At 44.2% G+C, this 70,938-nt stretch overlaps 3 protein-coding genes across 7 annotated transcripts in view; 1 reads left to right on the top strand and 2 right to left on the bottom strand.

Annotated features, from left to right (window-relative positions):
* ECSCR (endothelial cell surface expressed chemotaxis and apoptosis regulator) overlaps positions 1–6,300 on the bottom strand; it is a 20,547-nt gene extending 14,247 nt beyond the window's left edge. Inside the window, exon 1 of the mRNA XM_081917937.1 lies at positions 5,360–6,300. The gene's annotated coding sequence lies outside the window, so the exon portion shown is untranslated. The remainder of the gene's footprint in view (positions 1–5,359) is intronic.
* A 142-nt stretch (positions 6,301–6,442) lies between these two features.
* STING1 (stimulator of interferon response cGAMP interactor 1) lies at positions 6,443–26,489 on the bottom strand. Of its 3 annotated transcripts, XM_081917874.1 has the most exons (8): positions 26,370–26,489; positions 23,051–23,126; positions 14,204–14,453; positions 11,727–11,910; positions 11,139–11,247; positions 9,724–9,962; positions 8,630–8,816; positions 6,443–6,866 (listed from the first exon to the last, which is right to left on the bottom strand). In XM_081917874.1, the coding sequence occupies exons 3-8, from the start codon at positions 14,446–14,448 to the stop codon at positions 6,679–6,681; spliced, it is 1,152 nt and encodes a 383-aa protein (XP_081774000.1). In that variant the 5' UTR covers positions 14,449–14,453; positions 23,051–23,126; positions 26,370–26,489; the 3' UTR covers positions 6,443–6,678. The 3 variants fall into 3 exon arrangements, with proteins under 3 accessions (XP_081774000.1, XP_081773998.1, XP_081773999.1); XM_081917872.1 differs by lacking the exons at positions 23,051–23,126; positions 26,370–26,489 and adding an exon at positions 22,461–22,804; XM_081917873.1 differs by lacking the exons at positions 23,051–23,126; positions 26,370–26,489 and adding an exon at positions 16,347–16,671.
* Positions 26,490–28,523: 2,034 nt separating this feature from the next.
* On the top strand, positions 28,524–54,675 carry UBE2D2 (ubiquitin conjugating enzyme E2 D2). Of its 3 annotated transcripts, none has more exons than XM_081917944.1 (7): positions 28,524–28,786; positions 45,695–45,758; positions 46,682–46,713; positions 46,794–46,871; positions 46,961–47,066; positions 51,947–51,998; positions 53,316–54,675. In XM_081917944.1, the coding sequence occupies exons 1-7, from the start codon at positions 28,763–28,765 to the stop codon at positions 53,359–53,361; spliced, it is 402 nt and encodes a 133-aa protein (XP_081774070.1). In that variant the 5' UTR covers positions 28,524–28,762; the 3' UTR covers positions 53,362–54,675. The 3 variants fall into 3 exon arrangements, with proteins under 3 accessions (XP_081774070.1, XP_081774068.1, XP_081774069.1); XM_081917942.1 differs by having other exon boundaries at positions 28,534–28,786; positions 51,905–51,998; XM_081917943.1 differs by lacking the exon at positions 28,524–28,786 and adding an exon at positions 29,297–29,323 and having other exon boundaries at positions 51,905–51,998.
* Positions 54,676–70,938: the final 16,263 nt, after the last annotated feature.

Raw genomic sequence — 70,938 nt, 5'->3', positions numbered from 1 at the left:
CCTCTCTCTGCCTATGCCTCTCTGCCACCAAGAGGAAGGAGCAGGTTGTGGCAAAAAGGCTTTGTCCTGACCGTCACCTTTACACCTGCACTGGGAATGGGCCGGTTGCACCAGGCTGAGTTGGCACTTCTACAGGACTCCAGGTAAAGGGCATCCCCTTTCAATGCCGGTGAGTATGGGGCTTGATAGACCATGCTATGATGTGAATGAGGACCAGATGTCCAGCAGGCACTCTGCTGCTTCCCATCACACAGACGGATACCTGTTGATGTCCCATATGGGCCATGATGTAGAGATCAGCCTATGCTGTTGTTAATAACATGCAGCACAAACAGAAGTTGCAGTTATATCCTTGTTTAACAAAACCTTTCTCACTCGCTGAATGAAATCAGCCCTGCCCACTTGCTGACGGAGCCAGTCTCTTTTGCATGTTTGGATGAGCAGATGTTCCTGGGTCTGTTCCTTTAATGTGGATTTCGTCTGTCTCAAGTTGCACTCTTTCTGAATTCCAGATTAACTAGGAGAATGTCTTATATTGCAGAATCAGACTATTCATAGATTGCCATGGCTTTCCACTCCTTCAGTCCATTTTTTACGTATTGCCAATGTTTGTATAGGGACGCAGGTGGCGCTGTGGGTTAAAGCCTCAGCACCTAGGACTTGCCGATCAAAAGGTCGGCGGTTCGAATCCCTGCGGCGGGGTGCGCTCCCGCTGCTCGGTCCCAGCGCCTGCCAACCTAGCAGTTCGAAAGCACCTCCGGGTGCAAGTAGATAAATAGGGACCGCTTACCAGCGGGAAGGTAAACGGCGTTTCCGTGTGCGGCTCTGGCTCGCCAGAGCAGCGATGTCACGCTGGCCACGTGACCCGGAAGTGTCTCCGGACAGCGCTGGCCCCTGGCCTCTTCAGTGAGATGGGCGCACAACCCCAGAGTCTGTCAAGACTGGCCCGTACAGGCAGGGGTACCTTTACCTTTACCTTTAATGTTTGTATGTGCACTGATAAAATGATGCACAAACCAGTTTTGATTTGATGGTGCATATTGCTGCACATACACAATATGGATATTGCTTGCAATAGCTTATCAGTATGTATACATGCACAGATAAAATGCTACCAAAAAAAGACAAAGAGCCTTCATGCAATCCTAAGTATAAACATGTCAAAGTGGTTTGTTTGCACATTAATGTGGATGTGCACATAAGAAACAGGATGGGAGATGTGAACATATGAAATTCATACCTGAGGCAAACAGCATAAGTGCTGTCTTTGTATAAATTTGGAAATAAGAAACAGAACAATGGAGGATTTCTAATGTATTGGTACCACTTTGGAAATATGACCAGATTATTCAGAACTGGAAACTCTGTGAGCTGGAGGGAAACAGATGAGGGAGGGGACAAATTTTGGAAGTGTCTCTGTTGATTTTCCTTGTCAAACTGGTGGCTATATTTCATGAAGGGCTAGTTACTTAATGAAGATTCCAACCATATGAATGGGAGCTTTGCAAGGTCTCTGTGATTTGCATGGAAAAAGAAAGGATTATATGTCAGTGGCAGAGCTGGTTATTTGGAACCTGAGATCAAGGGAGAATTTCGTATGGGGAGGATTTTGTAAGCATTTTACTATAAATATGTTAAAAGGCTGAAAAATCAAATAAACGAGACTACAGAACGGATGGATAAATTTTACAGAAGGGAGACTCACTTACTTTTATAGAAGTTTTCAGTGGAAGGTATTGGAGCCAAACCTCTCTCTTTGATGACATTCACCCCCTACCTCCACTTGCCAAGACAAAAAGGGGTGAAGGGAATAGTTCCTATGATAAGAGGACTTGCTTGTGGTCAACTGCGGGGCTTGATTTTGTTGCTCTGGACTGTCATCCCATCCTTGGTGCCTGTATATCAAACTGCTTTATTGCCTTGGCTTTCTTATTGCTGCTATGATGATGATGATGTTTGCTGTATGATGAATACAGCTGTCAATAATTGATCCCCTTTTGTAAAGAAGTCATGGTTAAGGGTTTTCTTGGGTCTGTAGCCCAAATGTAACTTAGAAGCTCACATACTGTTAGTCACAGTGTCCTCTGAATCATACAATTCTTGTTTCCATCAGTTACGGAGACTTTGATTTAAGGCAGAGTTTAACAAGTTATGGCAATCATAACAGAAAGTTGAAAAAGGAAAGAAGCTCAATCTGCTCCTGAAATGTATTTAACTCTTTCTGCTGCAGCCTTTACCAACTGGCTGGGCTAGATGGAGTTACAGTCCAAAACATCTGGAAGGTGCCAGGTTGACAAAGGCTGTTCTGAGACATGAGCAGCTGGATGTTTTACCAAAACGTGACAGGGAATTAAGCAGCACAACATGCAGCCCGTCTGTCAGGTACAGTTAACTGAAGCAACCTGCTATAATGCATTTTAAGACTGTTTTTCTTTGTCCCAGGTGAATTCACTTCCTTTCTAATGCTCTGCAATGAATTTTTCTGTTGCAAACAATCATCTGAGGCAACACGATGGCCAGGATTTTGTTGACTTCACCCAGGGATCTGTCGTAACAAGAAAAGGAGATGGCCTTACCATGATCTCCATCATTGTTGCTGTTTTTGTCCTCTTGGCGATTATAATCATTGTGACTGTACATTATGGTCCAAAACTACGTACTATCCAGATCACTCTGTACCATGAGCCCATGCCACAAGACATGGATAATGGAGTCCAATTAAAAGACTGGAAGAAACTTGGTTCCCACAGAAAAAGCAGCATGCAATCTGCTCTGACATTGGAAAACAGCAATGCTTCTAGTCTGAACACTCAGTGTGCAAGTGGAGAGCCAAATGTGATAGAGATTACTTACTTGTGAAAAGGCCTCTGGTGTTTCCTGGCAGCCCCCAGGGAGTTTCGTCTGACATGGCAAAGCCCTGGTTGGTTTCTGGTGTACAGAGATAGGCAGTTGGCATGTTCCCTCCGCGCCTACTGGTTTAAGCCCATTGGCTCCCTTGTTTATTGGGGAATTTAGGTGATGAAACAAGAGGGACAACAGCTAAGGTGCAGAAAAGCTCAGGGTGAGCACTGGGGCCTCTTTGTGGCAGTGATAGCAATGAAGAAAAATTACTTATCTGCTATCATTGTGTCCATGCAGTGTCATCCAGTGACTAGAGACCTTTTTCATTTGCATCCCCAAGATGGATTTCCAGAGCCATTGGTGGCCTACTGTAACTCATTTGGGAAACATTTCACAGATAATACCACTCAGACCCCTACTAACTTGGATGACAATATTATAGGCAGTACAGATGAAAGTATGCTGTGGAAAGTGTGGCGCAGGCCCCGTATATTCAATTTTTTCCCGTTATGTTTAATAACATCTACATGATTTGGAATGATTAGCTGAATTCATTATACTTGATAACGGTGCCTTGAGAGAAGCATGATCCTAGCATCTTCGAAGGTGGCAGCTGGGGGACCTTCTTCAAAAAGTCCTCCTTGGACTTAGGTGATTTTTCTAAGTTTCTGTTGAACCCTAGGCCCACCCCCACCCCACCCCTTCTTAGGCAAGTGCTCAAGCAGCTGGTAGCTGCCAAATTCCAATAATTTGTGGAAGGAAGGGATTATCTGGGCCCTTTCTATTCCAGATGAAACAGTGGACATTCTGAACAGGTGCTGGGATGGGAGTTGGCAATAGTTTGATAGTAGAAAATAAAGTGAAGCTGAATCTGGACAATACTGTACTACCTTGAGATTCTATACCCTATGAGAGATCTATGAATTAGGCTTAGGCATTCTTATGTTGATACCTAACTCTCCATAGGATGTGACACTTAAACCAGCTTTCCTCAACCTGTTCCCTTCTGCTTGTGTGTCACCTGCATCCCTTCCTAAGCCACTTTTTGCCATGTTTTGATGCGATTCAAGTCAGCAGTGGGTAACCTACAGAATGTGCACCTAATTAGGCCTCCAAGGTCTCCCCATCTGGCCTGTAAGGTAGATTTTGGGGGGGACGACGCTTACCTGTGCATCACCTGACATATGATAGCAGGTGTTGGAGTGGTGAAGCCATAGCACCAGACTCCAGTGCACTCCACGAATGGCCCCAATCCTTCCTTTCCAGCCATTGCTTATTTTGGTACATTTTTCTGTTGCCTGAGTGCTGAGAAAGAGGAGTACCAAATTTAAAAAGTGCCAAATGGAAGCTAGAAAAGACAAATCAGGGTCACACACTCTTGATTTTTCCTTTGCAGCTGCAATTTGAATTCAAGGTGCGGCTGCAAAGGAAGAAAGACTCAGGTGTGCACATCCACACCTGCAGTCCAAGTAATAGTATCTCAATGCATTATATACCAGGTTGGGGAAGGAGGAGACAGATTGTGTCACTAAGGATATTAGAGAGATGCCTGAGATGATGTAAGTTGACAACTGCATATAGACTTTCTTTTGTACAGCCGGCAGGGTCAAAAAGAAACTACATGTTCATGTAAAATATGGCTTGTTCCATTTGTAATACCTGCTGCTGTACTTTGGAGTTCCATGTATCTATCTGTAATCAACACACAATTTCCACGCCCAGTAAACTGATTGCCCTCTTGGTGATTGTTGTCATAGATATAGATGAATATAATGTATTGACTTACAATGTCCATAGTATTTCTTACCAGAGGTATCTGGAGACATTCTTTTCACTAGTTTCCAACCGAAAACATCCTTGCAGTTACTGGTGAATTATTCACAAATATATAGTCTATTTCTTAAGCATTGAGAAGTGAGAGAAGTACAGGGGAGGAGGTGGGAAAAGAGACTTCCCCTGGTTTACACTTTCTTTGCACTCCCCTGTTCCCCCTTTTATGTACAGATGTTTTCTCACCTCTGGAATTGTTATCCTTTCTTCACTCACTTGCCATGCAGCATAGAGAAATATTGCTGTCAAATTGCCAGTGTTCCTATGTTGTCCTGTGTTTTTCAGACTGGATTTGTGGTAAAATTTTTGCAAGTTCACTGTCTGCAGTGGCTTTTAACATACAATTATTTGAAGCATGTCAAAGTAGCGGTACATCCCTGCTTTTGTTCAGGGTGTTTTCAACCCAAGGCTTACATTATCTTCTTGTAGGAATGGATTTAGACACTAGGAGAGGATATATAGTTTAGTTATTATCCTTCCTTACTCACGTTAGTGAGATCAGCAGGGCACCATCCTTTGCATCTTAACTTGGAAGCTAAGACAAGGTGGATTTAACCTTCTAGAAACAATAATGCACGATGCTTTAAGGCAGACTGGGTTTTTCTTGGTATTGCTCCATTTCTCCCTCTTAAAAACAACAATCACACACACATTGTTTTGTGAAGAAATAAAAGTAGTATTTACTTACACAGTCTAGGTCTTGAAGCAGCAGTTACAGCAGCAAAATGAAGGCAGGTTTAGAACTACTAAGTTACAAAAGTACAAAAATATAAGTTTCAAAAATGGTGTCTGAGCTGCCTAGACAGGAAGGAAGTATGTAGTATTACAGCTTCCTGCCAAGGCAGACAAAGGAAGTGATCTCACAGAATTTTCTCTAGCAAATATTACAAGAAAGCTCTAAACATGTCAAGTGGAGGAACAAAAACAGGAATAGAAACTGACATTGGAGCAATCTGAGAAAATATTCAAGGGGTAATTAAGAGGCTATTCATCACTCATTCCTCAACTGGAAACAACAGGAAGCCAGGGTAGGCTTTTATCTGTTGCTAGATATATTTGCTGAATTAAACTTACTTTGCAGCAAGCATTATAAAAGCGTCTTGGCCATGAGAAAGGGCACTGCCACATCTTAAAGCCACCAATGAAAGCATTTCCTCAGCCTATCTAGTGTCTCTAGTGTGGATCCAGCCTCTTACACCACACCCACCTGTTTTCTCCTACACAAATACTCAGCCCCCCCCCCACACATATAGCTACTAGCTTCTGATTAGCCAGCAAACAGAAGAGAGGAAACTTTTTCTAATGGATACTACCAGCAGGAGAGGAGACTGGCCCTCTCTTCTCTATTCTGGTAGTGTTCGGTTAGAAAGGCTCTCATTGGATTCTACCAGTAGAGAGAAGAGAGAGAAGAGAAGACAGCATTGATCACTGGTACTTTCACAAAGAGCATGGTCCATGTAGAGGCAAAGCCACACAGACTCTCTTCCTCTGGATTACTATTTTGGTAACCTTAATGATTCAAAACAAGAATTGGTTGCTAGGAGAGAAACAAACTCTTTGGTTAAACAAACAAAACCTGGACATATCTTTTTCATAACTTTTAGGTATGAAGTCTTCATAGATATCTTAGAAAAATAGGCCTTGATATTAAGTCAGGGGGAAAGCTGTTTTCTTATCTCATCACCTTTGGCCATAATATTTGGAACAACTTTGAAGAAACAGAAGAAGAGGCAGAAGGGAGAAAGGCATCAAAGGAAGCCACACATTCATATGAAAGAACAATCCATAAATGTTTGTCTTATTCCAACCTATCTCCATGCCCACAAAGTCTCAGAGATGGCCCTGCCTCAATTTTTACCAGCATCTTCATGCTTTCTAAAAGGGTTTTAGGTCTTGTTGGGGTCAGTCTGCATGTATTAAAATTTGGTACTATTAGGTTTCATCTGGAAGCAATCCTGATGATTTTCACAAGAAGGGACATGGAGCTGTGAGATGGGGGCCATTATTTCAGTAGCCACAACTATGCAAAGACATGGGATGATCAGAGCCACTAATCAGGAGCTGAGTCCCGTTTGATTCAGCATTATGTATGCTGCCTTCATACTTTTCATCCATGGTATACTCCTCCTGGAGCTCCTGTTCCATGTGTCTTAGGATAGTCTTGGACAGGAAGTGCTTGTCATTTTCTTCTGAACCTGGGAAAACAAAACCAGTTGTGACTGCACTGGTCTTTTCATAGGAAAATGTGAAGCCCTGCAGCTAACTGCTAGAAGAGCACTCTCAGTTGCATCAAGACAGATAGCTGTGTTATCTTTTCAAGTCTATCTATTACTACCCTGATTTGATTTGATTTTGCCTCAGAAACTTTAGGTAGAGTGTGTGGTAAAGATCTATGTATCAACAGCACCATTCTGGTGGCGCTGCAGCCCTTGAATTGCCAACTGCACCAACAATCATTCCCAGGAACTGCATAGATCTCTAAGGTGGATCTATAGCATGATGAAGATCTCACAATATGCTTGCAGGAAGCCGGAGTACAGAACTCGCATGTTAGAAAAGCCTCATTAACTCTGCAGCAGGTGGTCTCAAAATTTTGTCACAGCAAGCAATCCCTAATCCAGAAAACAATGATACTGACTTCCATCTGTGTGTTTCAAGTGCAATCTTTTCCATTGCTTTACAAAGTTAAAAACCAAAGTGCTAGAATGATACATTATATTCATGCCTAATTTTTAACTGCCACTGACCCCTTGTTGGAGGATATCCAACAAGGGGTCTTCCTTTCTAGGAGGTTTTTCTATCTTGCCCAAACACTGTATAGGTTATTTCTTATCACATGGTTGAGAAATCCCTTGTGCACTTTCGTTTTGTCATTATATAGGTAAGTTTGCCATCCTTCCACTTAGTTTTTCTTGGAAATCACTAACAGATTCTCCTCATGCAGCTCTGTGCCACTTCAGGGTACGTTTCCTTTCTTATCCAATTATTTTCTTTAGTTGTCAAGTCTTTTTTTCAGGTTTCTCTAGTCCCCCCCCCTTCAGTCTCGACCTGGGTCTTTGTTTCCAGGGGTGCTGCCGCTACTTGAGTCACGTCCAGGGCTTTCTGTCATGGAAGGAGTTTGGGCCCCTTGCGCTCGGTTTCTACCCTCTCCGGCCCCCTTCCAAATTGTCAGGGGTTTGGTAGGGAGACCAGGCAGCACTGTGGGGTGCTTTTAAAGGCTCTGGTTTATCTCCAGAGCTTTTGGGGAGGTGTGGGGCCCACACTTTACTCCTCTCTCCCTCTGCAGTAGCCTGATCTCGCTCAGAGCAAGCATAACGAGCTGTGATCTCTTTGTGTGGTAGACTGGAAGTCTAAGTTTTTGATATATGTTATCTCATTAAAAAGATGTCTTATTAAGAGAAATTCAAAAGGCAAAAATGAAATATGCCAGAATATACAGCTGAATATTTAAAAAACCTTTCATCACATACAGTAGGTACATTCAGCAGCAGAAAACAACCTTTCTCCCTCCTCTATGTGACATCCTTTTATATATTTGAACATGGCTATCATATCACCCCTTAACCTCCTCTTCTCCAGGCTAAACATGCCCAGTTCCCTTAGCTGTTCCTCATAAGGCATCATTTCCAGCCCTTTGACCATTTTGGTTGCCCTCCTCTGGACACGTTCCAGTTTGTCAGTGTCCTTCTTGAACTGTGGTGCCCAGAACTGGACACAGTACTCCAGGTGAGGTCTGACCAGAGCAGAATACAGTGGCACTATTACTTCCCTTGATCTAGATGCTATACTCCTATTGATGCAGCCCAGAATTGCATTGGCTTTTTTAGCTGCCGCGTCACACTGTTGGCTCATGTCAAGTTTGTGGTCAACCAAGACTCCTAGATCCTTTTCACATGTAGCCTCCTCCTTGCCCCCACCACTCCAAAACAAATAGCCAGACTGTCATCCCATTTCTTACCATCATATACAATGAGCCGGTAGCAGCCAGAACAGTATTTAGATCTCTGTAAGATTTCTTCCAGTGCTCTGCAGAAAAGCTTGGCTTGTTCCAAACGGTCTTGACAGCTGAAGGCAGCACTTTCATCTTGGGACATGGCAAAGAGGGACTGCAGAGGAGTGGCATACTCCATAACACAAAAATGTTTCTAGAGGAATGGGGAGAAGGGCAATCCCAGTGTTATCAGGGTGGCATTTAGACTATTGCTTGAGGAATTGCTGGTTGCTTTCACATCAGCACTAACATTCTCAGAAGGGTTACTTCATAATCTGTAAAAAGGTAAAGGACCGCTGATGGTTAGGTCCAGTCGCGGACGACTCTGGGGTTGCGGCGCTCATGTTGTTCTATAGGCCAAGGGAGCCGGCACTGGTCCGCAGGCAGCTTCTGGGTCATGTGGCCAGCATGACTAAGCCACTTCTGGTGAACCAGAGCAATGCACGGAAACGCTGTTTACCTTCCCGTAAACAGCACTACTTGCACTTTGACGTGCTTTCGAACTGCTAGGTTGGCAGGAGCAGGGATCGAGCAACGGGAGCTCACCCCGTCGCGGGGATTCGAACCACTGACCTTCTGATCAGCAAGCCCTAGGCTCAGTGGTTCAGACCACAGTGCCACCCGTGTCCCTTCATAATCTGTACCAGAACCTAAAAACCTGCATAGGAGGTGAAGATGCCTTGGTCAACCTTCACTGGAAGACAACCATAGGGAATGTGATCATGTCAGTTCTCCTAGACTTCTTTGTAGTTTTTGATACTAGCAACTATGCTTTCCTTCTGAACTGATTAGTGGGCTTGAGAGTGAGGACTCTATTTGGGGAATCCCACTCCTATCTGACTAGATGTCTCCAGAAGGTGGTGATGGAGGACAGAAGTGATGTCTAGAGAGAATTATTCTGAGGGATTCATGAAAAGTTTCATCTTGTCTCCCATGTTATTTATAATCTGCATATAACTAATGGCAGAGGTTGTTGAGTTTCAGGCAAATTCCTTTTTAAAATATGATAAATTCAACACCTATTGTCACTCTAAGACTTTTTTTTTAATACAGAAGCATACCTCTTTGTTTTCACCCAGTATCCCATAGATACTATTTTTGTAGCTTCTTTTTTTAATGCCAGCAACATCCATGTTCAATTCTGGGAGATTCTTTATGAAGTGAATATGACTGTCAACCATCTGCAGGTCATCACACACATCGCAGCTCAGGGGAATCAATATGTGCAATTTCCAAGTCTTCTCGCAATTCAGCAAATGGCTGTTGCTTTGGTTGAACTCTCTAATCCGATCTTTGAGGCCTTCAAAACAAAACCGCATTAAGGAAAGACAGCAGGATGGAGACAGTAAGATTACATTAGTACTTTAAGAAGCTCCTCACTTTCTCTCTAGCCAGGGATGGGAATTTGCAGAGCATCTGTACACATAGAATGGAATTCTGTACTGTTTGTCAGATTCTCCCATTTTTGGCTACAAAGCCAAAAATGGGAGACTCTGACAAATGGTACAGAATTCCTACGCTGGTGTGAATGGGAAAACACAAGTATGCAGAAGTTCCTTGCATGAGTTCTATCTGCCAGAGCATTTACTCATGACCAGTGTTTTTTTTCTTTAAAAAATGTTTAGGGGTACTCTGATTTCCCTACTCATATTGAAATACTGCCCCTCAATGAGGCCAAACCTAAGATTCACAAAATGTTTAGGGGTATGCGTACCCCCAGAAAAAAGCACTGCTCAAGACACTGCACTCTACAGAAAACAGGCATTTTCTGCTGTTGCCTCTGTCCTGTGGACCAATTCATCCCTCTGCCCTATGCGAAGCAACAACCACCAGTTGTTTGTCTTGGGAAAGCTTCCCTTCACCCGTAAGATTGCACCATGTTTCATGTGTTTGGAGTCCTCTGAATTTCTGTTTTTAAATAAATAAATAAAGCATGTGTATTGCCCTGATTATCTGCAAAAGGCTTCAGTGCTTTTGGAATGAAGCTTCTGCGCTCTGTATGACTACAGGCCCTTTCTTCCGAACCACATATCACCTTTCCAAAATACAATGATGCACACCATTTACCCATATCTGTCTTCATATTCCACTCTTCTTTGTGTGCAAGAGGGGAGCCCCAGCTGATGAAGCAACTTGATCCCAGGGACAAAGCACTACTGTAACTGCTGAGTGATTTTATTCTGCTGAACCTTTGGGCATTTTTTTTCTTTTTTTTGCTCTTGCATCGGATCAGAACAGGATATTGTATGGAGATTTGGAAATATAATAACTGCTACCTTAGACTTAGTAGCTAATGTAACTAACTGTTTTTGTGGTGGGAATCCACCACAATACCAAAATAAATAATAAAAATTCATGATATAACCTACTAGTGTATACATGTTGAATCTGAATTTCTTTGGTGCAGAATTCTGGACATTATAATTCATTTTATATCACTGGCTAATGGAGAAGACCACTCACAATGGATACTCACCAGGCAAAATGAATTTTAAATACCCAACGTAATATGACCAGGCAAGTCCTTGTGCTACATTGCAGTTGTTTCTCTCATACATTTCAGAAATCTCGGCAGCTGATGGATGCTGCAGATGGAAAAGAAAAAGCTGTAATCATACGTTACCACGTGCAAAGCACAGCTCTCATCCCACCTCAACTGGCTTCTGTTATAAAGCTCAGGGGAAAGCAGAACCCAGATCTGGGACAGCAACTTGCTGCACAAGTATGAGGCATGATAAGATGCAGCAGGCCATACAAATACATGCTAAAATGCCATCTCCCAACATTCTGCCACTCTAGTCACGTGACTACTCAGTTGTAGAGTGGACTCATATTGAGATGGACCACCTTTAAGGCTTGGAGGCCTTGCAAAGATTGATAGGCTAAGACTTGCACCTAGGACAGGGCCCACATATTATAGGCTTTCTGAGAAGTGTAACTTGATTCATTTATTTAGATACATTTAATACAGCTTTCCCACAAAGCTCAAAGCAGCTTACATGAAACAGCAGGGAATCAACTATTAAATGAATTAAAAGATTGCTTAATGACCCATGACTGCTACCTGAAGGTCAAAGACAAAGTTTAAAAGTTGGCAGAAGCACACAATGATCAGGTTCCGACACACTGGAAGGCCAGATTCTTTGAGGAGATGCAGGTAGGCTACTCCACACAGCAGGAGAAATAGGAAAGAACGTTTGCGTAGCTCTAGGCAAGCATTCAGGGCCCTTAAGTAGCTCCCATGGTACCTATGGGAGAGAAATTGATGAGGTGATATAATGTGACAGAACACCACAAAGTGCCCTCCTTCCTGAGACCCCTGTTTTGCAGGGATGAGCCAAACATCCTATTACAACGTCCCTTGACCCCAAGCATTTCAGTATTCTGTGTGCTTACTCTCCACACAATAAGCATTCACATCTGAAAAGGTCTACAAATCCTTGCAAACGGCAGGCAGGCAGGCATGCTACCACATCTGGTGTCAGAGTGTGGGGCACCTAATGTAACGGACCAGAAAACCAGTGTTCATCCATGGAGATGTAGACCCAGAGGACAGCACTGAAGTGAAAACAATGCAGCTTCAGAGGTGAAAGTGATGATCTGTCAGAGCTACGATGAGTGACGAAAATGGTCTCTTCCTTGGAACTCAGTTTTATCACTCCAGGTTTTTGGTGCATATATAGAAAGGGGGGGGGGATTCCTGGATGCCAAGTTTGGGATAAGTACTTTTTGGTGAGAGAACCCCAGTAGAGATTTAAAGTGTGGAATTATAGGCTATTAGACTTTTTAAAATATGTGCCCTTCCAAGTGAGTTCTAAAATGTCTCCTTAAAAGTTCCTTAAAAAGTTTCCCTCTTCCCCCAGCATAGGAAAAGACCACACATTTGGTAAGTTAAAAAGTGGTTTACTTACAAACTCTTCAAAGGTCAGGTTCATGTGCTTCAAAGAAAACTTGGCTTAGTTGCAAAGTGGTGAAAGTCTTGGGGGTGGGGAGAGATTTCAGCCAGAAGACGGGGGTGGGGGACGTCGTTTCAGCACCTTTTAAAATTAATTATTCCCCCTTCTGCTTACCCAGTAAAGGAAGTCCCCAGGCTGATTGATCAACCCAATCCCCATTGGAGTCCCTTTCCTGTGGTTCTGTGCAGCAAATCCCACCCACTCTTCCTTCCTGCCCAGTGCTCCTTTTGCTCGAGATTCAAATTGCTGCCTGGTGCCTGAGCGAACTGCTGCAGCTTGCAGGGGTCAGCTGCCTGGCACTGGGGGTGCAGGAGGAGAAATGCCTCCTCTCACAAATCTGCTGCCTTCCAACACTCCCTCTCTGCCCTGTGTCTGCCCTGCCTGACTTCCTCTTCTCCTGCCGCTGCTGCAGTTGGAAAGAGCCAGAGCGAGGGAGGGAGGGAGGCAGGGAGGGAGCAGCCGTAGCAGCAGCTCAGGCACCTGGGGCAGGCATGAGGCGGGGTGAGCTGGGGCAGGGTGCGCTGCTGGAACTGTCCCTCCCAGTGCCCTCTAGCTGGAGGGCCGCTGAACAGGACGCAGTGTGCTTGGCTGGCCCAGCGCTGTCCACAAAAGCAGCGCAGGGCCAGGGCCTGAACCACCATGTTCCTGCAGGGCACCTTGCAGCTGGCAGCTGAGAAGAAGGCGGCGGGCAGATGTCAGCCCATGCTGCCTTCGCCTGCAGGTGCCCAATCCACCGCATCCCTCCCAGGAGAGACCCGAGGCTCGGATGCGCTGCAGGCGGGGTAGTTGCACCCCTTCCAGCTGCCCTCAGGCAGCCTGAGGCTGGGGAACGCAGCCACCCAGCACACTGGGAGCTGAGCCCTGGGCCATGCTGATTTGGGGATGAGCTTCTCATGTAGGCTGGAAGGTGAACAATAGGCTTGGTTACCTATATCCTCCCAAGGTATGGGAAGTGGACATAGCTAAGCCTGGCAAGACAGCTTACTCTATGGCCTTAACCCCTTCATTAAGCATGCTTCTTATATGCTGGTAATCCCACACCATAGTCTACTAGGTATCCAAGTTCTCATGGGTCTGATATGGTTCAAACTACCAGAGAGAAAATACTTTAGCGTGAGAAGGCAGGATTCACCTTCGGAGTACCATCAGGGCAATGAGTACTTCCACTTGCACAACTGGGCTCTCCCTCCTTCCCTGGGCCGCCTGGTGCCTCTAAAATCAGGAGGACCCCCCAAACAAGTGCACAAGGGGAGGAGAGGAGGAATCTGGTTAGCTGCAACGCTGGGGGGCGAGGCCAAATTCAGCATCCTAAAACTAAAAACAATATATGTCTCACTATCCATCCTCTTATATATTCAGCTTTCCCCTGCCTTTCTTCCTTATCAGATCTTTGCTGCTACCAAGCAAGGACCAAGCCTCATTGGGTGAGTCTTCACCTCAAGGCTTATCATGCCTCCATTTCTCTTTTCTCTGTCCTGCTACTGCCAATCAGCTGGCTTTTGGTGTCCTTGAACAACAAGTGTCATCCCCACACCATCATGCAAACATCCATCAATATGTCCCATTCTTTCAGCAGCTTTATCACCTGGATGTCACATGACGCAGCTCTTCTGCAAAGTTGCAGGCCCCCTGACACAGCGCTCCAACCTGCAGGGCTGTGAAATGGATGACAATGCAGTGGAAGACAAGGTCTAGGCTCTGCTCAGTGAGGCACAGGAAACAGACACACAGGGCAAGGAAGAGGTAGCTCACATGCCGAGCTCGATTTCCCCGAGGCCTGGGGATAAGAGAGTGAGATATGTCGCTAGGTTGTTCCTCCTTATAAGGCATCACACCTGCAACACATACAAAAGCAGAAATTGGCCTTCTTATCAAGTGGATGCTCAGCAGACAGCTCCCATCTCTAGCTCCTCAAAGTGAGATAACCAAGTCAATCTAAATCCTCAGACAATAGCCTAGAGCAGTGGTTCTCAACTAGTGTGCCGGGGCACCCTGGGGTGCCTTGAATGATGGTCAGGGGTGCTGTGGGCAACACTGGCCTCTGTCCCTCTTTCCTTCCCTCCCTTCTCTGGGGCCCTCTCACTTCTCTTCCTCCCAAAGGCTTTCACGACTGTTTGCTGCAGCAGCTGCCCTGGATACAAGCTCAGCAGCTGAATGGTGCCTCTGGGGCTGGCCAGGGGTGCTTCCCAGGCCCCTGTGGGGCAGTGTGAGGAGGCACCTTTCTTTGGGGCAGGGGGAGCAGCTCAGAGACCAGGAGCAGCAGCTGAGTCTGCCCAGAGGACTCCCAAGGAGAGGAGGCTGAGGGAACTCTCCACAAGGGAGGGTCTTGGAAAAAGGTGAGAGGCTGCCAGCTCTGCAGGCAAGGGGTGACGTAACTGAGCCCCTGAGCCCCGCAGGGGTGCCACAGACAGAATGTAGTTAGTCAAGGGAGCCGTGGACCCAAAAAGGTTAAAAACCTCTGGCTCATTTGGCATAGAATTTGGTCTCTGTTTTCCTTGATAAGGCTTTCCCCTTATGTAGGGCCTTGCTCTGATGCTGAGTTGGTAGATTGCCTGCTGTGGATTGATGGACCTATGGTTGGAGATGGCTTGCTGTAAATGTGCATTTTGCTACATTTTAATTGTTCTGATTATATTTTACTTTTTTATTTTTTTACTGTTTCTGTAGCCTGCCCTGGGATCATGTAATTTAAGAATGCAATATAAGTGCAATAAATATTATGATGACATTAATAAACAAGTGTGATTGCTCTAACAGTAAAGTCTCACCCCAAATATGACTGTTTTGTTTGAATGATTCATTGACTTGAAAGCAGAGGTTGTTCTATTGTTACCCAAGGAATTGTTAATAAAAGCATAATTAAAAATAAAATACAATAAATTGCCACCAGAAAAGCAAATAGATAGATAAATAAATAAATGTGATAAGTTTGTTTGTTTGTTTTTGTTTGTTTGTTTGTTTAAAACTATACACTGCTTGATTGTAAAAGAGTCAAAGCAGTTTACAAAAGATAAAACATTAAAACCAGAAATATTTACAGCCCTACTTCAAAACATACAAAAGTTAAAATACTAAAATAGATTAAAATCACCTCAACTTTCTAAGCATCTGGATAGGTTGGTCTAAACAGGAATGTTTTTAGCATAATAATAATAATCTATAGTAATAATCCATAATAATAACAATAATACAGTAATGGCTTGCCTCCTGCACTGCTATTTCAGTCACACAGCAGACTTTCACTTTCACACTGGAACTTTCCTCTCCTCTGCAGCCCCCACCCCCACCTCAACATCTGCTCTAGGGGGTTGGGGGATCCTCCAGAGCAGATTTGGGGAACATAGATGATGAGGAAAAGAGGCAAAAGTCCTGCTGCACAAGCAGAAATCCATCCCTGCAGCATCTGATACAACCGAATAATATTGGTGGCATTGGCCTTTCTCCAAACTCAGCTACTCCTAAATACAGCCCCTCACAAATAACTCGTCCAGGTTGCCATTTCAGCAGCAAGTTAACTGGCAGCCTCCCTGTAAGCAGATCTGCTTGAAAGGCTGGGCTCCATCAGCCCATGCTTCTAGGCTGGAACCTGAAAGCAGCTTTTGGTTTCATTAGTTTCACTCAGGAGAAATGTTCAGCTCATTTTGCAGCCCAGAACCAACGCTGGCAAATAATCAGCAGCCATTCTCCCCTGCCCAGAAGAGGGGGGAACTCCATTCAGCCACACTCACCAGTCTGTTGAAGCAGCGTTGTGAGGAGGGTCTCAATCCTGATGTTTCAGTCTGCTTCTCTTCTGCGGCTGTGGGTGGTCACTGGGCTTTGTTTTTTTTACAAAATTGCAGCTTAGGCAATTTGAGGTAGAAAAAGAGCTCTGATTCATCAGCTGAGAAATGTACGAATCAGTAAGACACAAAAATGAGGAAGGGTGGGGTTTGTTGTAATGAATAATTTTATTTGAAGACAATGGTTTCGATGATAATGAAAGTAAAACTAGCAAATGGAACCTGTCCAATCCCAGCGCCTCATCATAAGAACTCCAGAAATGAGAGGTCTAGCTCAGTGTTTTTCAACCTTTTTTGGGCAAAGGCACACTTGTTTCATGAAAAAAATCAAGAGGCACACCACCATTAGAAAATGTTAAAAAAAATAACTCTGTGCCTATATTGACTATATATAAAGTAATTCTCTTGAATAGGAATCAAATAAACACAAAGAAAGTATTTTATAATTACTTTATTATGAAATAGTAAGTAAACAGAAATATGAAAAATTATAAAATACTTTATTTTTAAATCTTTCGAATTTTTCAATTTTTCCCACGGCACACCAGGCAACATCTCGCGGCACACTAATGTGCCGCGGAACAGTGGTTCAAAAACACTGGTCTAGCTAACTGCATTGTGCTCCCTCATCACTCCTTAAAAAGACTAGATGTACTAGCTAGGGAACAAAGATTTCCCCATAGGGAGCTGTACAACACAGCAAGGCCTGTTCAGTACACCCTACACTGTGCTCATTTATTTATTTAAATAATTTTTATTAAGTTTTCAATAAAAAGGTAAAGGTAAAGGACCCCTGACCGTTAAGTCTAGTCGCAGACGACTGTGGGGTTATGGCACTCATCTTGCTTTACTGGCCGAGGGAGCCGATGTTTGTCCGCAGACAGTTTTTCTGGGTCGTGCGGCCAGCATGACTAAGCTGCTTCTGATGCAACCAGAGCAGTGCATGGAAACGCCGTTTACCTTCCCACTGGAGCAGTACCTATTTATCTACTTGCAATTTTTTGGTGTGCTTTCGAACTGCTAGGTTGGCAGGAGCTAGGACTGAGCAACGGGAGCTCACCCTGTAACAGGGATTCGAACCACCGGCCTTTTGATCAAGCAACCCAAGGCTCAGTTGTTTAGACCACAGCGCCACCTGCATCGCTACAAGTTTTCAATATAACCATTCAAATCAGTTTTCCACTTTTACATTAATCAAAAATTATTTACTCTGTTGAATTTATCTTAGTGCTGCCAGCGTTTTCAGCTGTATACAGTACAGCTATTTTCCATATATTCAATAAATGTTTACTACTCTTCTTTAAATATATGTTTTTCTTGTTCTCTTATTCTATGTGTTAAATCTGCAAGTTCGGCATATCCTGTCAACTTAAGTTGTCAATCCTCTTTCGTTGGAAGGATTGCATATTTATGCATGCAACAATTGCGGCCTGTGTTTTGTTAGCCCCAAAATGGAAACGGAGCGAGGTCCCAACACCCTGTACTCTTTTAGACCTGCAGGACAGAGTGGGGAAGCACAGCTGCAGGCCTCCCATCTGGAAGGCCAGCCTGCCATCTTGGAGTGCCTAGAATTGTAAGGCAGGGTTCCCTTGGGAAAATACTTTGTTGTCAATAAAGTCATGTTACATTCTACCTCACCATGAGTTCTCCAGTATACTTAGTGCAGAAACCAACTGCTATTGACTAGTTCATAGCTATTGTAACTCGCTCTACGTGGGGCTGCCCTTGAGACTGACCCAGAAACTCCAGCGGGTGCAGAATGCTGCAGCGAGACTCCTTATGGGGTCTTCGCTGCGAGATCATATTCATCCGGTACTATACCAGCTGCACTGGCTCCCGGTGGAGTACAGGATCAGGTTTAAGGTGCTGGTTTTAACCTTTAAAGCCCTATACGGCCTAGGACCCTCGTACCTACGGGACCGCCTCTCCTGGTATGCCCCACAGAGAAATTTACGGTCTTCAAATAAAAACATCTTGAAGGTCCCAGGCCACAGAGAAGTTAGGCTGGCCTCAACGAGAGCCAGGGCTTTTTCGGCTGTGGCTCCAATCTGGTGGAACGCTCTGTCACTAGAGACTAGGGCCCTGCGGGACTTGACATCTTTTCGCAGGGCCTGCAAGACAGAGCTGTTCCACCAGGCCTTTGGCAAGGGCACAGCCTGACTCCCTCCCTCGGCAATCTTCGCAGAGCTCTGGCCCAATGGCGGCCAGTGGCTTGAATTAATTAATTTTATAATGAATGATTTTAGAGTGTTGTTTATGCTGTACTTTTGTACTGTTTTATTGTTGTTAGCCGCCCTGAGCCCGGCTAAGGCTGAAGAGGGCGGGATATAAATAAAATATATTATTATTATTATTATTATTATTATTATTATTATTATTATTATTTAAATGTTTATTCCATTGATAGGCCAACTTTAAAGTAGTAAAAAAAGTAAAAAAGAAATTCTGAGGCAGGTATATGTTGCCTAGGTTACATGTACACGATGCATGTAAAGCACATTGAAAGCAGAGTATTCCCCCAAAGAATCCTGGGAAGTGGATTGTTAAAGGTGCTGAAAATTGTAGCTCTGTGAGGGGTAAACTATAGTTCTAGGATTCTTTGGGTGCTTTCAATGTACAGTGTGGACTCCCGTCTAGTCCTCTCTCCTTCTCAGCTTCTGGGGAAGTTTACCCTCCCGTCATGGCAAGGGATCCCAGGGTGGGTTACAATAACTCAATTTGAAAATAATGTCCATCGGTACAATAATTTAAAAATAACACCTGTCAGCACAGTAATATAAGAACCTATAAAGGCACAATGAGACTACCTTTTCAAACTACTAAAACCATTACATCTCACATCTTAGAATCAACAGCTAGCCTCATACAAATGCCTGAGCAAATATACATGTTTTGCTTGGTGCTGGAATGTAGAGAGAAAGTGTCACCTGTACCTCAGAAGGAAGGTATTGTGTGAGAGAAGGCATCAGAGGCCATTCTGTCACGGAAACAAGTATTTTCATTTGTTGGTCTTTGATCCCCTGCCAATCAATTTAATTGAGTGAATGTCAAATCTAGTTTATGGAAAGAGTGAGAGAGAAAAAGATATCTCTGCCTGCATCATTCAGAAATGTATAAACCTCTGTTATGCCACCTGGTTTCTGTTGAACTAATACAGAAAACCTCCAGTCTCAAATCCATATAAGACAACTACACAATCTAGCATTTTGTATATTTATATTGTTACTCTCATTCTAATCTTATTTTCTTATATATGCTTAGTTTCCTGTTTAATGTTTGTTTACTATTTGATAAATATATTTATTGCAAAATATATTCTTTCATGAGCCAGCTCAGTTGGGGCTCAGCCTGCTGAGTTGAGACCACTATAAAGCTCCCAAAAGTGGTGTTCTGGAGGGAGGACCAGAGAGGGACTTTGGCTGAATCCTAAGCTTGTTCAGCTCAGGCATGTAGCCTGGCAGCCTGGCATAGAACACTATTTTAAAGGGTTGTTTTCCCTCTGCCCCACTGCTGATCAGGGTTTGGATCTGGTGTAACTTTACACCAGCTTAATTTACATGGGCTTGGGCTTACTTTATACCAACCTCTTTGACATAGGATTGCTCTGTATGTGTGGTATTCTTTTTTTTATATAATATTTTTATTGATTTTCCAACACATATTAAACACAATACAATACACTATACACAGACAAACAAACACATAAACACACACAGGTATAATTTCAAAACCTTCTTTTCATAAACATTGCTTCTCCGACTTCCCCATACCTCTCCTTTCTGCATCCCTATTTCCAAATTTCTTTCAGCAAATCCTCACTTAATTTAACTAATTACTCTTTTTTCCCCTTCTCTCTTACCTAATCATTTACAGCTGTAATCCTCTTTTTTCTCTAACCTCGACATTTTAGCACTCATTAATTTTATAATCATTCTTAAGATAAACTTTAAATTTCTTCCAATCTTCCTCCACCGTCTCTTTTCCTTGGTCACGGATTCTGCCAGTCATCTCGGCCAGTCCCATGTAGTCAATCACCTTCGACTGCCATTCTTCCAGTGTGGGTAGTTCTTGTGTCTTCCAATACTTTGCTATAAGTACCCTTGCTGCTGTAGTAGCATACATAAAAAAAGTCCTGTCTCTCTTTGACACCAATTGGCCGACCATGCCCAGGAGAAAAGCCTCTGGTTTCTTATGAAAGGTACATTTAAGGAGCTTCTTCATTTCATTATAGATCATTTCCCAGAAGGCCTTAATCCTCGGGCATGTCCACCAAAGGTGATAGAAAGTACCTTCAGTTTCATTACATTTCCAGCATTTGTTATTGGGCAAATGATAAATTTTAGCAAGCTTGACTGGGGTCATGTACCACCTGTAAATCATTTTCATAATATTCTCTCTTAAGGCATTACATGCCGTAAACTTTAAAGTTTACGGTATAATGTATGTGTGGTATTATTGACTGGTGTGACAATATAATTGAATAAAATATTTGGTACTGCTCAGTCTCATTCTTCTGCAGTAATAAGTCTCACCTTACAGAGTTTTTGCAAAGCTTACAAGAAGAGAACTTGAAGTGTTATAGAAATGTGTTGTTTCTGTCATCTGCATAGTTTTGCAAGTTTACCCTTGCTTTTCTTCTTTCCACGATAAAACCCATGACTAATTTCTGTAGATGCTGTATGGATTAAGCAACTAACAAAATAGGGCTTTAGAACATAATCTCACTTTTTGCACGGAAGCAACATGCTGACCACATGCTGATGAGGAAAGATTCGGTTCCTTAAACCGGTTTAGATCAAACTTAATCTGTTAATTTATGTCAAGTTGCGTTAGTGCAGGTTTCATTCTTGGGCAATGTCAAGGGTAGCACTCCCAAGATTCTGAGCCCCCACAAACCTCCAAAGTCTTTCTCCTATCACCAACAGTCATTATCAATATTGTTGCATGCCGTCCCAATCTCTGAGCAGTGTGAAATGCCAAAGGTTCCCAGCACTTACCCACGGTTCGTGTTTCCTTTTGGAATGAGGCACAGTGGAGACTGTGGGGTCTTTATGATATATGGTTTACTTACAATATATACATCCTGACACTATGATGGAGGCATCCACGACATTAAGACCCCAAGAGGGTCTGCTCCTCCCATAGCCACAGTCATGGGTGTAGCCAGGATTTATTGGGGGGGGCATTATTTTTGGGAGGGCATAACTGAGTTATCTGTGATGCAACTGGTCAGTTAGTTAAGTAGTTTTATTTATTTGATTTAGAGGGAAGTCTTGCTCCTAAGCTTCGCTTCTGTACATAATGCTGCACAAACCATCCTAAGCTGAAACATTCCTAGAATGTTCAGTTCACATTGAGTTCGTACCTGACCTGTTCTTAAATGCATAGTTGACCACATCTACGGATGAATGCTATATCAATCACTAGTAAAAGTTTAATAAGGAGGTTTTCACGCCTGTCCAATTCTGTGTTCCCTTTCCCAGCCTTTAATCTATTGATTAATGCCTATATGCAACCTTTGCTTTGTACTTGTGTTAACCAATCAGCAATAAGCATATACGTGGCAATGCTGTAATATTCAGTAAAAGAGACTCCTCGAGACTTGCTCGAAGGATGCCTCCCAGATGACACTCGCTACCTGTCTGTCGTTATTTCAACCCAACAGGCAGCTCTCCCGCTGTCCCCTGGCTGGGCCCATGGTCACAGCCTTGGATTCAAACAAAAAAGCAAACTCCCCCCATAGGCTTCTGCTTGCTTCTTCTCCAGTTTCTAACTTACACACCCACCCACCCCCAACTCTGGCCTTTTGTCTTTCTAACTACCAGTGGGTTGAGGAAGGGGTCCCATCCCTTTGCCATCCCACACAAATCCACTTCCTTTGCTCCCCTTAATAGCCCATCATCTCACCTAGGAGCTAGTTTGGCGATTCTAAGAATTAGAAGGGGGCACAGGAATTCAGACTAACCACATTACCCAAAAACTAACACTACCTTTCTTCTAACTGAGTGGCTCCTAGACGCTTCTGCCCATCTCATCTGATTAGCCAATCAAAATAATCATTACCAGTAGGTCCCACTTCTGCCTCCAGCATCTCTCTTCCATAGAAATGGCCTTGTTGGGGCGGTGGATTATTTTGCTCATTCCCCTTGTGTTTTCTCTTTGTAAGGACGCAATTACAGTGGTGCCTCTGGTTACGAACTTAATTAATTCCGGAGGTCCGTTCTTAAGCTGAAACCATTCTTATCCTGAGGCGCACTTTTGCTAATGGGGCCTCTGGCATGCAATTTCCATTTGCATCCTGGGGCAAAGTTCACAACCAGGAGCACCAGAAGGTTAGTGGAGCTCGTAACCTGAAGCATTCATAACCAGAGGTACCACTGTATACAAAAAGGGGTTAAATGCAGTATTCTCTCAAACACAATTCAAAACTGCATTCAAAAAAAAAACATGGTAAAGTCTTGGCTTGTTTATTTGCAGGTGTGGGGTGTGCTACTTCACGACTTCCCCTTGCTCTGTCACAAGTTCCCCAGACTTATAACTTGTTTCGATTCTTCTTCACAAGCAGTTGTCTCTAACAATTACACACACACATTTCTATCTCATCTTGTTTTGAATTGCATGTATTTAAATGCTTTAAATAAAGTTCAAAATACCTTAAAGTGTTCATTTGTTCTATCGCTTTATCCTGTCCCTTTCCGGCTCACAGCTTCAATAATGGCTTTTGTAATTCTACAAATGAAATCGCATACTGTTTAAACTACCATGAAGCTTTCCAAAAGTATAATCATATATTTCCATTGAATAATTGCACATATAAATCTTTCCAAATTGACAGTGAACTATGCTCTTCGTGGGGAGTTTCCTGCAATCAGGCATGCTTCTAGACGAAAACAACCATGGGTGGTCTCTTACATTTAAATACTTTATAAGCTAAAGGTGATTAACTCCTCACATTCTAAACATTGATTCTTTACAGAAACGGTGATAGATCAAATTCAGTGTTGAGACCTGTAGGTTCTAAAGTTTTCAATTGAAAAACAAAATGAGTTTCTACCTGCATAAGGCATTTCTAAATGTTCTCTTTCCTGTAAGGATATTCTATATATTTATGCAACACCTTGAATTTAAAGTCTGGCTTCCCTCCGAGCCAAGATAAAGTTTAGAACTTTCTGACAGTAAGAGCTGTTCAACTGTGGAATGGACTCCCTCAGCAGATGGTGGACTCTTTTTCCTTGGAAGTTTTTTAACAGAGGTTGGATGGCCATCTCTCATGGATGCTTTGGTTGAGATTCCCGCATTGCAGGGGGTTGGACTGGATGACACACATGGTCCCAACTCCACAGTTCTATGATTCTATAAGGAGGTGGGGGAGGGGTGGGATCCCAGCCACCTAATGTAAATCAATCAGCCCACACTAAGTCAATCAGAACTATGCATTCTCCCTGTGGGTGTTCATCTTTCATCTTGCTCCTGTTCCTCACCCTCCATTATTTCCCAGATCTTTTCTTCATCTTCAAGGGTGTGTTCTGTCTCAAACCACCATGATCCTGGGTCCATGCTATCTCCATTTGCCTCCTGCCTAGAAGCCTCCTGGGGTAGAGGTCTCCACCACTCCACCTCATCTGGCCAGTCCCTGACAATGCCCTTCCTATAGAGCAGGGATGAGAACCTGTGGTCCTCCAATTGTTTGACTGTAACTTCCTTCAGTTTCAGGAAGAATAGCCAATGATCAGGGAAGAGGGGAATTGGAATCAGTGGAGCACCAGATTTATATAGAGCTTATATCTAAAAATGGTGCTCCCCACCAGGTTTTGGTTATTTCCACAATATTACAGTGCTCTCTTTTTATTATAAAACATCCAGCTTGGCACAGACTTCTAGGATTAACATATAAAAACCTATAAAATAGATTATGTCTTTCCAATGGTCTCCAATGTGTTCTTTTTCCTTATGGCTCTTTGGCCTGTTTGACTATCACGTCCTCCTACATTTTCATTGCCTACTCCTTTGGTGTGTGCTTTCTTTCAACAGCTGAGGCAGATCTATCCAACTGTTAAAATTTTAAAGATACTGAAGGAGACCACTTAGCCCCCCTTCAACTATTGCTGCCTTTCTCTATGGTGATATATAGCTGAAAATGAAAAAGCAGTGTCTGAGCAGAACAACCTTTTCTTAGTTTATACTGCCATCTCATGGATTTTGAGAAAATGTGTATATAATTCCAAAGTACATAAATTAAATTAAAATGGCAGCAGCTGGCTGCAGCTTCATAGGGCAGATATCAGCGCCCCAATGGCCACTCCTTCTTCCAGATAGGCAGTCAGGTGCCTTGACCCTGAAAGGCCAAGTTGGGCAGATGAGAGAAAACCAGTACAACCACCCAGCAAAGTTAAAAACAAAGCAAAACCCCAAACCCTTGGGCCAGCAGTACTGCTGCAGAGCAGTGGGGTGAACTGGCATGGGCCCTTCAGAAAGTACCTTGCCTGCCCCTCCTTAACGTAGCAGTGCCTCTGAAGGTAATGAACTTGAAAGAGGTGAAGAACAAGATGAACAACTGTGCAGGAGCAAAGGTAGGGTGTCAGAAGTATAGCAAGTAGGTGGCCTGCAAGGAGGAATGGCAGCCTTTGTGTAAGGCAATTACAGCTGGGTTTCAGAGCTTATATCACTCATGTTGACCATTGCAGAAAGGCAAGTTTCTCCTTCATGTGGATCATATAGCTCTGGTCACCATGGAATAACTCATCCTCAGTTGGTCGATTCAGGTGCCCCTGGAACAATCTAATCTATAGCTGGCCTTGTCTAGACTGCAGCTGTCTAAGGTGCTTGAAGATCTTTGTAAGTGTATCTATGGCTGTTCTCAATTCCCCAGGGCTACCAAGAGCCAATATGCAGGTATTACATGCCCTTTCTCATTTAGCAGAAGTAGTCTGCAGTGGCCAGAATTCAGGATTCCTAGAGGATTAACACTGGCTTCTGTAGCCTTTGCTTTAGAAGCAACAGGACACATTTAGTAAAGATATGTGTAGCCCATCAACACAACCTGTGACACCTGAAGCTCTGACCTGCCAAACTATGCAGTACCTGTTGACCACAGGGACATTTTGCCTTCGCTCCACAATTGTCCACCTTAGAACCTGTTTCAGGAGAGTATTATTTATTATTAATTTTTACCATGGAATTAGATCCCTGATGGCTTACAGAGAGACACCCACTCCTTCTAACACTATCACTGTCAGGCATTCAGTGCTGCACAGTGGAGGCTAGGACAGTTGGGTTCAGCCCAGACTGTTTGGAGCAGGTGCCCAACTTACCCATTCAGGCTAGAACCAGAAGAACATTACCTTCACAAACTTGCAAAGGAGGGAATGACTGGAAACCTGTATTAGGGATTCTAGGAATACTCAGCCTTGCTGCCAGTCACTAAAGGAGGATGTCATGATGATGTATTCTTGGATATGAATGTCTCTGACATTTTATGCTGCCATACCACTGGTTGGCTTCATACAGTGCTGAAAGCACCTCTATATTCTTTCCTCATTAAATATTCTATTATTAATTCTATTATTATTTATATACAGTGGTACTTCGGTTTATGAACTTAATCCGTTCCGGAAGTCTGTTCTTAAACCAAAAGCATTCTTAAACCGAGGCACGCTTTCCCTAATGAGGCCTCCCGCTGCTGGTGCCCTTCCACCGTTCAGATTCCATTCTTAGACCGGGGTAAAGTTCTCAAACTGGGACACTATTTCCGGTTTTGCAGAGTTTGTAAACTGAATTGTTCTTAAACCGGACTGTTCTTAAACTGAGGTACCACTGTACAACCCTTTATCAAAAGATCTTAGGGAGGTATACAACATTAAAAACATTTTATGGAGCATAATAATAAAAACATAAAACAAAGCGAAGTAATAGACAACAAAATAATAAAAAATAATAACAACAGTCCCCCTACCATTAGCCCAAAATGCTCACCAGTCTCGAGTCCTTTGTGTATGGGTCAATGATTACTAAGCCTGGTTGACAGCCAATATGTATCTGCTTTAGATGCCATCTTTGCATCAAGGATAATCTATGTTATACCATACTAATAAACAGTTACAGATAGATAGCCGTGTTGGTCTGCCATAGTCAAAACATAAACAGAAAAAAAAGAAGAAAAAAAGATTTTTTTTTGTTCATACTAATAAAGTACTCTTAGAGCACCTCTGATTCTGACATTCCAAGATTGAGCATCTATCTCTCAGCGCTTGAGAGAATTATCTACCAGGTCTACCTGTGTTGCTTCTAACTGAACATACAATGAAAACGTAAAACGAGCCATGCAGGATTAGACCAAACGCTTATCTAGCTTAGTGTCCTATTTTCTATAGTGGCCAACAGTGGGGCTATTGTGTTCATACAGCATAACTGGTGTTCAACTTCAGAGGCATATCAGCTCTGATAATGAAAGTACCAGTAATGCTGCTTGTGCCAGTGCAATGGCAACTACCTTAACTAGATCCTAGGATTCAGCAACCTATGAAACACATTCATGAGGATTTTTTATTTAGCTTTTTAAAAACTGTCTCGCTCTCAAAAGTCCTTTACTTCCAGGTACTTTTTTTTTCAGGAACTGCTCTCACTCTAAAGAAACGGTTCTATAGATTGCAATGCTATATCACAGAACTGTAGAGATGGAAGGGACCAGCCTTTCTCAGCCTTGGGTCCCCAGATGTTTTTGGCCTACAACTCCCATCATCCCTGACCACTGGTCCTGTGAGCTAGGGATCATGGGAGTTGTAGGCCAAAAACATCTGGGGACCCAAGGCTGAGAAAGGCTGATAGTCCAACCCTGACATATATCCTATTAGTGCATAACATCACCATTAAAGAATAAGATATAATGAAATGGTTAGAATTCTAATTTTGAATGTTTGTTTCAACTTTAAATACCAGCTCATCTTCTGCACTGAGATACCTGAAGAAGAGCTGGCGTGTGCACAGAGATTTCAAATCTGAGAACTTGACACTCATATCTGTTCATGAGGGGATCAAAAAAGCTGTGAAGCATATTGCAATGGATTAACTGCCTTGAATGTCAACAAATCACCAAATATAAGCCCAGTGTGCACATTGACTGTGCTGAACTGGCTGAACAAAGCGATGCTTAAAAATGGTGTCTGGCATCTTCGTTCTTGGAAAACTCTTGAAGACAGCCCAAATTACACAAGACAATAATTTAAAGTTCAAAAACCACTACTTAAGGGTCATCATCATATCCGTTTTCAATGAAGCAAAAGAAAGCGCAGCTTTGCAAGTGCCAATGATACGTGAGCAGGTGGAGAGGCTGAAATACACTTGCAATAGCGCCTTCCTCCTAATAATAGCTCATTCAAAAATAGCTCATTCTACAATTGGGTGTAGTTAATCCGGTTCACCGTCCGCTCCACTCCTTTTATTTTTAAACAAAGAGGTTTTCCCTAGGCATCTCCAGAGTCTGTTTCGGGGGCTTAATCCGGTCCCTGTGACAGTTTATTTCCTGAGGTAAAATCCTAAAAAAACCTCAACAACTTTGGTTGGCCCGCCACTTCATCAAATCTGGCCCTCTTTGGAAAATGTTTGGACACCAGCGCCCTAAGGGATTTTAGGTGGGCAGGGGAGGGGGGGTCCCACAAGCGCCAGCGAGCCCGGAGAGGAAGGCCCTTCCAGGCGGCGACCCCGGATGCTCTTCCCCCGCCGCCGCCTCCTCCTCCACGTCCTTCCGGCAGCCCACTTCCGGGAAGCTCTTCTCGCGATAACAGCGTGAAACTTCGCCGGCTGAGCGCCTCCCAAGGGAGGAATCCCCGCCTGCCGACCTGCTCCTTGTCTCTCCTCCCCGCGCCGCCCAGCTCCCGCTTCCGCCGCCTCCTCCCGTCCGCCCTGTCACGCCGTTTCCCGCCCGCATTACTCCTGGCCCACCCGAGTGAAAGGGCGCATGCGCCGCTGGGCTCCGCGCAGCGGAGGAATCCCGTTGACCTCCGACGCTGCAGGCGTCATAAAAGAACTCCGTGCGGGTGATGCGGCCGGGGCAGCCGCTTGCCTGAAGGGGCGGGAGTCGGGGCGCGCACGCGCGCGGGGGGCCGGGGAAGGCCGAGGCCGCCGCCGCCGCCTTCGCAGGGGAGCGGGCGAACAGCGCCGCCAGAGGAGCGACGAGGCCGGCAGGGCTGCCAGGAAGGAGGACAGAGCGGCCGGCCTTCGAGGCGCCCCCCCTCGCGCGCCCCCGCCTGGCCCGCTTCCGCCGAACCGCCCTCCGCGCTCCCTCCGCGGCCGGAAAGTAGTCCCCCTCCTTCCTCCCTCCCTCCCTCCTCCCTCCTCGCGCGCCGCCCTCAACAGGCTCCGCCGCCGCGATGGCGCTGAAGAGAATCCACAAGGTAAGGCGCCAGCGCGGCCGGGAGGCGGCCCGGAAGACTCCTCTCCTCCCCGGGCCCGGGCTCCCTCCCGCCCTCGGCAGGGGCGCGCGAGGCTGGGCTGGGCGGCCGGGAGGGGCTCCGCTGCCTCCGCTCTGCTGGGCCTCCCCGGCCGGCCGGCCTCCCGCGCTCTCGGGGCAGCCAGCTTCTCGCCGCGTTCGGGCCGCGGCATCCAGGCCGGCCGGCCGGCGGGGGGGGGCGCTCCGTTCCCCGCCTCTCGAAGGAGCCTTTCTTTGTTCGGAGGCGCCCCGATCCTTTTCTCCTCCTTCCTTTCCCCGAGCTCCTGCCGCCCTTGCGGCCTCTCCGGAGGCTTCCCCTGCCTTCCTCACCCGATGCCCTTTTGATGCTCCTCTTGCCAAACAAACCCCAGTCTGGTGACCATCCCTGGGAGAGGCGCCTCCAAGCAGGATCCTGGCCCCGGCTCGAAGGCCCTTGGGGGGAACAAACGAGCGAGCCCCGCTTAGACTAGGATGTGCTAAAAGCAGCCGCATGTGGCTACAGGTGTGTGCGCCCCCTCCCCAGTAGCTCCCTGGCCTGCAGGTGCTCCCTTTTGCTCCGTAGAAATCCTGTACCACGGTAGGTAATGGAGGTGGGGGCCAAAGCCTAATTTCTTTCCTTTCAAAATCCGTGGAGTGAGTTGCTCCGTTGAGTTTTACGTGGACGGAGAGAAAACGTCTGCCTGCAGTGAGCTGAGCCGGTGGCGGTGTCGCACACTGGCTTTGGCCGCCTTCATACCGAGGGCCATGCTGCTTGCTTCTCCTGCTACACTTACACCTATATCCTCAGTCACTCCTTCTAGTGCCTATGTCTCAGGTGCTGCAGAATTCTTTGCTTCACCTTCAGAATCGTGGCTTAAAGGTTCATTTTGTTTCTGGAAGGAACATTCAAGCTGCAGTTCAGGCTGCATTGAACTGGGTTGGATTTACTGCCAAGTAAACATGAGTAGGACTTGTGTTACTTTTTGGACCCTTATTTTTCAACTGGTTAACATTAGCCAGTATTCTATTTGGGAGTAAAACCAGTCAAATACAAAGGTGAGGAAGTCAATATGAAAATCTCCCTCTTGTGCACATAGGTTTTAAAAAGACCTGAAACCTTTGTGGATGAATTCCTTTTCTTCAGGCCTACTGAAGTCACTAGTCCTAAAAACATGGACATTATGTAAGGGCTCTTGTGTTTCAGTTGTTATTGGGGCTAAGGCATAGTTTTGACATTTCGTATTATTTGGTTGGTATCAGGAGATGTGAATAATATGGGAAGCTTGATGGTACTGCCTGACAATATTGATCATGAGGTCAAACATTGCTGACTGGTGGTACCTAATATCACGTGTGTATGCACATATAAGGGAAGGGTTAGCTTCCAGCTAGTTCCTGCAACAAGAGTATAGGTGGTGGCTTCATTTGCCTCCACTTAAAATCCTCCCATAGGAGATTCCTGGTGCTTTTTGGTTGCTATGGTTGACAGGTAATAGTCCCAGGTAATTTAGCAGTAGCATAAATTATGCTGTCTTTTATAGTAACATACGGGACTATGGTATAGACTTTGTACAGTACAGTATATACTCTAAATGTTTTGAGTTGTTCAGTTACAGAATTCAAAAATGTTAGCAGTATATATGAGTATTCAGCTTCTTGTTAAAGTGCCATATGCAGTGTTAGAAACACAAGATCTATAAGCCAGGCGCCAAATGGATCCTTAAATCAAGGTTACAGTCACCAAAATGGAATTTCTAGTTGCCATTTTGGGGCAAGACTGCTTTAAATGATGCACTGACTGATTGGTTCTCAGTTAAAGATCTGGCTAGTTCAGATGACAACCTTGAGGTTTGAGAACTTGAAAGAAGAAAAGTCACTTGATCCAGGGACAGTCCACATATATATTCTCCTGTTCCAACTTCTTTTTCTTAATGGAGAGTGCACCTGCTCAGGCTGCGACAAAAAAGCATTTGGGTTCCAGAAATTCATTTTGATTGTACAGATAAAATATAACTGATAGAATTCAACAGGATGGGGTATTAGTGTGTGAAAACAGTCCAGCTCCAATGATCCCCAGATGGTGGAGATGTCAGGTGCCATCCTGGCTCCCAGGCATCTTGGTCACAAGTGATCAAATGTGTGGTTACCCCCCTCCCCAATCATTCATGATGTCCAGATCCCCAGCTTTCATTTTTTTTATAAAGCTTCTAGTATTTGTAGAACCTAAGATATGAGAAAAAATGTTCAGGCATTATTCTTCTCATTTTCTTGTGAGAAACTAGCTTGCAGATTCTGCTTTCAGTGTCTGTCTTTGCCATTGCCTCCCTGAAAAATTCCTGCAGGTGCCTATGCTTCTTTTTCTCTTTTATGAACTTTACTAATTCACTGTATTCGTAGAGGTGAAGAATCTCTTGCATATAAATAGATTAAAGTAGACGAGCTGCAATATTGATCCTTTGGAAGTTTGCTGAATTCAGCTGGGATGCAGGACATCGTTTTTAATGTGTATTTAGGTTTTGTATAGTACTTGGGGTTGGGTCATCATCTGGTGAATCAGTCTGACGGCTGCTGACTGATTCTTGACTAAGAAATTAAAAACGAGGCTGTAAGGATGTATATTAACTGTATTGTGAAAATTGCAAGGGTGGGATCTAAATTTAATAATTAAAATTAATGAAAATTAATATCCTCATGCACCAAAGGCACCTTGCTCACCACCTTTACAGTAACTGTGGACATGCATACTCTTTTAGGAATCTGCACCTCTGTTTTGCAACTCTCTTTTGCCATCTCCCATCCCAGTGAAGCCCACATGGTTTGGTTTCTCCTGTTGGCCATGTGCTTCTAACTTCAGTCATCTCTGAACTGTGAGAGAGGTCAGGAGGAGACATGAATCATGCACATAAGTAGTCACTGTAGGGCCATGCCACTTAGTATTTGGCAGCCAACTCAGATTTGCCATTGTGTTTGACATGAAGCAGCAGCCAATAATGACAGAGTGTCTGTTGATACATACATTTCTGAATATGGACAACAACCATTTTAGGCATGTCCAACAGACACGCATGTGTGCATTGCACCCACTCCAGAAGTGGCTGGAAAAGGGGGTAGGGTGGAGCAGGCTCACAACCTATTATCATTCAGTTTTAGTCACACATTCAAATTGTGACTGCAAAAAACCCACTAGATAAAGCTCAAAACTTGCAGATACATTTTCAGCATGAGAAAGTACACAAGCTTAACTGCTGACTTTCAATGTGTATGTGTGTTTTGATGTGCATTGTTTTTAAAAACCTATTACTAAGGCTAAGAAAAGCCTAGCTACCTATGAAGTTAACTGGCTGCAGAGCTGGCCTGTTTATGAGGCAGACTGAAGCGGTTACACAGGGGTGCCTTGGAGGCACTCACCCCTCTGTCACCACCAGCAGAGAAGCAAAGAGAAGTAGCTGCCGCGGCTTCTGGATTCCAGCAAGATCTCACCAGAACCCTGCAAAATGGCATGCAGGCCTCCAAAGTTCTTAACATGACCTTCCCGAGACTTTGCTTCCCTTTGCTTGCCAGGGTCTTGGTATGGTCATGCAAGGCCACTGTGCTATCTCATAGGAACATCACAAGATCTTTCAGGAAACTGCAGCTGTGCAACCCTGGAAGGTGAAGCTTTGGTGGGGGCAGCAAGAAGGGCACATGTGCAGGGTGGCACCTTCCTATTTTGCCTCAGATGGCAAAACGGGCTGGGTCAGCCCCAATTGGATGTTTTTGGGCCAGTTGTGTGTGCTCAGCCTAACCTAATCTATGTTGCAGGGCTGTTTTGTAAGTAAAATGGCTGCACAGAAAGAACCATGAGTATGTAATGCATCTATTACATATACATGTAATAAAGTAAAAGCCATACATGAAATCCTGAGTTATTCTAGTCTTTCTCTTCACTCATTTTGCAAATCTCTCATATGTTTGCTTTCAAACTCCCTTCAAATATCATGATGGTGCAAAAATGCATGTGCATTCCATCAGATATATACAGGTTCCAGCAAATTCAGTTGCCAAAGCCTCTGAAGACTGGTGGAGCAGCTTTCCTCCCAGGTTTGAAGAACTTTGAAGTGGGTGTAGGCTGTTGCTGAGATTGTTTGGCAGCTGTGTTGCCTGCAGAGCTTTGACCACATGAGGCTACTGGAAACTACTTCCTTTCTCTTTGGATGGTGGAACTGGCAAGTGTTGTCACCATTGCCTGCAACATGGAGTGCCTTTAGACTCTGACACCCAGCAGTACAATCTTCCCAGCAAGAAAAGGGATGGTCACAGCTCTATTGTTTGGCTTTGCCAGCAAGAACTTTGAAAACTTTGGCTCTTAGAGATGTAGAAAACGAGTCTGAAAGTCACTGTCCCCTTTAAAATACACCCAAGCAGGGCTGCTCCACCCTTTCCCACGCACTGCTTACATGCATTTAAAAGGTTAAATAGGTGATTATACATGCCCTATCATCATCATCACCATATTTATTTATACCCTACCTTTTCCTCGGTCCGGACTCAAGGCAGCTTATAGATAAAATCAGGGACCACTAAAAACATAGCAGTTTACAGGCAGCAACCACTTTTCATGCGTCCAGTTGACACGTTGATCACACACATGCTTGTTACTGCTGACCTGGAAGTGGTCGGGAAATGGGATGGGCTTATGCATGTTCCACTGATACACAGCGGGGTCAGGAACAGAACCAAATGGTTGCCGCCTGTATCTGCCACTTGTCAGATTCATAAATATTTTATATCTGTATTGGCAGTCAGATTCAAAGCATTGCCTAAGAAGCAGTTTTCAGACATCACCTTCCATATGAACTTTCAAAGCCTCCATGAACTGGGCCAAATTTCTCCTGCACATCCTATCCCATACTGAATACGAAAATATTATGTACAGGCAACCCCGATTTACATGTAAGTCTGATCTTTATGCCCTGCTAAGCCCCCTTTTCTGGCCACTTCTGGGTTGCAGCAATGCATGTGTGCCATGATCGCACGTGCATTGAACTAGCGTAAAATGGTTGTTGCCTGTAGCATATTCATAGAATCAAAGAATTGTAGAGTTGAAAGGGACCCTGAGGGTCATCTAGTTCAACCCCCTGCAATGCAGGAATCTCAACTAAAGCATCCATGACGGATGGCCATCCAACCTCTGCTTATAAACCTCCCAGGAAGTAGAGTCCACAACCTCCCAAGGGTCTTACTGTCAGAAAGTTCTTACTGCTCTTACTGTCAGAAAGTTTTTTCTGATGTTTAGTCAGAATCTCATTTCTTGTAACTAGAAGCCATTGATTTGAGTCCTTACCCTTCAAAGCAGGAGAAAACAAGCTTGTTCCCTTTGCCATGTGACAGCCCTTAAGATATTTCAGTATGGTTATCGTATCTCCTTTCAATCTTGTGTTTTCCAGGCTAAACATACCCAGCTCCTTCAAGTGCTCCTCCAGACCCTTTATCATCTTGATTGCCCTCCTCTGCACACATTCCAGCCTGATAACATCCTTCTTAAATTGGGGTGCCCAGAATTGGACACAGACAGAATAGAGGGGTTCTATTACTTCCCTTGATCTGGACACTACTGTTAATGCAGCCTAGAATAACATTAGCTTTTTTGCAGCTGCATCACACTGTTGACTCATGTTAAGCTTGTGGTCTACCAACACCCCAGATCCTTTTCGTATGTACTGCTAGTAAGCCAGGTTTCTGCAATCTTATATTTGTGCATCTGGTTATTCCTGCCTAAGAGCAGAACCTTACATTTGTCCCTGTTGACATTCATTTTGTGAGCTTGGGTCCATTTCTCCAATCTGTTAAGATAATTTTGAATTCTGATTCTGTCTTCTGCAGCATTAGCCATCCCTCCCAGTTTGGTGTCACCTGCAAATTTGATGAGCGTCCTCATAATTGCTTCATCCAAGTCGTTTATGAAGACATTGAATGACAACAGGATCAGGACAGAATCCCACTACAGTGGTACCTCGGGTTAAGTACTTAATTCTTTCCGGAGGTCCGTTCTTAACCTGAAACTGTTCTTAACCTGAAGCACTACTTTAGCTAATGGGGCCTCCAGCTGCCGACACACAATTTCTGTTCTCATCCTGAAGCAAAGTTCTTAACCCAAGGTACTATTTCTGGGTTAGCGGAGTCTGTAACCTGAAGCGTCTGTAACCCGAGGTACCACTGTATTAGACTAGTGGAGTGTGAAGTTCAGTTGCTGGAGTTGCCGACCAACTTGCCTGCCCAGGAGATAGTTTAAAAAGAAGCTTCAACATAGTTTCTGAATCTTCAAGTTCCGTATGTGTGTTTATGCCTTGCCTTGATAACAAATGGTAAACAACCTTTTTCCTACTGAGATTTGCAAGTGATACCATATCATATTCAGACAGGATACTATGGTACAAATCTGACAAGGAATTTCTTTGCTTTTAGTATACAGGTTCCTTTCTGGAGTGGGAGGACCATATTACCAAAGTGTAATAATTTTTCTTGGCAATTGAAGAGGACATTGATACGAATTCCTGTTGGTTGACAAAGTTCATCTAAAGCAAGCTTCCACAAACTCAGCCCTCCAGATGTTTTGAGACTACAATTCCCATCATCCCTGACGACTGGTCCTGCTAGCTAGGGATAATGGGAGTTGTAGGCCAAAAACATCTGGAGGGCCGAGATTGAGAAAGCCTGATCTAGAGTAGTCATGTACTAACCTTAGCTTTAACTATTAATGCTGCTCTAATTTTTATGTAAACTCTTTACCTAGAGTATATGGTGATACTTCTGTTTGTGCTTTAAATGATACTAGTTTTGTCATTAATTTGCAATAAATGCTTCTCTGAGAGCCAGTGTGGTCTCCGCTCCTCCACATGTAGCTGTTGGAGGACTTTGGGCTAGTCACACTTCTTTGAAGTCTCTCAGCCCCACTCACCTCACAGAGTGTTTGTTGTGGGGGAGGAAGGGAAAGGAGAATGTTAGCCTTGTCGGATAGTGATAAAGTGGGATATCAGATCCAGACTCTTAGTTTGTAAGCTAGCTATCCATCTGAATTGTTTCCTTGTCATTACTGCTAATTGACAAGACAAACCTTGGAAAAAGTTGTCTCAAACTGTAAGAGAGAAAAGTTTAAATAACAAGAGGAATGCTTCTCGTAAGAGACCACCAAATGATGCTCAGCCTGTTTGCATAAGTGTAGGTGTCAGAAATCCATTGCCTAAGGCGGTGCCTGTGTCTTCCCACTGCTGAAAAGGACACCCAGCAGCATGCTCCGTATTCAGATTTTCTCATTAGAACCTAGTGGATCAGCTGGTAAAGTAACCAGTGGCAAAGACCACAGACTCAAGCTTTAACTGAAATTAATCAATTGGTTTATTGTTAGTCAAAATTGCATTTAAAGAAAAATACTTCACCTATAAAAGAATATTGGAAAAATGCATTGCAGTGTTGATGAACGCAACTTAACTTGTCCTCCTCCTCCTTTGTTTCCCTGCACCCCTACTCAGGTTTGGGAGGAGGAGGAGAGAAAGAAAATTATGTTGCTCTTGAGGAAGTTGTTCTGCATGCACAGTTGGCTAAAACTCTTAGATACAAAGACAATTGTATTAGTTAACAGGCTTTTTGCTCCCTGTGAGAGTAATACAAAAGGTTTGCACATTCAGTGCAATTGTGTATTTAATGGGCTTCTGTCTTGAGGATTGTCCATTCAGAGTCCTAGTGTGAGTACTTGTACAGCTCTGTGGGTTGATAAAGACTGATCAGATATTGTGCTAATCCATAATCTGGGCTCTACAAATGAGTTTAGAGGATGCTCCCTGATCCTCCATTACAACTCCATTGTTGTTTTATTGGTTAGTTTACATGGTTTTATTATTTTACTGGTTTGTTTATTGATAATTTATTTATTGTTCATTGTGATTGGTGTAAAATTAAACTACTGTACTTTGCAGCCTCCATTGCATCCTTACTATGCCGGGTAGTGTGGAGCCTTGCAGAACCAACGGTAGCTCGCTGTGTCTTTTTTGCTAAGCATTTTGAGGATAAAATCACTTGTATCCATCGAGACCTTGACTCTACTGTTATAGCGGTTAAACATTGAGAGATGTCCAGAGCACTGTCTAATCCTGTTTTGTTCAATGAATTTCAGATGTTTTGGCTTGAGGATTTTGACAAGGTGCATGGATCGGTGTGAGTGACTACCTGCGCTCTGGACCCTTGCCCCTCTTGGCTGATAAAATCCAGCAGGGAGGAGACAACTGCATGGGCTAGAGAGGTGGTCAGTGCCTCTTTACGAGAGGGGGTGGTTCCTGCTTGATTGAAGGAGGCAGTGATAAGACTGCTTCATAAGAAGCCATTCCTAGATCCTGAGAACCTCAGTAATTACCAGCCATTTGCCAACCTTTCCTTTCTTGGGCTAGGTACTTGAGCAGGTGGTCACTGACCAGATCCAGATGCTCTTGGAGAGTCTGATTTTCTAGATCCATTTCAATTGTGGTTTCAGCCTGGCCTTGGCACAGAAACTACCTTGGTTCCCTTATATGATAATCTGTGTTTTGATACCACTGACCACTGTATCCTCCTGGAGGCTATCTAAGTTGAGGGTGGGTGGCATTCTCTGCAGTGGTTCCTGTCCTACTTGGATGGTCCTTTTCAGTTGTTGATGCTTGGGGACTGTTTTTCAGCATCATGAAGCCTTCAATATGGTGTCCCTCAGGGCTCAATTATATACCCCATGTTGTTTAATATCTATATGAAGCCTCTGAGTGGACCCATCCAGAATTTTGGCATGCATTGGCAGTGGTACAGTGGTACCTCTGGTTAAGAACTTAATTTGTTCCGGAGGTCCGTTCTTAACCTGAAACTGTTCTCAACCTGAGGTACCACTTTAGCTAATGGGGCCTCCTGCTGCCGCCACACCACCGCTGTGCAATTTCTGTTCTCATCCTGAAGCAAAGTTATTAACCCGAGGTACTACAGTGGTGCCCCGCAAGACGAATGCCTCGCAAGACGAAAAACCCGCAAGACGAAAGGGTTTTTCGGGTTTTGCGACGCTTCGCTAGACGATTTTCCCTATGGGCTTGCATCGCAAGACGAAAGCCCATAGGGAAATCTCGGGGACCTTTTTTTAAATGCTGGCGGTGGGGAGCAAAGCCTTTCCCCCCCCTCCGGACTTCAGAAGAGGTCCAGGAAGGCCGGCGGGGGCGAAAGGCTTTGCTCCCCACCGCCAGCATTTTAAAAGCGGTCCGGGATAGCAGGGAAGCGCTTCCCGCTATCCCGGACGGCTTTTGAAGGCAGGCAGGGGGGGCAAAGACTTTTGCCCCCCCGCCCGCCTTGGGAAGAGGTCCTGGACCTCTTCCCAAGGCGGGCGGGGGGCAAAAGTCTTTGCCCCCCCTGCCTGCCTAACCGGGGGCTTTTAAATCGCCCCGGGACTGTCCGGGGCGATTTAAAAGCCCCCGGACGGCTTTTGAAGCCTCCCCCCGCCGCCCGGCATCGGGGCATCGTCCCGATGCAGGGCGGCCGGGCAGGAACGCCTCCCCCCGCCGCCCGGCTTCGGGGCATCGTCCCGATGCCGGGCGACGGGGCGAGAAAGCCTCCCCCCGCCGCCCGGCATCGGAACCATGTCCCGATGCCGGGCGACGGGGCGGGAAAGCCTCCCCCCGCCGCCCGGCATCGGAACCATGTCCCGATGCCGGGCGACGGGGCGGGAAAGCCTCCCCCCGCCGCCTGGCATCGGAACCATGTCCCGATGCCGGGCGACGGGGCGAGAAAGCCTCCCCCCGCCGCCCGGCATCGGAACGATGTCCCGAAGCCGGGCGGCCGGGCGGGAAAGCCTCCCCCCGCCGCCCGGCTTCGGGGCATCGTCCCGATGCCGGGCGGTGGGGCAGGAACGCCTCCCCCCGCCGCCCGGCATCGGGGCATCGTCCCGATGCCGGGCGGTGGGGCAGGAACGCCTCCCCCAGCCGCCCGGCATCGGAACGATGTCCCGAAGCCGGGCGGCCGGGCGGGAAAGCCTCCCCCCGCCGCCCGGCTTCGGGGCATCGTCCCGATGCCGGGCGGTGGGGCAGGAACGCCTCCCCCCGCCGCCCGGCTTCGGGGCATCGTCCCGATGCCGGGCGGTGGGGCAGGAACGCCTCCCCCAGCCGCCCGGCTTCGGGGCATCGTCCCGATGCCAGGCGGTGGGGCAGGAACGCCTCCCCCAGCCGCCCGGCTTCGGGGCATCGTTCCGATGCCGGGCGGTGGGGCAGGAACGCCTCCCCCCACCTCCCGGCATCGGAACGATGTCCCGAAGCCGGGCGGCCGGGCGAGAAAGCCTCCCCCCGCCGCCCGGCATCGGAACGATGTCCCGAAGCCGAGCGGCGGGGCGAGAAAGCCTTTGTCCCCCCTGCCTGCCTTCCCAGGGGCTTTTAAATCGCCCCGGACAGCGGAGAAGTCCTCCGCTGTCCCGGGCGATTTTAAAATGCCGCCCGCCAGAAGAGGTCGGGGGAAGGCGTTTTCCATAGGAACGCATTAATTGATTTTCAATGCATTCCTATGGAAAACCGTGCATCGCAAGACGAAAAACTCGCAAGACGAAGAGACTTGCGGAACGAATTAATTTCGTCTTGCGAGGCACCACTGTACTTCTGGGTTAGTGGAATCTGTAACCTGAAGCATTTGTAACCTGAGGTACCACTGTATGCTGAAGGCACAAAGCTCTGTTTTCACCTTTCCATCTTCAGGTGTGGCAGTGGAAGTGCTGGACCCGTGTCTTGCCTTGGTAATGAGCTGGATGAGAGCCAATAAACTGAAGCTCAGTCAGTACAAGACAGAGACAATGATAGTGAGTGGTTCCCTGGATCAGTATTTCCCAACCGGGGGTCATATTCCCCCCCCCCTCGGATATTCCAAGAGGACCACAGGTGAAAAATGTGTAAATGGGCCACAGCACAAGGCTAGGGGGCCACAGAGGAAGTAAGAAGTGAAGAAAAGAGATAATTTTAAAAAATTTTAAAAATCCTGATTGGCTGGCTAACTGCTTGGCCAATCACAAGTGGGTAAGGGGGTGCTCCTTTTCCCCATGTGTGTTTCCTTGGAGTGTTTCCTTGTGTCTGGCAGGAGAGGGTGATTGCTGAGGCTCCCATTTTGTCCAGTAGAGCCCGCAGGTAAGTGCGGTGGTGGGGTAGCAGTGGGTAGGGCTGCTGGGCAAGGCACAGGATGCAATCCACCCCAGCACCTAGCAGATCAGGCCCTTGGGATGTTGCTGAGGGGTTGTCTGGTGTTGCTGACTTGCATCTAGTAAATAGCTGAGTGTCTACTCAGAAGAAAGCTGCACTAGCTTCAGTGGGCCTTACTCCCAGCTATGCATGGCTATAGTGTTTTGTAGACAGGGCTCCTCCGGATAACAAAATCTTTTTGCACCAGGTCAGTGAGGACCACTTGCTTTTTAAAATTCTCCGATATATACAGAACCCCCTGTGCGCCTTTTGGACTGTATCTGTAGGTTTCCCTCTCCATGTCAATTAACTTGGGTCAAATAAGTGTTGTTTACTTTTTGTAACACATGGGAGGTGGATCTCCCTCGGGAGGTTCTGGACTCTCCTTCCTTGGAGATTTCTAAGCAAAGGTGGGATGGCCATCTGTCATGGATGCTTGAGCTGAGTTTCATTGCAGGGGGTTGCACTAGAAAGATGGCCCTCAGGTCCCTTCCAGCGCTATGATTTTTGTTCCTATCATTTTATGTAATTATATAAAGAAGCATGTTCTATATACAAATAAAACATTTAAATAGCTACCGTTCCACCAGTAGGATGGGGGGTATGGGTGTAGCCAGGACTTTTTTGGGGGGGCAGGCTTTTGTTAGGAGGGGGGCAGAACCTCAGATTTGTATTGATTATTACCGTATTTTTCTGTGTATAAGACAAAAATGAGGTTCAAAATTGAGGCTTGTCTTATACACGGGTAGTGCTATTGGGGGCTGTGCTCTGGCTAGAGCGGCCACGCGCTCTTCCCCAACTGGCTGCTGCAGGTAGCCGCTTCCCTGGAGATGGCACAACTGCTGGAGACCTGCAGCAGCCCGTCGGGGCAGAGCACGTGGCCGCTCTAGCTGGAGCATAGCCGCAGAGAGGCTGCACCGGTAAGCCGGCCTACGGATCCAAGCGAAGGGAGGTCAGGGCCCTGGGCAGGGCAAAGGAGCCAGCTTACAGCCGCTGTGCCGTTCAGGCTTCTGCCTTCCTTCCAAACTTTTGCCTCTGCAGGGAGCACTTGCAAATCGCCGAGGGTCTCTGTCATTGGATGCAGAGAACCAGTCAATGAATCTCTCCCCAACACAACCTTTTGGTTCCCCATGTCGTAGAAACCACCTATCATATCCCCGTCCGATCTCCACCAGTGTGATTCATGGCGGCGATCAGGCAGCTGCAGTGCGAGCGGATGTGTGATATATTCTGTCGGGTGAGTGATTTTCAGGATTGCCCCCAACCCCCCAAAAATATTGATCGGCCAATGCCAAAAATCGCTTACCCCCCAGAATGAAGCGCGGGCCTGAGTTTTTAAGTGGCAAATGGCCGCTTGATTGGGGGGGGGGAGGGAATGCCGAAAATTGCTCACTTGAGCCCAAGATTGACAGGGGCGGGAGCGGTTGTGTGCTGTGTTCTGGTGGGTGAGTGATTTTCGGCATTCCCCTCCCCCAATAATCCTCACCAAAAGCTTAATCCCCCTATTTTCTAAATTTTGAGGCCTCCAAAATACAGGAAAAATATGGAAAAATACAGCACTTATTGGTGGCATCTGTCCCCCGCCCCCCTTGGCTACAGGAAGGAAACAAGGGTGGGAGCTCCTAGAGAGCGTTCTCTGACACCACTGGACTCTTCAGAACCCGAATCTTTTTAAATCTCAAAAAATAAAAGTAAAATCTTTGAGAGAAGAATCCAGGTGGATACTTCCGTTGTTTTCTTTGGGCTTCCTATTTAGATGCTTGAGGTAGGAACACTTCTTTGTGAGATTGTTTGCCTTTCTAATTAAAAGCTAAAGGTCGCATTTAAACTGGCAGAGAAAGAAGCGTTAAACAAATGCTCAGTGTGCTTTACAAGTTGAATCTTTACAGGTTTACTCAGAAGTACCGTAGAATGCTTGGCTGCTTGCTTCCAGTTAAGTAGGCGTAGGAATCGGTATGTGATGGGGCAGTCGATATGGCAGTGTTTCATAATTAGAATACAAAAGAGCTCTTCTATCCACCTGCCTTTTACCCTCTAACTTATTGTTGAAATAACTTGTTATAGTATTATTAGGTGGAATTTACATGCATTGTTTGTTTGCTAAGTGCTAAATCTTCTCAGGTTTTGGATTTTCTCTCTAGGTGACATTTCCTTAGTGGCATATGATTGTGATTGGCTCAGATCATTTGTTATGGAAATGGTTAAGCAATCCATAATTGTGAGGGTCTTAAATGAAGGAGCTTAATGCCTAAAATCTGGTTTTCATTATCTCTTCTGTGTTCTCGTAATAAAATTTCTTTTTTTTTTTTTTTTTAGCTTTATTTATTTACAAAAAGAATACACAGCTTACATAGTACGGAATTTACATAGTGTATAATACAAATAAGTACAGAATAAAAGGGCGAAAAAGAAGAAAAAGCGAAAAAGAAAGAAAAAAGACAAAAAAAAAACAAAAAAACAAAAGCCAAGACATAAAAAAGAGAATAGAAAAAAGAAATAAATAAATAAATACAATAATAAATACAGTAATAAAATTTCTTGGAAGAATAAAATTGAAGAATTAAACAAACGTACATAAAACCCAAATTCAGCATCAGTGTTGATGAATTTGTATGGTATTGTCGTGGAACTAGACTTCATAGCTGCTTACTAGAAACTTCTGCTTAGTTACCAGGCCCAGCCATAATTTGTAGACCCTTGACACATAGGGTGTAGATCTAGGTTCAATGTAGCTTTTATAACCAGACTGCAAATCTACTACTTCCTTAAATTTTAAATATGCCCACAAAACTCCATAGAAGAGTAATATATTCCCCAGAAATCTTTAATGGTTTAGTTGAAGCAGAGGCGCTGAGTTCCGCACAGCATTGGGATGGCTCATCACATGTGCATGACATCACACGTGCAACACGCTTGTTGGGAGGAGGTTGCGAGGCCCAGGGAGGGCTTCTGCCACCATGGGTAAACCCAATGTGGCCCTCCACTGCCATGGGGAGACGAAAGGGGGCCCTCTGCAGCCACAGGGAAGGATGCTATCAGACATTATGACATATTGAAATATTATGTTTAGCTGGTGATATATTGCGATATTGAAAACCAGATATCACCCAGCCCTACGTACATTTATAAATGCATCTTCCTGGAGTAAAATATAACAGAATAAACAAGACTTCAAACCCGGTGGTTTCAGCTTGTATGAACCAGCATTGACTGGCTGTGCTTTGTATGGACAAGCTGTGGCTTGTTGTACAGGGTTCAGTGGTGAGATGAGACTCAGCCTTACCTCAGCTCTTGTGTTGATCAGTTTGTATTGTGCTCCAGCTTAGTGTTAGAAACTGAGATATGAAGGTTGGGAGCTAGATGGCACCTTAAACCTAGGTTATGGGTGCAACAACAGAATGTCTAGGCATGCTTTTTTAATAACAAGAATACAAAGCTGAAAATGAATGAACCGCAGCTAAAATATTACATTCAATTTTCACATGGTCTAGTCCTCCCCCTGCCCCCCCCCAATGTTCTTAAAAGGGTCTCTTCTCCAGAGAGTAGCTGGAAGTGGAGAAGCAGAAAATGGTCCTTCTTTCCTTCCACTCTGCAATTTTAATCTGAAATCTTAGGCGCTCAGAAACTGCTTGTGCTAATGAAATTCCCTGTTGCAAAATGAGCCTAGAACAATGGGAGTTTCGAACACTTCTCCATTTATTTTATTGTCATATTGATGAGAATACACAAGTTAACTATTTTACTAATTTTTTGGTGAATCTGACATGTACAAATATATTTCCACTTACGACTGAAAAGGAAAAAAGGGGCATGTAAAATGTGATATATTGCTGTAATCTTTTTAGTAAAATTGGTCACTAGCATCATCATTTCTTGACCCATCTAGTTGGGATATACTTAAGGTAGGGTGAGCACTAGTTCTAACAAGGACTGAACCAAGGCCTGCAACTAGCCAAACTTGCATATCGGCAAATATTATATTTTTAGGGTGGTTCACAAAAATGAAATGTCATGTGCAACAGTGTTTTCAGGCTTGTTTAATGTGTAAGTTTATTTTTTCAGAATTTTGTTTGATACAGATTTTGTTGTAATAATCATGAAATGAAGTACTAACAAGAATTCTTTCAAAGCATTAATTCTATCTTGCAACAGCAAGTTACCACTCTGCTTTGGAACACTTATTAAAAGGAAAGCCTGACTAGCTTTTCAGATGCTGTTTAATTGAATAACTTTTTGAAGAAATGCCCGAAGTAACTGATATTATTCTTTGAAGTCTTGTTTATTCTGTTATACTTTACTCCAAGAAGACTCATTTATTCTAAATAGGATATTTAGGATATGTTTTTTAATGTGATCCCATTGAGATACTAGGATGAAATTTTGCTGGAAGCTCTTAGAAATATGAAATAATTAATATAATTTGGGGTGAATTTTTAAATCATTTTTTAATTGCTTAAAAAAATAAATTATGTAACTTAACTTTAAAATTTAAAATAAGTACATCATGTACCATATCATATTAAAGCCCATGAAGTTCTGAAGAGATTGGGGTTTTTTTAGTTTTGAAATATCTCGATTCTGGGCTGAGGTTTTAAGGTTATCAATTTTTTGAAATTTCAAACCCTCATAACTCAGAAACAGGATGAGATAAGAATATTTTTTTTAGATTTAAGCTTAGTTCTGATCATTCAACAAGTGTACAAAATTTTAAGAAAATTGGACGACATGAGGTAAAAGATTCATTAAAAATTGGACCAATTTATATGGAATGACCCAAAGGTTTTCCACAATGTATGTTACAAGTATTGATAATATCAGAGTAAATTAAATATCTTTTTCATTATCACAAATGTAAATGATATTTGGAAATGTATTTGGAAGGAAAATCACATGAATTATGTGTGTGACTCTTAATAATCTAAAGAGAAGTAAGTGAAATAGTCATCCATTATGTTGGAAGTATACATTGCACATTGGGACACTTAACGTCCTTTATGATGCAGTTAGCAAATGAGTCTTGGAGAAAATATGGGATAGGGAATCCAACTAATATTCTTCTATTTTTCTTGCCTGAAGCTAGAATTCAGCATAAGGTGTTAATTCCATACATTGGCCATACAGTGGCCGTGGCACCATGGGGTGCCTTGAATGATGGTCAGGGGTGCCATGAGCAGCCCTGGCCTCTCTCCCTCTTTCCTCCCCCCCTTCCTCCGATGTCCTCTCGCGTTTCTGCTGGCTCTGCAGGCAAGGGGTGGCACAACTGGGCTCCTGAGCCCCACTGGGGTGCCGCAGAAAGAATGTAGTTGGTCAAGGGAGCCGTGGACCCAAAAAGGTCGAAAACCTCTGCCATACATGATTCTGTGAAACATATATTTAATGCTGGAAACAAAATAAAACTAAATTAGAACCAAATGGTCTAGCAAGTTATAGAACTATGCCTCCTTAATGTTAACAATGTTCATTTGAATCACTGAAAGAAAGTTGCTGTGCTTCACCAAAATCAGGTTGCTTCATATATTAGCATTTTGTTTTATAACAGAACTTAAATATAGGTATTAATGTTGATATTTTCTCAGTTTTTCTGTAAGTTTTTAATTAGCATTTAATAATAAAAAAGCTATAGTAGAGTGCTGTTTGCTACGACTGTTGTGTGGAAATAAAATTACTGTATTTTGAGTCAATTGTGTGTTTGTTTTTAGGAACTGAATGATCTGGCACGTGATCCTCCAGCACAGTGTTCAGCAGGGCCTGTTGGAGATGATAGTAAGTACCTATAATTGAGAAAAAGCCTTCCAAAGAGCACTTCCTCAGGCAGAGAGGAAAACTGACCTGCACATATACAATTGAGGTTAAACAGGCATAGGCAATTTAGAATGAGAATTACATAATCTTAATCTTCTTTTAGGATATACAATTAAACAGTGACTAAACAAATTTCACACTGGAGACTACCTGCCCAAACTTCTCCAAAGGCAACATGCCCTTTATTTCAACTTAAAATAAATTGGTGATGATCTCACTCTTTTTAAAAGTAGCTTTTGTTTACTTGACCATATGATAGAATCTTTAATGTTTTTCTTGAACAAATTTTTGTTGTTAATTTCTTTATAACTTTTTGTTGAATTATTTATGCATTCAATAAACTAAGCTTTTAAATTTACTTTTAAGGCTGTCTCTCCAGTAAATTACTTAATGGAAAATAAATATGTGTTAAATGAAGCATTTAGTGACTAATTTGAACAAACTTTGATAGTTCTATTACAAGAAGTAAGTTGTGTGTTGTGGTAAAGAGGCAACTCTTGCACCTTTCTAAGTAGTTATCTGTATTAAAATACTCAATATGAAAAATGCCTTTCTTCCAAATAGATTGGTGTGAAACATGAAGGGGTGAATAGAACACACATCTACTTCCACTGAACAATTAACTTCATTTGAGGGCTTGACTGTTGTTGCAGGAGTCATTCTGTACATGGCATGTTTTGCTGGGTTTCCTGCATGTTGCCCATGCCCTGATTATGTCACGACATTTGACGAAGTTGAGCGTGTAAGCCAGACAGTATGCTTGAAATACTGACTCCCTAGTTGAGCTAAGAGTGAAATATTGGTGACAGGGATCTACTTTTGCTGCACCATATTCAAGGCATTCTATTTGCACTGATCATATCTCGTTTTCCTTCCTCTTCCAGTGTTCCATTGGCAAGCGACAATAATGGGACCAGTAAGTATCTTTCAAACCTGAAATAGCATTTATAAACTTAACTTTAAACTTTCTCCTAATAGTTTTTCTTTTCTTTTCAGAATGACAGTCCTTATCAGGGTGGGGTGTTCTTCTTGACAATTCACTTCCCAACAGATTATCCCTTCAAACCACCTAAGGTGGGTTTCTTGTTTACATCCTAACAGTGCTGGTGTAGTATCTGTTTTAGTAAATAAAAGCTATATGAAAGAATGTCCTTATCTTACAGGTTGCATTTACAACAAGAATTTACCATCCAAATATCAACAGTAATGGCAGTATTTGTCTTGATATTCTACGGTCACAGTGGTCTCCCGCATTAACTATTTCAAAAGGTAAGCATCGTGGCTCTGAGCCTAAATGAATGGTAAGTGATTTCTAATGTTAATGTAAAAGGTATTGCATATTTCCCAAGGTGATGCATCTCTTTAAATGGCACACACCCTTACTGCCCAGTTTCTTGATTATACCTAATTAAGTATTTAAGGCTATGTATGGTGCATTTTACAAAAGCTTCCTCTGCTCAGCTAGGTTACTGAATTTGAGCTGGCTAGTCTGCCAATATTTAACAGTTAGGAGGACCCTTTTTCAAGCATGTACTATGGTTGAGAGGGCGAAGTAGCATCTTGACATGTGTGCAACATTCGCCAGAAGATGCCTGTATCACAGATGAAGGAGATACTTGATGCTTTCTAAGCATAACAAAGGTCAGTGTGGAGTACTGAAGGGATACATAAAATAAGGGACAAAACAGCGTCTGGAAACTAGCAGTCAAGCAAAAGATATGACAACCAGAGGTGACGGCTTCTGGGAAATTTTGAATCTGAAAATTTTCTGATGCCCCAGGTAGATTGGGATCTGATTCGGCTTGTTTGATTTGTATTTAGTAAGCACAACACACACACACACGTGTGAAAATAGGTATTGTGTGGTGGTCATTAGCCTAAATGGTTCTAAAAGAGGTTATTATGTGAATCCATAGTGTAGCTTCCTTACTAGCTAGTTACCAAAACTTATCTCCATTTTGGTTTGTGTGTGTGTTTGTTTGTTTGTAATTAAGTGGTATATAAATTGTTGAAATGAAATAAACAAATAAACAATCATCTATAAGCAGCATACAGAAACTCAATATGGTTTTTGTGGTTTAGCACTGTTGCACATAAGCTGAGGTAGAACAGATAATTGTTATGTGAGCCTCCTTGGGGAGAGTATTCTCCAACTTGAGGGCTATTATTGAAAACATGAAACTAGCTGCATAGTCAGAATATGCTTTTAGGTACATTGAGTAATGCATTGAGTAATGAGAGGGACATTGAGCATGCCCAGGCAGCTTTCCCCTTTTACCATGGCTGCTACATGCATCTGATACCTGGAGCCTATGCCCCTCCACCCCTTTTGCTTGATGAGCCTGTGCACAAAAACTCCCAATTATCTTGTGGATACACCGCTGCCGTAAATAGCCCACCAAATTGCTGCAGCCAGTCGTCAGCAGGCCTTGCCGCAGCAACCAATCACACACCCAATCACCGCTGCCAATCTCCTGCTGCCTGGTCTTACCATATATTCCACTGAGTGTGTTTGCAGCCTTTGTAGGCATGTGCTAGGCTTGGAACACTTCGGCTGAGTGGTGAGATACAAGTATGTCTTTAAATCTGCCATTGAAATCATTTTAAATTAGATGGAGTTAAATTTGAAATTCAATTCAGATTTCATCCAAACTAGTTTCCCCCCTCCCCAAAGGCTATCTGCTCTGCTAGCCTCCCCTTAGAGCATGGTGCTGATAACCGATCCCCAGAAGGGACAGCTGCATATTCCTGCATTGCAGGAGATTGGACTAGACCAGGCTTCCTCCACCTCAGCCCTCCAGTTGTTTTGAGACTACAATTCCCATTATCCCTGACCACTGGTGCTGCTAGCTAGGGATCATGGGAGTTGTAGGCCAAAAACATCTGGAGGGCCAAGGTTGAGGAAGCCTGGACTAGATGATCCTATAAAGTAAAGGTACCCCTGCCCGTATGGGCCAGTCGTGTCCGACTCTAGGGTTGTGCACCCATCTCACTTAAGAGGCCGGGGGCCAGCGCTGTCTGGAGACACTTCCGGGTCACGTGGCCAGCGTGACAAAGCTGCTCTGGCGAGCCAGCACCAGTGCAGCACACGGAAACACCATTTACCTTCCTGCTATAAAGCGGTACCTATTTATCTACTTGCACTTAAGGGTGCTTTCAAACTGCTAGGTGGGCAGGAGCTGGGACCGAACGACGGGAGCACACCCCACGCAGGGATTTGAACCACCAACCATGCGATCGGCAAGTCCTAGGCACTGAGGCTTTACCCACAGCGCCACCCGCGTCACATTGCAGATGATCCTATGGGTCCCTCCTAATTCTGAACTATGATTCTGTTTGATAATCTGGTTCCCGTTTCATGTAAGCAGCCGCTGACCTCATTTTGACCCAGTTTTGTCAGTCTCATTTTACATGTAAATTAATTGAATATAAGTGACACATGATGTGTTCTGTTCAGCACCTAACACTTGGTGTTAAGTATCTAGATCTTTGGAAGATGCTAGTTAAAAAGTATTTGGAAGGGGGTGAGGTAACAGCAGGTGTGTTGCATAGTGGTGGCAAGGAAGATAGCCCTGTCAGTCACAATTTTAAGTCCCTTTGTGATTAATTATTTCATTTTAACTAGTGGTACATGTGTGCCGTCCATAGGCGCCGACTCCATGGGGCTTGAGGGGGCCCGAGCCCCCTCAAAAATTCGTTTGGGGGGGCTCTGCCCCCCCCAATAATCTCTGGCGCCCCTCCAGCAGAGCGCCATCGCCGCCCCTCCCCCAGCCCAAAATGCACAGGGAGGGGCGGGCTGCATGCCTCCTGCCCTCCCTCCCGAGCAAAAGCTCCACCCAATTTCCTTTGGAGCTGATTAATAGGCGCAGCACGCTCTCCCCTATTCGCTCACGAGGAGGCGGCGCCACTTTATTTGCATATTCATGAGCTTATTTATTATTCATGAGCTTTCCCGGGCCCCCCCAATATTTTTTATAAGTCCGCGTCCCTGGTGCCGTCACTCCATCCCCAGTAACTGTTCTGTACAGGCAGAGTGTTGTTTTAAGAGGGATCGGCCAAACCACACACACTGCCACACACAAAGTTTAAAAGGTCAAAGATTGTTTAATTAGCTAAAGGCTTGGAAGAAGAAGAATATTTTTGCTTGGGACCTAAAGATATGCAGTGTGGGTGTCTAGGGAGAGTGTTCCCCAAATGGGAAGTCTCTGCAGAAAAGGCCTGTTCTTGTGTTGCCATCTTCTAGACCTCCTGTGGAGGAGACACATGAAGAAGGGTCTCAGATGATGATCACAGGGTATGGGTTGGTTCGTATGGGGAGAGGTGGCTCTTGAAGTACTGCTGTCCTGAGCTGTTTATGGCTTTATAGGTCAAAGCCAGCACTTTGAATTGGGCCAGGAAACTAATTGTCAGCCCATGCGGTCAAGCCAGGATTGGTGTAATATGTTCAAAGCATCTTGCCCCGGTGCGCAGCCTGGCTGCTGAATCCCTGCACAAGCTGAAGTTTCCAGACTGTCTTCAGAGGCAGCCCCACAGTGCAGTAATCTAACCTAGAGGTTGCTGAAGCATAGATGGCAGAAGCGTGGCTTTCCCTGTCGAGATAGCTGGGCCACCAGCCAAAGCTGATGGAAAGCACAAAGCACCTCCGAGGCCACCTGAGTCTGAAGCGGCAGCCAAGGATCTAGAAGTTCCCCCAAGCTGTGTACCTGCTCCTTCAGATGGCATGTAGCCCCATCAAGAGCAGGCAACCTCCCATCCATCTGGTCTACAGAACCCCAACCACTAAGAGTGTCTCATTCTGCATTCCACTTCTTGAGGAGTGATTTTTCCACTGCCTCCTTCAAGCAGGCAGGGAGCACCCTGATCTTGCAGGGAGGCATTCATCACACCCCTGGTCCAGCCAGCCAGCCTTCCTCTCCCTGCTAGTTTTTATCAGCTAAGAGGGGCAAGGGTCCAAACTGATCAGTCACCCTGTCTGATCCAAGCACTTTTTCCACATTCTTGAGCTGAAACTTGCCAAGCTAGTGATGTGAGATGGGGAAACGATTCATAGAAGAAGCTTTCCACTTCCCAAAAAATATTGTTCCATTAAAAAAAAAAAGAACCAACACCAACCCAACTGAGCAAAGCTGTTTTTAACCCCCCCTTGCCCCCCTTTTTTTAAACAAACGCTCTGTTCAAATCAAATATTTCTGATTGCTGGGGGGGGGGGACTTCAAATTATGATCAGTTCAGGGCAGCCTTCTCTACCTGGTAGTTTTGAACTGTGCCCCAGGCATCAAAGCTAGAGCTGATGGGAACAGCTGGAAATGCTTGTGGCAGTTAATACAATTATCCAATATTACAGCAAATTGTTGTGTTTGAAGCCTTTTTGGTTTCGTTGCCACATAAGATGTTGAGTGTTATTCCTTGGCTATAGTTTTTCCCATTGCAGTAAGTAGCTTTCAATGTATATGAATTGTGTACAAGTGAGTGCTGTTCCATGCTGGACCTTGTTTTATCAGCCATAAATAGTACCAGAAGTGTCAAGTAAGTGTCAACCTCATAGAGGAAGTATCAATGTATTTGAAAGAGAATCCCAGGAAATCTGGGATTTTTAGCTTTATACACAAACTATGGAACATCTAAACCAGCAGGGACCATCATGTTTCTAGTTTTTGTTATTCTTTATGTATTTTTAGTATAAAGGAGTCTTTGTTTTCCTTAAAAATAAAAAAAGATTGCAGGTGAGGTAGGAAGGAGCATACATCCCCAGTGCCTTAAATTGGACTCTTGTGCCAATTCTGTTCTCATGTTTCCCAAGCTCTCCAGTATTTAAACTCCAAGTGGCAATGTGGCTGCTGTTTCCCTCCATTAGTCAGGAAAGGCATAGTTTCTAATTCTGCAACCAGCCCCAATGTGTAGAGTAGGGAAGATGTGTCAGATGGGAAGGTGCTTGAACCACATCCGTGTTTTTAAGCCATGCGGAAGGAGAGCAGTTTCAACCTCAGTGCTAGATTATGAAATTACAGAAAGAGGGATGGAGGCTAAATGAAGAATAGAATGAACTTGCTTCTTATCTGTATTCAGCTGTACTTAAAAATTCTAATGTAGTGTGTTCTTCCCTCCAGTACTTTTGTCCATCTGTTCTCTGTTGTGTGATCCCAATCCAGATGATCCCTTAGTGCCTGAGATTGCACGGATCTACAAAACAGATAGAGAAAAGTGAGTATGGAAGGTTTTTTTAAAGCTGAAAACCTGAGAATGGACAAACAGTTTGAAGACTTTGTTAACTAACTCTTTGACTAACTCTGTGCCATTGGCACTATTCTTTCTTTTTACAGGGTGTCACCTGCTTCTGTCAGCTGCCTTGTATTTTTATTTCCAGCTTTAAAGTATTTGATCTCAGTCAGTAATTAGGGTTATTTTTTCAATTGGGCTGGTTAACCCAATAGAATTTCAGTTAGTGTCCTCTGCACCTTTATACATGACTGTTTTGCAGTTGCCTCTCTTCGTCCTTACAGTTTCTGCTTTTAGGCTACAGAAGGAGAAACAACTTAAACTTCTGCCACAAGACAACCTGATTCTGGTGGTGGTAGGTGAAAAAAAAATACATGAGTGGCTTCATGAGTAGCTGCAGGGATAATAATGGACAGATATTGCTAATTGTAGTGAAAAATTCTTGAGGTTCAATTGATTCGTTTTAATTATATATTTTTCCAGTCAATTACTACTATGAATAGTTCAGCTTGAGGCAATTCTATTACAACATTGAACTAAAACTTCCTTTAACAGTGTAAAAAGCATTTAGTGAAGCTTGAGCACAATGAAAGTGCACACTCTGAAATGCAGCATCTTTCAACACCCGACATCAAGATAATTGTAAAAGTGACAAGTCAGGACTAAAAACAAGAACCTGGAATTGGTTCTTAACATTTGAGCATCTAAAAGTGCAAACTTGAATAACAGGTGATTGCTGCGTAAAATGTTTCTTAAATTCTTCCAGTTATAGTTGCTGATATTAAACTGAAAATCTACTGATTTGTTCAGATGGCAAGAGCAAGTGGAAACAAACATTCAAAATTTAGAAGATATTGCAAGACTGTTGCCCATGTTGTTGTTTTAATGGTTTTCAGGCACCATTAATGAACTGCAAGGCTTTCCAAAGTTTTCCTTGAATATTTTGTACTGCTTAAGAACTCAAACATTTCAAATGCCTTTTAAACTCTGTGTGGTATGTGTATGTGGTTACTGTTTTTGTTTGTTACTATGTATGGTATGTCTTTTTACATTGCAAACTATCCTTTGATCCTCAGATAAAGGGCAGTATAGAATTATTATTATTAGTAGTAGTAGTATTAGTATTAGTATTATTAACTGTACTCTGATTGCAATGTTATGGAGACTTTTAAGTTACTTTGCCTAGTGCTTTAGCTTGATTGGGTGCTAGAAATAACTTATGGTTAATATGATCTTAGCAAAGGGCTTCTGCTGGTTGGTGCAGTTTGCACCTCAGTAATCATCCTCTTTTTATACATACAGGTACAACAGAATAGCTCGAGAATGGACTCAGAAGTATGCGATGTAATTAAAGAAATTATTGGATAACCTCTACAAATAAAGATAGGGGAACTCTGAAAGAGAAAGTCCTTTTGATTTCCATTTGACTGCTTTCTATGAGCCCACGCCTCATCTTCCCCTGTGCACATGTTTACCTGATACAGCCGTGCTGCGTGTTGTACATACTTGGAACAATGAAATACTGTATTCCATACCAACATTGACTCCTAGCAAAGAAATGTGTGTGAAAAGCCAGTTCTTCAAAGTCTAGTTGTGAGCATAAAAGCATTCCTAAAATATTTAAATTGGGCATAAACCAAAGGTAGGGGGAGGGGGCAGAGAGTAAAAGGCTTTCAGTGATTGAAAAGGAGAATTTTGTTTAAGTGGAATCCTTTTAAACTCATAACAGTTATGAAAAGCGTATGTGAAGAACTTGAAGCTGTTTCTGTATTTTTATTCTGAAGGACCTACTTAGGTAAATGTATGACCAACAAGATCAAACTGTACCCACATCCTGTGTTTAAAGGTCTAAGTTTAACTGGTCAGCATTTAAATGCATTGGAGCTATTAGTGCATCAAGTGACGTTGATTTTGTTTCAGCTCCTCCCCCCCTCCCCCCTTCCCTTCATAATTTTGGTTTGTATGTGTTTTCTCAGTTAACATAGCTAATAGCTCTTATTTTCTTAAGTTTTTAACTGCTTAGGTCTTTCTGGATGTAAGGGTAAAAATTCATTTGACAGACTTGTGTATATTTAAAGACCCAAATGCTCCTTTGGAGCTTGTACGTTCAAGAATGATTAATCTGTGTAATAAACTGATTACTACAGTCATTACATATAACTGTGTGAATAGGCTTAATTTTTTTATGGGCTAAGATTTAAAGTCTATAGTTCTTGTTTTTTAGGAAGTTGCATTTGAGAATAATCAGTCTTTAAGCTTCATCATAGAATAAGCAAGTCAGTGAGACAAACTTCAAGTAGGGTGTGAAAACACCAATGTCCATGATAAACTGGAATCTGGAAATCTGAATGCCTGTATGTCAGAGCTTGACTGTTAAGCCAGATAAGCAACTTGCTGATTGAACAACATTTCAGAAAGTTCTGTTTAACATGGGACTAAACCTGTGCCTGTGTGCTGTGGCGAAGGGATTCCTTGTGTAATTTTTAAGAATGGGTGTAAAAGGGCAAGGTGGGATTTTTTTTACAGAGGCATCAGCACAGACTAACACAAAATATAGCTTTTAAAGACTGTTGCACTAAATCACTTGGAAATGTTCACTGTACATGAAATATCTTTGGATGGCATTCATTTGAAAAATAGTAAAAATGTAGTTTAAAGTTTACTTGTTAAACGAGTCTCTCTCTCTCTCCCCACCCCCCCAACCTTAAATGTGAATAAGTATAATCTGCAGTGGAGAGGTGCTGGGCTCTATCTCATTCAGCCACAGGATTCTTCCTTGTCTATTTTCAGATACCCTTGCACAGTTAAGGAATAAATGTCCACTACTTGTTATATATTTTTTCCATGGGTGCTCTCTTAATGTTCCTTGTTTGTGGAGCTGACATTCTGTTGGAGGCTCCTACCTGTTCTTTGGGGGGGAAAAGTCTGTCGTTAAATTTTCAGTTTCCAAGAACAAGTCAGGCAGTCCGCAACTTTGTGATAATATTACAATTTTTATATCTTGCCTTTCAGACCCACCAGGGATTCTTTATACTTGTATAGCAAATATTTAAAGTTTACATTTAAAATGCTTGGAGTTTCATAAAATTATCTCAATCCTCTCAGCAACCCAGCTAGAGAATCCAGCATTATATTAAATTGCTGTTGAAGAAAGATGCTTGATGAGGGACACCCAATGAGCTGATGGTTGGACTGAGACTCAAATAAGAGCTCTGGACTTGCAACTAATTCTCTTCAGTCACGATACAACTAATGGCCTACTGAATCCTTCTGTGTACAGGTTTCTGGTCATAATGAATAGCTGTAGATTTGGATAGTAGTATAACCTCGTCTATGAATAAGACAGAACAGTGCCTAAACATTTCTCCACATGACTACTTATGTGCTATATGGGCAGAACTAATTTGTTTTTGTTTTTCTGGCCGATTGGAGATTAGGTTGTGTGTTTATTCAGCCTACATTATTCTGGTTGAATTTTTATCCAAGCTGCTCTTCAGCTTCAGTGAGAACAGGAAACAACTTACAAATACTTAGCTTGAAAAGTAGAATGAATGGAAGGCTGAATGTGGTAAAAAGAAAAAGTGCTATGGTTGAGAGGCAAAGACATTGCAAGAACAAAGCCCTTCAGACTGCAGTTCAGAGTGACAGGGGAACAAGGGGAGAGAAAGGGAGGGATGGTAGAAGGCTTGGCTTCTCAGGAGAATTGGTCTAAACAGGATTAAATATTTTACATAGAAACAACCAATCTATGTACATGGCACTTTTGAAACAAGGAGTAGCTGGGTCCCTTAAAATCTAAAACAGACCAAAGGGACTAACTGCAGAAGAGAGATTGAAATGGTGGGGAAACAATTGCAGTCATACCTTGGTTGTCGAATGCCCTGGAACTTGTACATGTTGGCTCCTGAGCGCCACAAACCTGGAAGTAACTGTTCTGGTTTGCAAACTATTTTTGGAAGCCGAATGCTCGACGGGGCTTCCACAGCTTCGGATTGGCTGCAGGAGCTTCCTGCAGCCAATATGAAGCCATGCTTTGGTTTCCAAACATTTTGGAAGTTGAACTGACTTCTGGAAGGGATTCTGTTCAACTTCCAAGGTACGACTGTATTTGAGTTGCTCACTTAGGTATAGTTGCATAGGGTATATGGACAATGCTAATTAGCAATGCTAATATTTTCCTGTTACCAAGTTTCCCACCTGTGCCAGCCAACAGTGGTGAGTAGAGGCTGCAAATCCTGGAACGCTGGTAAGTGGCCCTGTGAATTGCAAGAACATGCTTGCTTTTGCAGTATGCCATTCTTGCCCATAAAGTGCCACTAGCAACATACTTTATTATTAGTGGCACTTTATGCAAGTAAACGTGGATATGGAAAAGGTGGAGGAAGAGGAAATATGAACTAGGCTGTTGGCTCAGCTTGCAGATCCAGCATTTAGGTATGAGGAAAAATAGGTATATGAAGTGGGGGAGAAATACTGCCTTACGTGTGAACCTTTTGAATCTCTTCATCTTACTTATTTTCCAGATGGTAAACATACACTAAACCTTATTTTGATTTTTCCTATGAACACTCTGGTTTCTGAGATTCCTGCACACACATATTCAAGCATGTTTTTGCAGCCACAAAAGCTTTAGAGTTGTGCAAAAGACAACCAAATGCCACATGCTAAAGAAAACAAACTGCACATTTTCTGTGTTCCACAATTTGACACAAATGCAATCTTCTGATCAGGTTTGTGGTGTAAAGTATTTAAAAACTAAGGTAAACTAAAGTTCAGCTCTTCTAGGAAGCAGAACATGTTTATATACTACCAAGTATTTGATAGTTGTGCCTTAGTCTAGACTATTTCACACTCTGAAATGTTTTTAAAGGAATAAATTATTTGAACTTTCATGTATTTTTTCTGCTCCATTTCACAAACAGTTAAGCAGCTAACCTCATAAAACACTCCTGTCAAAAAAGCAATACTCTGAAAAGTTCTGAAGCCTGAATTTATCCAGCGCACTTGCCAAAGCAGGCATTGTGTTTTGTTGCATTGCAGAGTTGCGATGTGGCAGCCCTGCCACCACCAGCCTTCTTTGCTGCTCTTCTTGAGGGAATGGGATGCCTGCAGGCAGGGCTTCCCTCGCCTTGCTCCCTTCATCAGACTCTGTTGCAATGAGCTTGGCCATCTGGCTGTAGCAAGTGTATCCTCTTCCCCGCCTTTTATCTCCCCCTCTCCCTTCTCTAACGCTAATCTGATAGGGATGCAGACAGATTTAGGCAGGTATTGTTCTCTGGTCCGCCCTTATTAGTCCTGAAATGCAGCCACAGGTCAGCCTAGTTTTGGAATCAGGTCCCAACCAGGGCCAGCCCACCCATGTGGCAAAGTGAGGCGACTGCCTCAGGCCGCCTTCCCTGGCAGGGAGGGTGGGCACCATTTTGTGGTTCAGTTCTGGTGCGAAAATGTCCTGGGCTGGCCCTGGTCCCAACTCTTAATTAAGAGGATACAATATGTGTTTTAATTGTGACATTAGGACCTAGGTCCAGCGTAACGGCCATTTCTACTTTCAGGAAGGAGAAGCATCATAATTCAGACTGCCTCAAGAAAGAATTGCATTGGCTTTGGTTTAAGATATCCATAAAACTACACGGTCCCCATCCAATGTGTCTTTGCTGCGCTGCACTGTCCTTTTCCACATATCAAGAGAAGAGGGGCGGTTGTCTGTTGGATCATGCTGTTAAGGGCTTGGAGTCATACCTTTCAACCCTAGCCCATCACTAGAGGCAGCCAGGCTAAATTCCTTTATTTCCTTTTATGTTCCTGAGCATTTGAAGAGCCACAATTTTATTGAAGTGCCTTCCCCAAGAGACAAATCGCCAAGCTTTGTGAACTAGTTGCTTATTGAAAGGGAAGTATTCACAACAGATCCCACCCCACCCCCACCCCATTGTCAAAAGACATTTTAAAATTAATTCTTATTTTTCTAGTGAGAGTCTAAAACAACTGAGTGCCCTGAAGTTTAAAATATCTGAAACCTAGCTTTCTCATAAGCAGTGCATAGTTGTTTTTACTGGCTTGGAAAAGTAGCTACCCAGATCAATGTAATCAGGCTGGCGTATTACTTCTATTACGATATTCAGAGAATAATTGTCTTTTTTCTCTTGTAAGCCTACTATGGAGACGCGGGTGGTGCTGTGGTCTAAACCACAGAGCCTAGGGCTTGCCAATCAGAAGGTCGGTGGTTCGAATCCCCACGACAGGGTGAGCTCCCGTTGTTTGGTCCCAGCTCCTGCCTACGTAGCAGTTCGAAAGCACGTCAAGGTGCAAGTAGATAAATAGGTACCGCTCCAGCGGGAAGGTAAATGGTGTTTCTGTGCACTGCTCTGGTTCGCCAGAAGCAGCTTAGTCATGCTGGCCACTTGACCCGGAAGCTGTCTGTGGACAAATGCCGGCTCCCTCGGCCTATAGAGTGAAATGAGCGCTGCAACCCCAGAGTCAAGGGTCCCTTTACCTTTTAAGCCTACTATGGAAGCCGCTTGAGTAATAAAATGCCATTCAGCCATCTGTTACAATAGTCAATCTTTGTCCAGCCATAGACGCTACAATTGGATCAGTTGGAAAGATATCAATTGAAAATGTAATAGAAGAAGCAGGAACTTCAGTCTAGAAATTGACATGAAAACATCCATGTTGAAACCTTAATTGAGAAGAACATGGTTTAGATCCTGAGTAGCAGCAGAAGGGGGTTGGTCACAAGTAACTTTCCTGCACAGCAACCCCTCAACTTCTCCGGAGGGTTGGTGGACCCTCCTAGATGGAATGAGTTTTGGCTGGGGGTGGGGTTTGAAGTGAAAGGGCACATTGCCAGACAAACAAAAGTGTGGCATCTTTCATGGGGGAAAAAACAGAACTTTGTGTACAAGTTGCCTTCCGTCTGATCATGATGAACTAATACCAATTGAAGGACTGTCTGCTTCCAGGGCTGTCTCCATCTGCAACATTTCACCTGGCTGTATCAGAGGAAGAGGTTGAGACAGCAAGGCCCTCTCCATCAGCTGGGCTGTGAGCAGCTTCCATTTAGTTCCTTTCCTCCAAGGTGATGACACAGCTTCAGGGGTTCTTAGATGGAGCAATTTTTCTTGGACCTATTTCAGGCCTCATTTTGAGATGGACAACTTTGATGGTCTACACTGAGAACTGCGTCACTGTTACTTCTGCTGGCTCTTTGTGGCTTGACTTTGTCACCCTTTTCGATCACCTGTCCAGAGTGGGTTTCGGAGGCACTCTTTTGCAATGGTTCTAGTACTTCTTGGTGGGTTCCTTCCCAAAGGAGGTGATAGAATCTTGTTTTTTGAATTATATGTTGCCCTTAAGGTTCCATCTTGTGCCCCATGCTTTTTAGTCATGGGGATTCGGAGTCCATTGTTATCCATATGTGTCTGACACTTTGCTCTTTCTCCTTTCTGTCTGATTCTAATAAAGTTGCCGGAGTTCTGAATCAGTGCTTGGAGGTTGCAAAGGGCAAGAGGAGGGTTAAAAAATGTGAAGCAAGACATCCAGGCAAGACAAAGGATGCTGCTTGGTAAGAAAGCAGCTACTGTAGTCTGGGAATAGCATTCAAAGCCTGTTTTGGACAGGGTGACTGGTCCTGTTTTGGCAGTGGCTTCCCTTCCCTGCAGTATTTTGCTGGCCCACTCTGTGTTGATACTTTCCACTGCCTAATCAAAACAGTTTTGAATACTGTATGTCTTTGACAAGTTCAAGAAATGAAGCGATATAGATGCAGCTGTTTGTGTGATTATATTTAAATATAAGTTAAATCTTTAAAAAATGATAATGGTTGTGATTTTTTTAAAATTACTTTCAAGTCTCACCCCCACCCCATTTCTGCCCAGGGCAAGGAGTCTCAGCCCTTCCTCCTCCCTCCCTTCCATTTCAATTCCCAAGAAAAACTCCAGTTAAGCAGTTTTTCAATGTCTGACATAAAATAATGAGCCTGTTTCTTATTAGGTTGGGCATATGTAACTATCAAAAATGCAGGTGTCATATTTTAAAATCTGTATCTTCAGCTTCAGGTCCACACTCATTTAGTTTGAGAAATCTGGCATTATAAGATGCTCCTGGGCTATTCAATGGCCCCAAGTCTCCCTTGTTTAAACCACCTTCTCTAAAAGATTAAATCAACGGAAAATATCCTCAACATTCTCCATCTATTTTAATTTGGAACATTGTATCCCTTTTTGAAAAGAAGACAATGACACTTCCATTTCTCCCGTCCCTCCCTGGCAAATGTGTAGCAAGGGCTATAGCAACTCCATGAATCTTAGATGTTTCCAGGGCATCAAAGTGCTATTCACAGTACAGAAGCATAGAATAATAGAATTGCAGAGTTGGAAGGGACCCTGAGGATCATCTCGTCCAACCCCCTGCAATACATGCTGCTTCCTAAAGCCCCTCGTGTTTTAGGTGAGTATATTTGAAAAACAAGCAGGACTGGAACTGAATGTTCAACAGGAGTCCTGTGTCCTCCGTTCCTTTCCTTGGCGAAGGAAAACCTATGATGTGGCATCATCATGGCCTGAGTTGCCCTGCCCTTCTCTGCTTCACTGGTTGCCACAGAAAGTCCAAGCCGTGCAACCTCTGTGTATATCCTCAGTATCTGAGTTACCTTTGCTTGGCAGTCCAGTTACTAGGTTCATCACTGGTGTATTTATTTTATTTATAAAAATTTATACTGCTGTATCATAAAAATGGAAGGGACATGGGTGGCGCTGTGGTCTAAACCACAGAGCCTAGGGCTTGCTGATCAGAAGGTCGGCGGTTCGAATCCCAACAACGGGGTGAGCTCCCGTTGCTCAGTCCCTGCTCCTGCCAACCTAGCAGTTCGAAAGCAAGCCAGTGCAAGTAGATAAATAGGTACCACTCCAGCGGGAAGGTAAACAACATTTCCGTGCACTGCTCTGGTTCACCAGAAGCAGCTTAGTCATGCTGCCCACATGACCCGGAAGCTGTCTGTGAACAAACATCAGCTCCCTCGGCCTGTGAGATGAGCGCTGCAACCCCAGAGTCGTCCATGACTGGACCTTACGGTCAGGGTCCCTTTACCTTTATCATAAAAATACATCACAGTGGTTTACAACAATATAAAAACATAAAACCAGGCAATAAAATAATAAAATGTTAAAAACAAGATAAAAGCATCAGTAGTCTATTGTGGGGGGTATACTCCTAATTGCCTACATAGGCTCAACAGAAAACTTCAGCAGGCATTTAAAAATTGGCACAGAAAGTGCCCGCTGAATCTCTGTTGGCAGGGTGTTCCACAAGACTGGGCCAATGACAATGAAAGCTCAATTTCTCATTGTCAAAACAATATCAACAATGTCATTGTCAAATCAACTTGGAGAATGACCATAAATGTTCATGCAGTTGATCTCAGCGGTTGAGTTGGAATATTAGGGCCAGGGTTAGGGCAAAGATTAGGATTTGGTTTAGTGTTGGGGTTAAGGTCTCGGTTGGGGCTCAGGTTAGGTCTCCCTCTGATGGGATTCGTTGCTCCCCCGTGTCCTGCCGCATGATGTCACACGTGTGTGTGCTGTGCACCCCTAAAGTTGGGCAGAACCTGATGCCTGTGACCTGAAGTATCCTGGACTCAGGTTGTTCAGGGCTTTCTAAATAAATCAATAAACCCTGCAGGGCTGTTTCCAGTGCTCTTTGAAGGCTGGGCAGGCTGAAGAACGGCTGCAATAGGAACAAAGTACAGCAATCTTCTGTTGCTGGGGCTCAACATCACAGAAAATACAGAAAAGTTGCTGATTACTGCTGCTGTGTATGGTCAATATACTTTGTTTTGGATAGATTTTGGCTTGCAAAGAAATGCTACAAACGGTATTTTGTGAGTTCTGTAGCCTTTGGCTTCCATGAGCTCACGTTTGTCTTTGGTCTTTCAGCCCCAATCCTTTTATGCGGTGGCTCAGTGCAACACTGAAGCTCAGGACCCCAGTCATTGGGGTAGTGAAAGTCTGACCTCAGCTGTGCTGCAGTGGTTGCACACCTGGCATTTTGAGGAAGTGCCATGAGTGCCAGTCACAAAATGCCTGCCATGGAGCGTGTGTGACATAACACAAAATGGCTGCCACATCTAAAATAGCAGAATGAGAGGCAAGGCCAAAAAACGTTGCAGGCATGTCCGTCTGCCCCCCCCATCCCTATCCCCTAGCCAAGCAATGGAGGGAAAGGCGCTTGGTCACAGAGAGTATTATATCTGCCAGTTTAGGATATGTGTCACTCCTCCAAGGACGTGTGGGCTGCTCCATGTAAGCTCATGCCACAAAATGTCTTTAAGGTTTCACAAGACTATTGCTTTTGTTACAACACATTAACACGGCTAATTTTTTCAAAGTTGGTAGAAAGACAGTGCTAAAGTGATCACAACAGGAAAGGCACAGAAAAACATATGCCTTTAAAATTCTCAACAGAAAAGAAAAATGGATCTTGTAGATATTATTATTACCATTATTATTATTAAAAATAATAAAATTTCTATATCCTTCATGCAAGGATCACAGGGCGGTTTGTAATATAGAAGCACAAAAATACATGCTATACTAACAAACAAAAACAGTTACCCCCCACCAGTTTAAAAGCCCTTAGACTGTTCCATTCTTGTTCCTTGCCCTGATATTTTTAAGGCACATGGCAGCATATTCATTGAAAAATCAATGAAGTAATATTGGATAACTGCAGTGGCTAAAAGCAGGGCAATGTTTTAGAACAATGTAGTATTATTATTTTATTTTGCATTTGTATCCCACCTTTTGCTTCAACAAGTTCAAAGTGTGATACATGGTTCTCCCCCTCCCCATTTAATGCCCCACAACAGCCCTGTGAGGTAGGTTAGGCTGAAAGACAGCGAGTGGCCCAAGGTTACCCAGTGAGCTTCATGGCCTAGTGGGGATTTGAACTCTGGTCTCCCAGGTCCTAGTCTGACACTGTAATCACTATGCTCAGTGTTACTGGGGCATATTCATTCTATTAAAATAATCAGTAGTTACTGCACATATAATAATGCCTGTGAAATACACAGGAAAACTGTACACCTAAATGCCATACATCAACATACATATATATGGGCTGGTTTTTGTTATCTAGAGCAGTGGTTCCCAATTAGCTAATTACTGAGGACCCCCTATTTTTCAAAAGCCAAGCCGTGGACCCCCTACTTTTGAAAACTTTGATACCTCTATGCACTAGCGTAGCTAGGGGGTGGGGTGGGCACCCCGGGCAGTACTTATGCTGGGGGTGGCAAGCTGGAGCCCGAGGGGACATGCAAGTCCATGGTTTGAGTGGGAGGAGATGGGAATGTGGGGTGCATCAAGTCACGATCAGCGGGGCAGCCAGTGAAGATGCCCTGCTGACTGAGAAAAGCCGCTCTGCCTCAGTGCCAGGGGAAGGTAGTGCCACAGTTCCTTGAAGTGAGGGCGCTCAGCTGCCCTGTTCTCCATCAGCGTGAGGGAAGGCAGTTCAGATCAGCAGTGTTATCGGCTGAGATCATCATGTGATATTGATGACATCTTGAAATTGGCTGCTCTGCTCTCTCACGTAAGGAGCGATATATTGCTGTGTATTGCCGGGTCAAAATTGTTATTGCAGTGTGATTTCAAAACCGGTTTGGGCCAATACATTGAAAAACCACACAGTGCTAGAACAGATAATAAATTTGTGCTATTACCATGCAAAAATGACAAAAAATTATTTGGGGAAGAAGCAAGGGATGGGGCCGTGAACCTCCTGGGTGTGTTCTGTAGACCCCAGGTGTCCCCAGGACCCCTAATTGGGAACCACTGATCTAGAGGGAGAACTTTCATTATCACAGCACTGGTGAACTGTTCTGTTAGTATTAAGACAACGCAAGACCCCCTTAATAGAAGTGTAACCATAAGGAAATTTATTTGGATCCTTGGTAACAGGTGTGAAAGAAGTGCGCACTCATTGCACAAAAGTGCCTGTCTAGAAAAGATTCTTCATGTTAAGTCTTCATTTTTTGCTTTCAGGTATGTTTGTCTTTCATGCCAGGCAGACAGCAATGTACAGACATCTCAGAAAAGTTGCTGGTCCGCCTGTGAGGATCCCCATTTTTGTAAAAAATCTGGCTGAGGATGTTCTCACTTCTTTTGACTATTGATCGGTGTGGACAGCTGCGGCGTCCCTGTGGGCAGGACTGACAACTCCCTTCCTCTGCAGAAGAGCACACAGCAGGATTTGACCCTAGTGAGCCTTGACGGTTGGAGCTGCCTGCTGCCAAGCCTCACCTCTGCAGTTGCATTAACAGGGTCTTGTAAGCCATGGCTAATAATAGCTCAGCTCGCCCTCCAGGACGGGGAGTTCAGCCGAGTGCAGTCAAGCAGCTCTACTATGCAGCATTCATGCTGACATTCAGGAGGAGCATGTGTGCGTGCGGCGAGAGGGAGACACGGGGCAGGCTTGGTGACTGAGCTGGCAAAAACAACCAGGAAAGGGTGTGTGTCTTCATGCACACCCACATCACCACACCCCATCTTTGGGGTAAGGAAGCTGGCAAAATGGAGCCAGTGTGCTGTAGGAGAGCCAGTGTGGAGCAATGGACCCGGGAGACCAGGGTTCAAATCCCCACTCCGCTACGGAGCTCACCTTGGGCTAGTCACAGCCTTTCTTCATTAATCTGCACCACAGAGTTGAGGTGAAGATAAAATATGGGGGGGGGGAGAGAAGTATGTGTGCCGCCTGGAGCTCCTTGGAGGAAGGGTGGGGTATAAATGAAACTGATTGATTGATTGATTGATTGGGGATAAATGGTTAGGTGTGAAGGTGATATTTTCTAGGTTTTTTGGCTGGCAGATAAGTCTTTTAATCCCTGAGTTTTGGGTTTTTCAAAAATGAGCACAAGGTTTTTATGTTGTAGTAATACATCTTTTATATGTGCAATGTTGTAACTGTACAGTATCAGTAATAAATGACATTGATGATATTTTTAATAGCTCAACATGGTGTATTTATAAAATGAATTTATCAAAATACACTTTGCACTAGATAATAAATGAAGTCAAGTCAAACCAACCTAATCAAAGTTAAAATTAACTTTGGTAGGTTCAAATGTGGTATAAAGTTCATGAATTCTGTGATTACTCCTTTACCAGGCTGCTCTTCCCCTCAGAGATGCTCCTATTTTGGGCTAAGGAAACACTTGTTTTTCCAGCTGAAACTTCTCATTCCACATCATCTTCAGCCAAGCACTTACAATTCTCTGGCTAATTGTGTGGAGTTTAGTGAGAAGCATCTGGAACATTGGTGGTGGAAGAGTCTGCTGCTGAACTTGTAGTGACTCTTGTGGTTTCCCACATACAGCAGTGGCATTTGACAAGTGATCAACACCCTTTTCATGTTCTCCTTGTGCTAGTAGTTCCTCACCCAGCTGCATCTCTTCAAGGAAGAACTTCTGAACAGCTTCAGCATCTTTTAGATCAGGCAACTTTGAAAGTCCTTCTCTTTCTTTGGTGAGTTTCTGCAAGGCCTCATCCTCATCCTCTCCTTCCTCACCTTCGAAGAGCCAAACACAAGATGGCAGCAGCACAAGTGAAAGCGTGGTCTCTTTTCTAGTTGAAGAGGTTCCATATATTTTCCAGAACCAGGGCAGTTAAAAAAAGCCATCTCCTGAAAGAAGTGCCATGTGGGAGTTGCAAGCCCTTCCCTTTCATGCTGCCAGGGAGTTTACAGTGCATGAGCCCTGTCCCATGATGGTATCCATGCTCAATCACTGAGATCTTCAGGGGAGCGCCATGGCTTGTATCCAGAAAGCACTGTGTGTCCCCTATTGTAGGCCCGATTTTGAGGAACTCCTTCCAGCTGAGGTCAAGACAGCCCCCTCCGCCCCCCGTTGAACTTCCATCTCTTGCTGAAGACTTTCTTATTGAAGGAGGCTTTTCAACTGAATTCTGATTTTATAGTTTAAACTCATTTTTATAGTCGTCTTGCACTGGATCTCTTGAACACAGCTCAGAGAAGACTGTGATTAAGTGTTATGCAAATTGTTTAAATCAATCAATTAAAAGGATAGCCTGGTCTCAAAGAGCCATTCTAATCCAGGTGTGGGGCAGGTAAGGGCAGAGCTTGGCTGAAGGGGACTTTGCCCCTACTTTCGAAGCCCCTAAGTACCAGCTGATCAATGGGAATTTGGAAAGCACTGTGCTCAGAGCTTCCCAAATGCCAAGCACCAGGCACTTCCAAAGGTTTCTTTGCAGATAAAATGCTCTGATCCCAAAAGGAATTTTCTTTTTCTTCCTAAAAGAAGCAATTTGTATTCAAAGTGCTGGGGGAGGTGCTCTGAATGCAGACTTTTTACTTCTAGTTTCACAAACATTTTACTCTCTCCAGAGACTTCAAAGGGGCTCTCTCTAACTGACCAGCAGCTGATAGTTGGTTAAAGAGAGCCTCTTTGATGTATCTTTGAAGCAGTTGCTCTAGTGATCTCTTTTGAACTTTGACAGGTGTCAATCACCCAGTCCCACCCACCTGCCCAAGTTGGCCCACAGTAGGTGGGGAAGATAGAGATCTGGCCCACCAGGCCAAAGAAGGATCTCACAGCAGCTGCAAACAAGGGAAGTGGTGGATAATTCTGGAAGGTGAAGAGAGTGGGCAAGGACAATGGAAGGCCAAGGGAGAAATGGTGTTGCAGCTGAGACAAGAGGTGATCGGAGCAGGAGCCAGAGTCTTAGCCAAGGGGATGCAGAGAAATAGGCATATATTATTTTTGCAGAGTTTGAATGTGGAAAGCAAAGGAGCAGGTGGTTTTGATGCCTGGTCAATATAGCAGATGGTGACATAGTCAATAGACAGGGAGAACAGTCAAGAAGATAAGGCTCTGAAAAGAAAAACGAGCTGTTCTTTCTTGGCCACGCTAAATTTGAGACCTCAACTGGACATCCATGAAAAAATATCAGAAATGCAGTTAGGGGGTGGGGCTGGCAGAAGGAGCCCTAAGGCCCTAAGCAGAGGTCCCATGGTGCTGGTGACAGTCTTATGGTGGCCCTGCTGTGCCCCTGTCTGGACAGGGATAACCTCACTTCTGTCATCTGTCCTCTAGGTTAGATTACTGCAACATGTTATACATGGGGCTGCCTCAAAGACGGCTCAGAAACCTCCACTGGTGCAGATTTCAGTGGTCAGGTTGCTCAGTGGGGCAAGGCAGTTTGAGCATATACTGATCCTGGCAGGACTGCACTGGCTGCCAATTAGCTTCTGGGCCCAATTCAAAGTGCTGGTTTTGACCCATAAAGCCTCAAAGAACTCAGGACCGCAATACCTCAAGGACTGCCTCTCCCCATATGAACTGACCCAGATCTTGCATCGTCTGAAGCCTCCTCCATGAGAGGTCCAGAGGATGTTACCACAAGAATGGATTTTTGATGCAGTGGTTCCCTATCTGTGGAAGGCTCTCCCCAGGTAGGTTCATCGGGCACCTTAATTCCATGTCTTTAGATACCAGGCAAAAACGTTTCTCTACAATCAAGCCTTTGGCCGATTGAACACATAGCCTTTTAAATGTGTTTGTGGGAGGGGGCTATTGGTTTGTTCTTGTTCTGTTATGTATATTGTGTTCTCATTTTGTGAACAATCTTTGGATAAATAATAATAAAATGTGTATATTTATTAAATTTCTACACTGCCCTTCATCAGGGCGGTTCCCAATAGAAGAACACAAAAATACACACCGTCGTATGTAATGATCACCACCATCATCTGGCTCCGCGTGTTATTGTGATCCAAACAAAATCACCAGGGGGCGCTGTTGCTGCATGCAAGCCCCGTCCTTGGCCCTCGCAGGCTGCAGCGACGAGGTTTCGCCTCTGCAAGGCATTGTTAGTTTTGCAAGCACGTGGGGGGGGGGGGTCTGGCGCAAACCCCAGAAGGGTTTTTATCTCTCACCTTAAATTCTCTAAGACTGAGAGGATCTAAAGCAACGACAGCATTCTGGTGCAGCCGCGACGCCTTCGAAAAGAGACTGTCTGGATGCGAAGCAGGGTAATGTGTCAAACAAGGGTGTTGCCCTGAAGAGTCCGAAATTTGCAAAATTGGAAATGGCACTCCTCACTTAGGGTCTCCTTGTGACCGCCTGCTTGTAAGAAGTCTTCTCCTCTGCTGATAGCCTGCAGGTGCTGATGGAAATAATGCGTTCTGAGCCAAAAGTTTTTTCCAATGAAAACTTTTGTTCAATATTTTGGGGATCAAAACTGTTTGATTTTTTTTGTGTGTGTGTGCCACCACCTGTTTTGTGGCAATGGCCCTTACAGTGCTCAGGGCTGGCTGATCTCACCCCTCACCACCTGAATGCCCCTCAAAATAACATGGTTTTTTTGAAGTGGGGAGGGGGAATCATGTTGGTTCCCAGGTAGAACGCCACTGAAAAGTTCGCCTTTACACCACTGTATTCCCACGTCACCACCAAAAACCACCCAGATCACCATCTTGTTTCAATTTATTGTACAAAATGGGGGTGGGGGCCATTTTGGGTCACATTAACCCCACTTAATGCACTGGCTCTTTCCCTCCCCCAGGATGGGGGGTGTATTTGAATGGTCCACCCCAGAGACTGATGGGATCTGAGCGATTTCTGCTCTCAAACAGCTTCCTGTTGGCACAGTGAGCATTTCTGACAGAGCCCCAGTCACACTGCAGGACGCAGGCATGACTCAGGCAGCTGACATAATCACTTCTAAATGTCCTCTCCCTCTGAGCAGAGACTGTTCATCCCCTTAGGAGCAACGAAGCGGTTAGTGAAATGGCTGGAAGTCAAGTGAAGAATCCAGCTAAACACAGGGGAGAATGTAGAGGTGGCATCATCAGGGGGCTGTCAAGGAGGTGTCGGGATCCAGCCTCCGAGGAGCCTCTTTGGTAGCAGCAGCAGTGGGTGCTTCATTCATTGGAGACCAGAACTGCTGCCCCTGTGGATCCTGCCACTTGAGGCAGTTGCCTCACCTTGCCTCACGGGTGGGCCGGCCCCAAAGCCTTATACGATACAGGACTTGGATACCTGAAATGTTGCCCACAGCCCAACACCCCAGCATGCACCGTAAGGCCATCCTTGGAGGCCCTCCTCTGGACTCCCTCACTTTCTGAGGGGGAGAAGTGTCTTTGTTGGGGTGTCCTGCTTCTGGAATGCTTTCCCCTAGCAGGCCTGTCTTGGTATCCACTCTCGTGTCCTTTTACTGCCGGGCAAAATACTTTTTTGGTTTCCCGGGCCTTTTGAAAAGTTAGCTGAACACATTCTTATTTTGTTGTGATGTTGATGGTTCTTTGCTGTCTCTGCTGCTCTATAGGTTTTTGATTTTAATTAATTAAATTAATTCTTTCATGGTTGTTAGCTGACCAGAAAGCTATGCTAATAATGTGAGAAAGAAAATTTAAAAATATATAAAAATAATGCACCATAATGGAGCCTCCATGTTTTAGATCCACCAGTGACTTCTGAAATGGGTTTTGAGATCCAGTCATCTACAAACTAGAGCAGGGAATCTTCACTGAAGCTGGTTCTTTCCTTGTTCTAGATGTGGAACTGACATGGTAACGAAACACTTTCTAGGGATATATTTACTTCTCCTTTGGCAGAAACCCTCTTCCCCTTTATAGGACAGCTATTTATAGGAGTAAATGTATCTGGAAGAGGTTCTTGGTGCAGACTCTCTCTGGCTTAGAGTAGATAAGAGACTCCTAGGAGACTCAGAGATCCTCCTCTGCCTCCTCCTAACTATGGGGGAGGGGAGGGGCAGAGCAGGGTGTCTCTTCTGTGAGACTATAGTTGTGTTTGATCAAGTGGAGGATTTCTGGCTTATACAGTGATTTAACAATGTCCCAAGCACATGGATAAAGAATTTAGAAAGGTGCCCGTGTGACTCCATGGTCGATGGTACAGCACAGATTGGCAACCTTGTCAAGTCAAGAGGTTACTTACTTGGGCTAAGTAAAGTCCTTCAGATTTATGGGGTTATGAAGATTATGCTTCCCAGTATTCTAGAGGTTGCATATACTTTATGAAAGCTTATAGTATACCATGTGGTTGTATTTAGAATCAAAGAATCCTAGAGTTGGAAGAGACCAGAAGGGCCATCGAGTCCAACCCCCTGCCAAGCAGGAAACACCATCAGAGCACTCCTGACATATGGTTGTCAAGCCTCTGCTTAAAGACCTCCAAAGAAGGAGACTCCACCACACTCCTTGGCAGCAAATTCCACTGTCGAACAGCTCTTACTGTCAGGAAGTTCTTCCTAATGTTTAGGTGGAATCTTCTTTCTTGTAGTTTGGATCCATTGCTCCGTGTCCGCTTCTCTGGAGCAGCAGAAAACAACCTTTCTCCCTCCCTCCTCTCTGTGACATCCTTTTATATATTTGAACATGGCTATCATATCACCCCTTAACCTCCTCTTCTCCAGGCTAAACATGCCCAGCTCCCTTAGCCGTTCCTCATAGGGCATCGTTTCCAGGCCTTTGACCATTTTGGTTGCCCTCCTCTGGACACGTTCCAGTTTGTCAGTGTCCTTCTTGAACTGTGGCGCCCAAAACTGGACACAGTACTCCAGGTGAGGTCTGACCAGAGCAGAATACAGTGGCACTCTTACTTTAGACCCTTTAGACCCACTATTATTTTAGACCCTTTAGTATCATTCTCATATTAAGCAGGTATTACAGCTGCTTCGGCTAGATTTTCTATATTCTGTATAAGTTACACTTTTATTTGCATTATTTGTTTGTTTGTGTCAGCCTGTTCAGTTTTATTATTTAAAGAAGTGATTTGACACAATCCTTACTTATTGACACTGGTGGTGTTCACATTACAGTGCTTTATAGAAGTTTCCCCCTAGGTTACAACCTTTTGTTTTTATCCATCAGAGGAACCAAGGCAGTTTCCGTGCCA

Source organism: Podarcis melisellensis (assembly GCF_964234715.1).
Source record: "Podarcis melisellensis genome assembly, chromosome: 7".
Taxonomy (NCBI): Eukaryota; Metazoa; Chordata; class Lepidosauria; order Squamata; family Lacertidae; genus Podarcis; species Podarcis melisellensis.
This window is presented reverse-complemented; position numbering and strand designations above follow the sequence as displayed.

Coding starts and splice junctions, on each gene's coding strand:
- STING1 (XM_081917872.1), bottom strand. CDS start 22,488: ATGCTGGAGGCAGAAGTGGGACCTACTG. Junction 9,963..11,138: donor TTTAAAATTCATTTTGCCTG/GTGAGTATCCAT, acceptor TTTGTTTTGAAG/GCCTCAAAGATCGGATTAGA. Junction 6,867..8,629: donor CCGGCTCATTGTATATGATG/GTAAGAAATGGG, acceptor TTGTTTTCCCAG/GTTCAGAAGAAAATGACAAG.
- UBE2D2 (XM_081917942.1), top strand. CDS start 28,763: ATGGCGCTGAAGAGAATCCACAAG. Junction 47,067..51,904: donor CGCATTAACTATTTCAAAAG/GTAAGCATCGTG, acceptor TCTTCCCTCCAG/TACTTTTGTCCATCTGTTCT. Junction 51,999..53,315: donor TACAAAACAGATAGAGAAAA/GTGAGTATGGAA, acceptor TTATACATACAG/GTACAACAGAATAGCTCGAG.